The sequence below is a fragment of the Mytilus trossulus genome, chromosome 14 (genome assembly GCF_036588685.1).
Source record: "Mytilus trossulus isolate FHL-02 chromosome 14, PNRI_Mtr1.1.1.hap1, whole genome shotgun sequence".
In the NCBI taxonomy this organism is placed as follows: Eukaryota; Metazoa; Mollusca; class Bivalvia; order Mytilida; family Mytilidae; genus Mytilus; species Mytilus trossulus.
In genome coordinates, this window is record NC_086386.1 from 13,036,433 (window position 1) to 13,108,521 (window position 72,089).

The 72,089-nt window shown below is 30.7% G+C and overlaps 2 protein-coding genes across 3 annotated transcripts; both read left to right on the forward strand.

Moving 5' to 3' along the window:
- The first annotated feature begins 2,729 nt into the window (after positions 1-2,729).
- LOC134695796 (TBC1 domain family member 19-like) lies at positions 2,730-30,267 on the forward strand. 2 transcript variants are annotated; one of them, XM_063557204.1, is made up of 18 exons: positions 2,730-3,061; positions 6,555-6,627; positions 7,551-7,672; positions 8,140-8,214; positions 10,706-10,769; positions 11,710-11,742; positions 13,407-13,500; positions 14,180-14,240; positions 14,597-14,708; positions 15,321-15,433; positions 16,591-16,665; positions 16,981-17,043; positions 17,922-18,084; positions 25,234-25,343; positions 26,301-26,392; positions 27,354-27,469; positions 28,157-28,227; positions 29,576-30,267. In XM_063557204.1, exons 1-18 carry the CDS (start codon positions 2,966-2,968, stop codon positions 29,642-29,644), a joined length of 1,602 nt encoding a protein of 533 aa, XP_063413274.1. In that variant the 5' UTR covers positions 2,730-2,965; the 3' UTR covers positions 29,645-30,267. The 2 variants fall into 2 exon arrangements, with proteins under 2 accessions (XP_063413274.1, XP_063413275.1); XM_063557205.1 differs by lacking the exon at positions 11,710-11,742.
- An 11,835-nt stretch (positions 30,268-42,102) lies between these two features.
- On the forward strand, positions 42,103-48,305 carry LOC134696579 (uncharacterized). Its single transcript, XM_063558434.1, has 5 exons — positions 42,103-42,143; positions 43,521-43,835; positions 44,532-44,909; positions 45,545-45,640; positions 47,295-48,305. Exons 1-5 carry the CDS (start codon positions 42,128-42,130, stop codon positions 47,546-47,548), a joined length of 1,059 nt encoding a protein of 352 aa, XP_063414504.1. The 5' UTR covers positions 42,103-42,127; the 3' UTR covers positions 47,549-48,305.
- Positions 48,306-72,089: the final 23,784 nt, after the last annotated feature.

The following is a 72,089-nucleotide window of genomic DNA, read 5'->3' on the forward strand; positions in this document are numbered from 1 at the left end:
CTAAAAACGCAGGAAATGACATCATCAAATTTTCTGGCTATATTGTGGTGCTCATTAATTTTGAAAGAAATTAGTGTCGCAATGATGCCAGAACAATGCCGCTAGCAGCATCATCCGGCACTACTCCGGCAACAATCCTCTGGCAACCTGATTAGGTTGCAGCTATAAAGCCGCAACGCTACGGCAATGCTGCAGCAACATTTTCAATTTCATAAGGGAATCCATAAATAGATACTTCATAGAACGCTGCACAGGTGGTCCTAAGTCGAAAGATTTCTGGCCAACAGTTAAGCCATTCCTTACAAACAAAGGATGCACCAGCCAAAAAGAAACCATACTGCAGGAAAACAACAAAATCATCACGAACCAACAAGAAATATCTGAAATTTTTAATGACTTTTTTGTTAATGTTGCAAAAAACATTGGTGACAACAACGTACAGGTGAATGACAAACACCCAAGTATAGAAGCTATAAGTAATAAATACTCAAACGGGTCAACATCAAATAAACTTATTTTTCAGCCTATAAATGAGGAATTTGTTTCTAAAAGAATTGGTAAAATAAATGTTAAAAAGACTACTGGTATAGATGGTATATCACCAAAAATTTTACACGCTGCTAAACCTGTAGTGATTAAACCTATCACACAGCTTGTAAATTTATCATTATCCACTTCCATTTTTCCAGACTCATTAAAAATTGCCCAAGTGGCACCTGTTCACAAAAAAAACAGTGTTCTTGAAAAGGGTAATTATAGACCAGTTAGTGTTTTACCTGCTATATCTAAAATTTTTGAAACAGCCATAGAAAATCAACTCACTAAATACTTTGATGATATTTTCGACCATTTTCTTGCGGCATTTCGAGCTGGTTATGGCTGCCAGTCAACATTACTCAAAATTTTGGAAGATTGGAAAAAGGCACTGGATAACAATAAATATTTAGCGGCTATATTAATGGACCTAAGTAAAGCCTTTGACTGTCTTCCACATGATTTACTTCTTTTGAAATTGGAAAAATATGGCCTTAGTCCATCTGCTCTGGAATTACTCAAAAGCTATCTGACTGCAAGAAAACAGTGTGTAAAAATAGGCCAGAGTATCAGTCAAATGCAAGATATATATAAAGGTGTTCCTCAGGGATCTATACTAGGCCCTGTATTATTTAATGTTTTTATAAATGATATTTTTCTTTTTGTCAAACACTGTGATTTATACAACTATGCTGATGATAACACCCTCTCAAAAACAGGTTCTACTTTGGAATCAGTTATTAAACCCTTAGAGGAAGACAGTAATTCCCTAATCTCATGGTTCTCTTTCAACAAAATGCAGGCAAACCCAGAAAAATTCCAGGCAATTTCCATAGGTAAAAAAACACACACTCAAAATATTACTTTCAACCTAAATGGATTCAACATAAAATGTGACGACGAAGTGAAACTTCTCGGTGTAACAATAGACTTTAAACTGGATTTTAACACTCACATCTCAAATATTTGCAAAAAAGCTGCACGACAACTAAACGTTCTAAAAAGAATTGGCACTCATCTCACCAGACTTTCAAAACTTACAATATACCACTCATTTATCATGTCAAACCTCAGCTACTGTCCTCTTACATGGCACTTCTGCAGTGAACAAAACACAAAGAAAATAGAAAAAATACAAGAAAGAGCACTCAGATTTATTTATGACGACTACACAAATTCTTACAATACACTTCTTGAACAATCTAAGCTACCAGCACTAAAAATCAGAAGATTGAGAACCATGGCATTAGAGACATATAAAATAATAAATAAATCAAGTCCAGAATTCCTACATAATTTAGTAAATATTAAAGAAAATTCATATAACTTCAGGTACAAAGGCATAGCAGATATACCACGGCCAAAAACAACAAGGTATGGTAAGAAAAACTTTAGTTATGAGGCAGCAAAACTCTGGAACTCCTTGCCAAATGAGGCAAGGAGCTTATCAACTTTTGGCCAGTTCAAAAATTTTATCTCCACCTGGTGTTTTTCAGAAAAATGTACATGCAGTTCTTGTAAATAATGTACTTACTTGCTGCCCCATAACTTGATCTCGAAGCCTGCTGTTTGTTTGGTTTTTTTTTAATGTTTTATTTTTTTGCAGTTATTTTTATTTTTTATTTAGCCATTTATTTCTTTTGCTTATGCATTACCTTTGCTATAGCTGCATGCAGTCTTTTGTTTGTGCTTAAAGTGTTTAAGTTTGCATGTGCTACTGTTATATAAATACTATGTGCTACTGTATATGTGCTGATATTAGACATTTGTTTTAATCTATCTTGCTTAGCTTTTATTCTGCATGTGCTATATATCAGAGACATATAATTGTATTATATGTCTCTGTATATATGTATTAATATATATATGTGCTGTCTGTTTGCATGTTTGTGTTGTATGTGTGTCTGATGTTATTACATGTATGTTTTGTTTTATTAATATCAGTCGGTTAAAGAGCTCTTAAGAGCTCATGTTCATTGTTATTTTGTATATATATGCAACCCGACTTTAAATAAAGATTACTTTAGAGTAGTCTCGATCACCCAGACGCATTATGAATATTTGATTTGTAAAATTCAAGCGTCTGGGTAATCGAGACTAACTTTAGAGTAGAGTTTTAAAGATCCGGATTTTAATACATTATTTGTCGGTTATTGTTTTAATTTTGTATTCTAAACACTTTCAAGACTCGGAATTTCATTAAAATGCTTGTATAAAATAAATTCCCTATTTTTAAAAAAAAGGACCGTAGTTTTACTGCAATTCAGTGCACATACCTTCATCTTCAAAGATATTGATTAACGAAGTGAAACAGCAGTACAATTCATATATATGTCGCGATTTCTAACACCATAAAGATCATACTATTCGCCAGACATCAAGTGTTGCTATGGACTCTTTATATTCGCAAATAATTTAGTTAAAATAGAACATGACAGACCCAAATCTATCAAAGATTTTCATGCAAACACTGATTGAGGACTTGAAATCTTCAAAAATTTATACAGATCTTCAAAATGCTGCACAGGTGTGTATGTATTGTAGGTAAAACCCTCCTTTCAAAGGGAGTACACTAATTGTTAGTCCAAATAAATTATTATAACGTCTTGAAAGGATATTATAATCTTGGCAGTGTCTGCGCATACCCACATGCGGGTACGAATAGTCAAATTGCCGTTCTAGGCTGCGCGTACCCACATCCGGTTTTCTAATAAAATGCCATTGAATCGGGAATGAAACGTGAAATATGTACGAAAATTATTGATAGTATGGGAATTTCGTGTAGAACGAGTGAAGAATATGAAAAAATAATATTTTCAAATTATATTTATTATTTAAAATTAAAAGCACAATGACAAATGAATGATGGAAAATTAAACTGTACAGGCCCTGAAAAGAAAAAAAAGTAAAATAAAACTACTAAAATTAAAGCTGGAGTTTATAAAAATTAAAGAAGCTAGTTATAATATCAATTTAAACCAATTACAATAGATTCATGTCACTAATTAAGATTTGTAACATATGATTGTTTTGGCACAGATTTCAACCCCGGGCTGCATATTTCAAATGTTGCCAGCCTACTTTCACGTTTCATTATTCATTATTACTTGCTTCTTTAAATTTAAATTTTAATAAACTCATGCTTTAAATTTAGTAGTTTTATATATTTCAAAATGTTAGTTTCTGTTTTATATTTTACTTAAAGATTATTTTAAAATATCATATGGGTATATTTTTAATTTATAAAAAAATTATTCTTTAAATTTGCATTAAAATTTTATAATAGTATTAATTTCTATCATGTTTTTCTTTTACAGGGACTGTTTTCCATCATTATGCCTTTTACAGGGACTGTTTTCCATCATTGTGCATTTAATTTTGCAATGATTACTATGTATCATTATTTAATAAATACAATTTAAAATATTATTTTTCATACTTTTCACTCGTTCTATACGATATCCCCATTCTATCGATAATTTCCGTAGATATTTCACGTTTTATACCCGATCCAATGGCATTTTATTAGAAAACCGGATGTGGGAAGGCGCAGCCTAGAACGGCAATTTGACTATTCGTACCCGCATGCGGGTACGCGCAGACACTGCCTATAATCTTTTTTCTGGCCCACTTGAACTATTTACTTCATACAACAATCACTTTTTCATTATGGCGTGACACGTCAGATATTTTGTATAATGGCGACAACATTTTACAGGAACTTATAAATGTGATGTCCAGTACCACGATTTCACGAGAAATAGGAGAAAACGTAATATCCCCAAAACAAACTGATATATCCCGAGAACAAGATTTTTAATGGTGTTATAGGTGTTGCACTGCTTAAATTAGTGTAAAAGCATACACTAATAAGGTTTAAGGTGTTCATATTTAATAAAGGTACACGCAATCTTAATAAATTTTTTATCTTGAATCTTGTTGTATCTGTTCCAGACCATATAAGTATTTGGACCATACGTGTACTATCTGGACCGTATATGTACAAAAAATGTATGACCATTAAATTTAAACAAACATTTATCGAAATCTTTATTTTTAGTTTTACAAATTGTTATTATTACAATTAGATCGATAAAATGAACAAACGAACATTCGAAATTAAATATGTGTTGAACTGTACATCTGAATCCTATTTTTGCACTTGCTACCACACTCAGCATGCTCAGTAACATAATATTATTTTACATTTACATGTTTATGTTTGCAGTTCATGCATGTTCCTAAGCTTTGCATTTTTTTTTAATATTCTTAAACAATTGTCATGGATCCCACATTATGCTTACTTCTGATATCTTCAATTTCAGTGAGCATAATTCAATACAGAAAAAAAATATAATGTATAACATAGACATGCTAAATATAAGAGATTAACAGATTTAATTAGCGTGCTTTTTTAAGTAATTAAAATCTAAAGTGTGTATTTCAATTACAATTGAACTTTTTATATAAATTTGAGAGTTAAGTTGTGTTGATCTGTTATATGCATTTGTATCTAATAAACTTGACTAACTTCTTAATATTAATCAGACCGTACGCGTACGGTCCATCCGTATGAGTATTTGGAAAAAGTACGCGTACGGTCCAAATACTCATACGGTCTGGAACATATCCAACGAATGACAGGACTGAATAACAGGACCAAATGAAAAATGCTAATAACTTTTTTATTTCTCAAAGGATTTTTTTAAAATTTAAAAAAAAATATAGTAAGATTTTATCATTTTGTATATCTATGTATGAAGAAAAAAATAGATTTCTTTTTTTAACAACGTTAGAAAACGCCTGTGACCTGACCAACGCTGAAAATGACAGGGCCAACATTGACAATAACTGTACCAAATAAAAATGCTATTAAAATAACTTTTTTATTTTTCAAAGGAATTATATTTGTATATTAAATTTGAAATATAAAATAAGATGTCATCGTTCAATACATGAATTTCCGAATGAAGCCTTTGTTAACTGATATCAAACTGGTTGCAAACTAGTGGTTTTGATAAACCCCAAAAACGCGACATGATTTTTTTTTCGGAATTTACTCATGTTCTAGTGAAGCCATTTGTATATATACAGGCATCTTTGTCGGAATTAAAATAAAAACAAAAAACTTATAAATATATCTATTCATTTTGTCTTTATATCTCATACATAAACATTTTACCAAGCTGACCGCTTTCTTATATTACTTATTAGATGGTGCACATCAAAGTCGTGCAAAAGCAAATTTAAATGTATGTATGTTTCATTATGACACGTTATACTGATTGGCTAACAGCACATCTCATGTTAATCGTTAAGTAATTGCATTACACAGTATAATTTATCATCATGATTAGACAGGATCCCACAATAAAGTGTGCACAGGTGAATTAAATAAAACTTAATCATGTTGATAAAAATTGTGTTTTCACGATCATGATGATCATAGCCTGATAGCTAAAAAATGTAATTATAATTATTGAATAATTCTTTTTGTAACTTCATAAAGTTATAAAAGCATTGACCGTGTGCACATTTAAGAATGAAGCGCTTCCGCAATTTAAACAAAATGTACCTCTGTCAACGATTTTACATCCCCAACAAAGTTACAAAAATTCTTCAATGCAAGTGTAAAGTGTAATCTGTGTGTACTCTGTATCAGGATACATACATTGTACATGTAAAGATGTGTCACTAGTATTTGCAACAATATTTGCATGTACATATTACAAGAACAATCCCAAACACAATACATGTAATGGATTAACAGTGCCCTCCTCTTTTTATTTGCCCAACTAATGTTTTTGACAAAGCAGTACCCTGCAACATGTGCAATGAGGTAAGCTGGTTGTTATTACAGCAAGGGGTCTGGTGTGCAATGAGGTTAAAATGACCCTACCACATTCTAGACCTCTTCTGGCAGATTTTCATACACTGTTTTTTTTAAACAAAATTTTTACTTTGTCTGATGACTTTTGTGAGGTTTTGCAATTTGTATTTTAATGTTCTATCTTTTTCAGATTGAAATCACCAAACCAGGGGTGAGACTATCAGAATTAAAGAAAGGTGTACAAGCTGGCTTAATTCAATCGGGTAAACAAATGAACAATTCTTAGATTCATTGTTACTCTTGCATGCAGTGAATTTTTATGCCCCATCTAATGTAGTAGAGGGGCATTATGTTTTCTGGTCTGTGCGTCCGTCTGTGCGTCCGTCCGTTCGTCTGTCTGTTCTTCCGTCTGTTCTTCCTGCTTCAGGTTAAAGTTTTTGGTCAAGGTAGTTTTTGATGAAGCTGAAGTCCAACCAACTCGAAACTTAGTACAAATGTTGCTTATGATATAGATCATGATGATCTTTCCAATTTCAATGAATTTAAAAGCCAAATTAGACTTTAGACCCCAATTTTACGGTCCACTGAACATAGAAAATATAAGTGCATTTGTCGGGTTAAGTTTTTGGTCTAGGTAGTTTTTGATGAAGTTTGAGTCCAATCAACTTGAAACTTAGTACACATGTTCCCTATGGTTGACCTTTCTAATTTTAATGCCAAATCACATTTTTAACCCAATTCCATGGTCCATTAAATATGTAAAATGATAGAGCGAGTGAGGCATCCATTTACTTTGGACACATTCTTTATCTAATTTATTACTCAGATTTGATTTTGAAATTTCTCAAATTCTTACACAATTTATTCTCTTTCTCAATTTATTCTCTTTCTCTACATTATATTTTTTTTTATTAAATCAAAGTGTGGTTGTTTGATTTCAGTTTTTCATTGGTCAAAATTCAATCAAATATCTATGAACTATCATAGTTGTCAACAACTATTACAGCTATTTTACAAAATGACAAATGGCATGTGTTAAAGACCTTACTTTTACCTTTAATGGTTTACCTTTACATATGGTGACTTGGATGGGGAGTTTTCTCATTGGCACTCATACCACATCTTATATCTGTATAACAAATTATAACATTGGTACAGCTAAATGCATCAGACCCTTTTGTTACAGGATGGGACAAGAGGTTAAAGAATGCAGTTTTCAAATACCTACAGACAAAACCAAAGTTACAATACCCAGTAACACCACCAGAACATTCTAAAGAACCCCTTCTGTATCTCAGAAAAGCTCAGGTAAAGTATCATTCAGAATCCTGTTTCATAGAATTTAGCCTCACAAATTATCTTAACATAGAAAATTCCTGTAAACACTATCATATATATATGCATGATCTGTGAAACCTTACAATTTCAATCAAAATTATTTCTGTAGTGATGTATTAATTTTGAAAAATATAAAAAATATACCGTATGTTATTAATATACATGTAAGTATTTTAAACATTAGTTATGGATTAAAAATAATGCACTAAATATGCATTAAGGAATCAATGACAGAAGCTGGAATACTTTCTGTTGTTTATAAATTGTTAAAAAAACAACATTCAATAGGTTTCATGTTGCTTTAAAGCCAGAAAACTTTATAAAAATCCAAATGGAACAATTATACAAAGATGAAAAAAGCTAATACTATTTCTTTGTTGATACATATTATTATATAGTTTCACTGTATATAGATGATTATATTGTATTTTATTTAGCATGCATGGGAGAAAAGAATACTGAAGAGTTTAAATAGCATGTGTACAGAATTGAATATACCTCTAGCCAGGAAGGTAAGTTAAAAATGTTCTTCAGGGGTCAAAAGATGAAAAATACACTAAATATTTTGTGTATGAACTAAACCCTCTGCATCTTCATTCCAAGTCTTTCAAGTAGAACAAAATCTACATTGTAAAGGAAGCTCATATCAAATGGCACAGGGATGACAAAATGTTCAAAGGAGAAAAAAGTATGTCTGCTTTTAGTTGATAAACTATATATTATACAAATATAGCCTTTGTATGAGGTCGATACAAGGATATATTGACCTGAAAGAAGTATATTGACTGAGGACGAAGTCCGAGGTCGATATACTTCTTTGGGTCGATATATCCTGTATTGAATTTGACCTCATACAAAGACTATATTTGTTATATTATTAATTTCCGACCATATATGTATCAAAATCGTCATTAAGGCCACACCAATTTGATTCCTTGTTCGACGGACCCGCCCGCACCTATTTTTTTCAAAACAGATTTTTGTTATTTTTATTATATTCCCGCTTCCTGCATCCGGAAATGAAATCATGTCCATTTCCCACACCGTTTTTTTGTAAATATTATATAAAGATATTAACATTTGTTTTTTTAAAATCACAGTCTAGCCTTTATATGACGATTTTAAACCTATTAGCACCCCACAACACTGTAAATATCTGCGAGAATATTTGTTTCAGCATGAAACCAATTTATTTCAAGCGGGGGTGCTCCGATATAAATAGAAATACCAGTACAGAACAAAACGTTGGTTTCTTTCCCCCTAACTTATTTCCCTATCAAAAAAATGTTCGTTGTTAAAATAAAGTACAAAGAACTTCTGAAGGATTTGCCTTCAACTGCAATAATAATGTATGGTTACGGTCATACCCGCTGCAGGTTTGTTACCACCTGTCATGGTTGATTCGCGGACCTGTCGTTCAGCAGTTATAGTTTGTTGATGTGGTTCATTGGTATTTTCCCGTTTGGAAATATAATTTAGATCGTTGATTTTCCAGTTCGAATTGTGTACAATACTAAGTTGTGGTCCCTTATAGCTTGCTGGTTGGTCTTGATCAAAGCTCTGTGTAAAAGGCCGTACTTTGACTTATGTTTGTTATTATGAGGTTGGACCAACCCTCCCTCAGACAAGGGCCTTGAAGGGGTCATTTTACCATGTTTACTGTTGTAGAAAAGAAAATAGAAATACTAAGGATTTGTACAGTGCTATTATACAAAACCTTTGACAACTTAGAATGTTTTACTCAAAAAGAGGAGAAATACATTAAATTTTAAACAACTTTTCTAAAGGAGGGATGGGTCCACTTATTTTGAAAATTATTAAACTGTTAAAGTAAATTGTGTTAACATGGTTAAAGTCCAGGAATATTACAAAACGCTTGGACATGTTTTGACCATTTAATACCAAATATTATATAGTTCTTTGGGAAAATATACCGGGTAAGCCCTTTTGTACTTAAAGTGTTTTAACAAAAAAAATATATTATAACTTATTTTGACCACTCATAAAAGGGATATTCATAACATTAAGGGATTGTTCTGAACCTGATTATGACTTGGATGGAGAATTGTCTCATTGTCAGTCACACAAACATAGACCTTATTTAATTATTCAATTTTTTCTTGTTGAACAGGGAAAAATACTTCATAAATTTAAGAAATGTCAAGGTACAAGTGATAAATCAAGTTTTATTATAGTCAAAACCTACTATTTTATGTTTACAAAAAAAAATTATAATCGCTCGCCTTTACTTTTTAAGCTTCGCCTCAAAAATTTTCAAATTAAATATTTTTTTATTAAAATTTTCAAATCGCTTGCTCGCCCCAATTTTTGGAGTCCAAAAATCCGTAGAACAAGAAATTAAATTGGTGAGGCCTTAGGTTTGTTGGAATTTTATAAATGTTACATCAATTTGTCTCCTTGACAATAACAACATATTAGTTGTTATTTAATTTACTTTTTTTTTTACATCTTATGTATTTGAAGATTTTTTTCGTCAAATTATTGATCACAGATATCATGTGTTTCAAAACGTTAAACAATATCCTGAAATTCATTACATGACGTCACAAAGTATATCGGTTTTTAGATATTCTAAAAATAACCATGCGATATGCATTTTGCCGGTCAATATGCTTTTTGCTATACGCCGTTTTCTCTCTACCTTCGAAAATATAGTTTAACATGTGACTATGCCTAAACGAATCAAATTTGTTAAATAATACGAATTAATAATATTATATGATATCACAGCTAGCACAACATAAGAACAAATGTAAAAATCAGTAGAAAAAGGCTAACTTCATTAGATCAGCACTAACAAAATAAAAGATATTACATACTGATATTGAAAGTTACTAGCTCTTAGACTAGTAGATAGTTCTCTCATTGGCAATCAAACCACATCTCCTTATTATTATATAAAATCTTGATGATTCAAAATACTTCTCAACAAAAACATAAAAAAACTATATTGCAGTTAATAATTGGATTATTTTTTCTCAGCGTCCAGAAAAAGAGCAAAAAGAAATGAATTCTAAATGGACAGAACTTGGAGTGGAAGGTCCAGGTTAGTAGTTTAACAGCTAGATTCTGCAGACTATATATAATTTAGAGCCAGGACACATTTAAAACATATTAAGGTGTGATTGCAAGGAAATTAAATAAAAAGAAAAACTCTCTATAGTCTATGAACTATCACTTATAGTTCATGTATTCGATGATGTATCACAATTTCTCGAATTCTTCGTCAACTTATCCCTTTCTGCACCCATTGTATAAAAAAAAAAAAAACATGTGGTTCGTTTGATCTCAGTACTTCATTAGTTAAAATCTGATTATGACGTCCAATCTTCTTGCTTTCCACTGAAATTTCTATTGTGACGGCATGAAAAAAGGCAACCATGCTTGATGACGTCACATAGAAAGAACACATCTTTGTGCAGATCATTTGAATAGAAGGAATAAGTTTGCCTGCATAATGTTAGAAAATCATTAGAGAAACAGATTCCGCCACTACATCTCATGTAATACAATATTTATCCACTCTCGACAGTTAAATTTAAAAAATTTAAAACGCTCGGGCAAACTCGAGTTTTAAATTCGAAAATTTAACTGTCTCGAGTGGATAAATATCGTATTATACTCGATGCAGTGATAGAATCTATATATATATATCTGTACTTTTGCTATAAATATTTCAGTTTCTTATCATTTTAGGAAAAGGGATATTTTTCATATTGAACACTTATCACTTTTGATTTGCTGTGATATTGAACTTTGTAATTAAGAGCTGACTTATGATTTGTTTTTTTTTATCTTTCTCAATACTTCAGTAAAATTATTAAATAAAAACAAGATATTAAATGCCATTGTAAGAACAAAAAGAAAGCATGTACCTTTCAAATAAAAGTGTTTTTTAGGAAACTTGGATGATTTCTTGCTAAAATGTAAGATTAAGAAATAATTGCAGAATAATGAAAGGGAGATAATTGTATATTTTATTTCAGACATTTTATATTCAGAGGATTATATCATACATGGTATTGTTGCAGGAGTTGTTCTGTTCATTTTGTATTGTGGATAACTGTTGCAGCAATTGTTCTGTTCATTTTGTATTGTGGTTTAATGTTATATCTATTTGGGTTATTTAAATACAGGTTATATTTACTGTTAAATTGTGTTGCAGGTATATCATTAACAAAAGTCTATCACTACTTGTACACAGTAATTAAACTGTTTAATTTATATTTTATTTCTCTAGGATACTTTTCTGTCAAAGTTAAGTCTAATTAGAAAAATCTATTTAGCAGTCCTTACCAATTCAGTTGATGCATGCTTATATATAGAGTTACATCAGATTTCATTGAGTGTGTAGGTAAAGGTAATATCTTTGGTTAGCTTGCTTGTTAGTTGAACAGTGAATTCATTATCAGGTCAGGTATACTACCCTTCTTTTGAAGTAGCATAGTATAACAGACGGATAGATTGGTTATCTACAGGACTAGTCTACCCTTAAAGGAGAGTAGTTTACCTGACCTAACAATGACTTCACGGTTCAGCTAACAAGCAAGCTAACCAACGATATTACCTTTGGATACACACTCAATGAAATCTGCTGTAGCTATAATCAATTTAGAAATACTTTAATATGCTTATTTTACAAGCTTTTCCTCAAAAATATTTACAGGTTGCATTCTGTATTTCTTAGAACTTTACATGAATGAAAGAACTTTGAAAAATTTAACCAAACAGAATATGTGCTCAAAGTACCTGATGTTTTAGAAATGATCCTTATATCACTGTAAATCTTACAATTTTTTTTAAAATCCAGAAAAAAACACATTATAATAAAGTTTGCTCTTCTTATTCAATCTTTGATTTGACTTGAATTAACGATGATGCTTTAAATAATTATTCAAATTAAAACTTGACTGAGAATTAAATCTGTTTTATTGGACAATCAGTTATTTCAGCAATTTCCTCAAGGCTTAGGATTAGGAAACGCTGTTTTGAACATGATATATATTCAACATGTCTGTGAGCATTCTGAAAATATATTAGATCTTTCCTTTCAAATGTAGGTGTGTAATATTTATCAAGTAGACATTTATTAGAACATTAATTCCCCAAATATATATATTATGTATGGATAAAGTCATCAATGAAATAGAACATTGGCCAGTGCACATTATATATGTATACATTTTATATGTACAACAGATATAACACTGTTTAATTGAGACTAATGTGGACACCCACAACTGACCAACCTTTACATTTATTATTTCCCTTTATATTCCCTCATGCAAAATCTAAACATTGAAAGACAAAATCTTTATTTATGTTTTATATTTGTGCAGTCTTGTAGAACTGCAATGTGGTAATTAATGATGAATATTTCTTAAGAGATTTTTACAATTGCTTGAATTGTAAAATGTAGATTTTTTTATATAAGTGCTTAGATATTTATGTGGTTTTGTTTGATTTCAAGACACAGATAAATAATAGTTATATCTGCTTTATTAAGGTCTTTTAATTCATTGCCTATCTTTAAGTTTGAATACACATTACTTGCATATCCATATAACTTACAAATAAAAATAACAGATAATGATATGTTTGGTATGACTTTTTGTCACATAATTGTATATAATTCATATTAAAAGAAATGATTTTTATTTATGTTTTTTTTTCTTTTTTTTAGACCTCACCCAAATCAGACCAGTTTACGCACCAAAAGATTTCCTTGAAGTGATTGTAGGCATACAGAATCCTAACTACCACGGCGACAACAATGGGTACATGTTTTGAATAAAGGCAACAGTAGTATATAGCTGTTCCAAATTCATAAATCGATTGAGAAAAAAAAACAATCTTGGTATTTTTTATTCTTCTAGTTTTCATGCTGTTAGGCTACCGGACTGGTAGAATCTTAGGTTAAAACATATTGTATTAGTTATGGTTTTTATTAGCATAACAATAATCTTTACTAAATGAGGGCACCTGCTAAATCAAGGGTTATGTGTTTCAATTTTTTTTTTAGAAAACACTCCATTTACATGTCTTGATGAAACCAAACAATTTTTTTTCTTAAAATAAAATAAATGTATTTGTATTCAAATAGATTCATGCCTATCTTGTTTACAATCCATGTCCATTATTACATAAAAGGTCAAATGACAAGAAATGGTAATTGATAGTTTCTGGTAGGTTACCATTAGTTTACATTATCAATGATTATATGACGTTTCTCCCCTCACAAAATATTTGAAATTGTTGAATACAAAGCTTTTTATACACCCACTCCGAAAGAGAGTACACTGATTGACATGTAACCTGGTTTACAGTATAGTATTGGTATTTTCTGGCATAAATTCAGTGCATTGAAAGTACTACTTAGTATTCAGTTGTGAACAATATTATATAGCATTGAAGAATCATGGTGAAAAATACATGATCTTTTTTTTTTTTTTACAGATTTTTTCCACTATGGGGAATAGTTCAAGTTCCTGTCAAAGTCAAAAGTATAAATTTACTGGTAAGTTAATGTCCTGTTATAATAAAGGGGAGACTTGTGAAAATCAAGGGGAGACTTTTTTGAAATAGACTTATAGATTTTTCCAATTGGTAACAATAGGGTCTTCTTGTGAGATACAGACTTTATTACTATTAAAAGCATTTTGTGAATGAAAGTAACTACAAGGTGTCTGTTTAAAAATAAAAAGCATGTCTTATAATGACTGATTAGAATATGTCTTACTTTAAATTCTGAATAGCATGTTATCGTCATTTTAATCCTACAGCACAAATTCAGTGATAAGTCTCAATAGATGAAAGGTACTTACCCATTCAAATGCCATAATAATTATACAAACCTATCATTTTATCTGCCAGAGATTACAGTACAGTGAGATGGCTATTAACCAGTGTCAATCTGGTATAGATGATTCTACTGATATACCTTCTGAGTTGTTTGACTTAGACAGGAGTAAACTTGGGAAAAAAGGTAGGTCTCAGGTTAGAGGTTAGAAGTCAGTATCATTTAGTTTTAAGGTTTGAGGTTAGAGGTCTGCATCATTTTATTGGCTAAACTTTTAAGATTTTGATGTGGGCAGAAGTAAATGTTGTATGATGAGATGATAATGGTAAAGGAAATAATGAATTCTGATTTTTGTGCTAATGTAAAGTTAAAGCATACCTCTTATTGGATGATGCATTTTTATGCACCTGTCTGTGTGGGAGGCATTAAGTGTAAGGCTTCACAGTTTGTCCTCTGTCTATCCTTTAGTCTGTCCTTCCATCTATTCCATTTACATTTCCACTCTAGAAATTAACTTTTTAGTCATACAAATTTTATGAAACTTAATTCATTGCTAAGAACCAAACCAAGCAGAAAGAGTTTAAATTTGGACAGGAATCACTTACTGTTCTAGAGTTGTGCCTCTTCATAACTTGTAAAATTGCAATTTTGTTCACTTCAGCACTCTATCTGAAGCTTGTCTTTGCAAATTTCATGAAACTCAAACACAAAGCTAAATAACCAAAATATAAGACAGAGTTGAGTTTTTGTTCTTGGACACATTCTTCTTTTGTTTAAAAATTGATTTGTATTTTACAGTTGTCAATGCAAACCATGGTCCAGTAGCACAAGAGTTCTCTAAGAAAGGATGTCCAAGTGGCTTAAGAGCCACACTATGGGCTCAGATGTTATGTGTGGAAGTGGATGATGTGGTAAGATCATAACTGTTTTAATACATACATATATAATCTACCCTCTCAACTTCTACATAGTGTTTTTGTCTGACATTTTTATTTATTTTTTATTTTCAACAATTCCAATATATATAAAAGAAATAGATAATAACGGACCATCTTAACCCAAAACGAGCCTTAAGGAGGAAAAGAACAGTGATAGGAAATTATTTCTCTTTAACAGAATTCATTTGAAATTAAAAGCACTCCATTTCGTATTCTTCAAATTCAATCTGATGCTTTCGAAAATATGTTAATAAAACATACAACCCTCGATATACAACCATTTTTACAGATAACAGCTGGCCATTCCCGATAGTTTGATGAACAAACACATAGTTAAAATTCAATATAGACTAGTGATGTTTATACTTTGTCCTTTACTCTTGGGGACTGAAACATTTTACAGCATTCCTGAAGCAAATAGAAGCAGTACCTCTGGCCAAGGGAAGCCAGTCGAAATGGTACGGAATTGAGGATAAAATGTCGTCTATTTTGGGGAAGAAAGTTAACAGAACATTCAGACCGCACAAACTATACAGTCTATACACAGCCTGACAACTTATTGTATTAATGTTTCCAGGTTGCAAGAGGACAAACACATGTTGGCAGAATAATTTTAACAAACATTTTCACAACAAAAACATTTTATTTTAATTTCTTTTTATAGTTTATGTACATACTTACAATGAACTTTCACTTTCACTTTCAGTACGTTGCTATTAATAACATAACTTACCATTATAACATTGTGACGTTTAAATTTTAACAACCCGATTTTGTACTTCAACATAATTTTATGTATTGTTTTTATCCTGATGACGGTGCCCAAGGCACCGAAACATGTCGATCAATAAATTTCTGCAGAAGTCCCTAAAGTGTTGTTGTTATAAGACTCTCTACATTTTATGTTTTTTATCATTACGACCCTGCATACCCTCGGGTATTCACTTTATGGACACTACCGTACTACAGACTCACCAGGCGTTGGTTCATTTTTGTTTGTAATTCCAATATATATATAATTAATAATGTCACTTAAAAAAGAAGTTGTAGCACTGGCTTAAATAGTTTTACAAGGATCACTGATATTAGCATGATTAGTTGAAATATAAACATAATATTACTTATTTCAGGACAAACTTTACTATGAACAGTTGAAGACCAGTGTTTTACACCATGACCTGTTAGTGGACAGCTTACTGTACAAGGTAAATTTTGTGGATCTCCCATTGATTGATATATCATTTGATAGTTAATGCCCAATGCCTAGTTAACAATGCATGTTCAGAATGAAAATATGGTAATTAATGTGAAATTTCCATTACATTGCTTTCTATTAAACTATGGACTTACTCTTTTCAATATAAAGTGTAAAACAAAACAAAAACTTTGAGTTATTCTCCTTCTTTGCAACTTTCAAAGACAAGAATGTCTCACCATTGTACAGCATGTTTCAGTTTGAAAGTGCTAGTATGAAAGTATTACATGTAGTTATTTTAATGAGTGTTTTTCTTTATTTACAGGATGTCAAACTTACAGCCACCAATGATGACCAATATTTTGTGTTTGAAGATTTCCTTTATCAGGTAGGGTTATGGAACGTATGTGGATATGAGACTTCTATTATTGTTTGAAGATTTCCTTTATCAGGTAGGGTTATTGAACCTATGTGGATATGAGACTTCTATTATTGTTTGAAGATTTCCTTTATCGGGTAGGGTTATTGAACCTATGTGGATATGAGACTTCTATTATTGTTTGAAGATTTCCTTTATCAGGTAGGGTTATTGAACCTATGTGGATATGAGACTTCTATTATTGTTTGAAGATTTCCTTTATCAGGTAGGGTTATGGAACGTATGTGGATATGAGACTTCTATTCTTTTATATTAGTGCCCTTCGTATATAGCTCATCAGGACCTTTAGGCCATTTAAACCATTTCCTATAATAATCTACCATCATTCATCAGCTCAACTGACCAGTATTATGTGGATGTGACTCACTTTAAATATTTGTAGGTTACTGGTATATTATGTTTAAGAATATAAGAATCCTCAGGTATTGACAGGTATGCAAGTATACATTTTTTCTAGAACAAGACATGGTTGGTTTATGATTTATCAATTAATTGAATGGAAGGGTAGTTGTTTAAGATTTTGAAAACCTTTGCATAACCAGAATTACCTGAAAACATGACAATATCTGACAACAGTCTTCTAACAACATGAACAATAAAACAACTTGAACAAATACAGTTATCCTTCTTTTTATGTATTTGCAAAAACCTGTAGCATGCTTGTATAATTTTGTTTGCCAGCATTTATGAGGTTCTTTCTTGTCTCAGTGAACTTCTTATTATTGAAACAGATTATATATTAATCTATCCATTTAGTGAGTCAGTACCCTAAATAAAAAGGTTCTGAAATATTTTTCATTAACATGATTTTTTTTTTATTATTTCAGGTTTTATTGCCATTCTCCAGAGATACCTTTGTGCTAAATCATTTTTCACAGAACAGTGCTACACCTCCTAAATCATATATCAGAGGAAAGTTAGGTGTGGAAGAATTCTCTGTTTTATACCCACCTAATGGGGTCATTCCATTCCATGGATTTGCAATGTATGGTAGGTTACAATGTTATTATATATTGAAGTCAAGATTCTGAGGATTCATTTATATTAATAAAGGGGTATCAATTTTTGTGGTTCGAGAAAATCTTGCATTTTTGTGGATTTTTGATTCTGTTGTTTTGTTTAAGTCTTTATATAACCCAAAAGCAAATTTGTGATTCGTTGAACATTTAAATTCGTGGTTCACCTGTACCAATAAAAACCATTAAAATTGGTATCCCATGATAAATAATGACTCCACAGTGTTCAGGATAAACCAGAATGGTATTTTGTGTGAAGGAACAGCCTTCTATGGTTTAATATGTCATGGCTAGTGCATGTTGTAGACAGGTTAAGAAAAGCTTAAGAGATGAAAATAAAATCAGCCTTGTTGTAGTTGTACATGTCCATCCCATAAGCTTCTTCTTACCTTGACCTCATTTTCATGTATTATTGAAAGTGTTTAGTTTATGTGATGCTCAATCATTTTCAGAATGAGTTTAATCATGATTAATAAAGAACTTGAGTCATTTTCGCATGCACACTTTTGTTTGAAAAACAAATGTAATTTCAAATGAAAAGGTTGCACAAATTTGATAAATGTTCTTTTTATATTTTTCGGCCACAATGAGGTTTGATAGCACTTTATCATTTTACAGAAAGTCTTGTTTAAAGATTATTTACATAGTGGTGAAACTGATTAATACTGGTGGCCAAACCAATGTCTGAAATGCTTAATGTATCAACACTTTTATCTAAATGTCAAGTAGATTGTACATTATTTAAATTAAAAGTTTCTTATTTTTGTTCCTCTTGTGAATCACTTGAACTTACTGAACCAGAGACAGACTATATGTTTGCTCATTTATTGAAAATAAAACCAGAATTTTACAGAGTTAAATTTCAAAAGCTCCCTTCTCTGGTTGATTGATTGATTGATAATTTTGTCAGATGAAAATGCACAATCATGACACTACTTCTCCTGAAATATCCAAATCTCTAGATGATATATAATTTTTTATGGGAGGGTGGTAGTGAGAAAGTTAAACGCTCAGTGCTAAGTAAAGATTATTTAGAAAGGGGGTTAAAAATGACAGATCTAGATTCTTACATAGAAGCAATAAAAATAAATTGGGTTAAAAGACTTACAGATGAAACTTGGGCAAACTGGAAAATTATTCCAACCTACTATCTCAGTGAGTTTAGGGGTAAAAACTGGGTTCTCACAAATCATTAGAAAACATAAAAAACCTGCCTACTTTTTACTTAGAAATCTTAAAATGCTGGATTAAAAATGGTGGCGGGAAGACAAAAAACCCTGAGAATTTTTTAGATATCAGGAAACAAGTTATATGGGGAAATCAATATATTAAGAATCAAGGTAAAAGTTTGTATTTTAAACATTGGATAGAAGAAGATATAATTTTTATTAATGACATAATCATGATAATCAACGATAACGGAGAAATTTCTCAAATTTTTTTAGACAAACTTAAAAGGAAACAAAATAAGATAGCAGAAACATGTATTTTACATAAAGCTATACCCAAATCTTGGAAAGAAACATTAAAGAGTAAAACATCTTCAAATACTAAAATTAATTTTAAACAAGATATAAGGATGGATAGCCATGGACTGTATTACAATCTGGACAAAATTTCATTTAAAGAAATATGTAATATTTTAATTAAATCTAATAAAGAGCTCCCAGTAGGATTCTCTGTATGGAAAAATCATTTCACTTTTGATAACGTTATTTATTTAAAAAGAACAACCTTACTTTTACATTCCATTTTTTAAAAGATAATAGAATGAAAATGTTTAGATGGAAATTACTGCACAATATTACAGCAATTAATCATAATTTGCTTCGTTGGAAAATATCTGATAATCCAAATTGTATGATTTGTTCCAAATGTGATAACTATAATCATTTTTTCTTTAAATGTAAATGGGTAAAAAATTATTGGTCAATAATTTATGAAATATTTGTGTATTTTAATATAGACCAACATGTCTTCTGTCTTAAAAATCTTGTACTTGGATATAAAATTGAAGATATTGAATATAATCCACTTAATCATGTCATAACAATGATTTGTTTTGTGATTTATAAATGTTTTTATTTATCAGAAAAGAGAACTAAATTTGTGAACATGTTGTCAGTTATCAAAAATGAAATTGAAACACAAATCTTATATCATCCAGAGAGTCAATTTTGAAAAAATTTCATAGGAAAATATCAAAACTTTATTTTTTATGTGAATTAGACCTTATATAAATACTACAGTAATTAAATAACAAAAAACTCAATCAATCAATAATTTACAAATCAGTCAAGATCAGGGGTAAATAGCTCCTTCTTTGATCTCTTCGATATACTTCATTCTTACTTACCTGAAATATTCGATTATTATAAGTTTAAAAATTTACACATTTGATAAGTAACTTGACGGCTATTATGAACTACTCACCATTTCATGAAATTATTTGTCAAGCCATGAGGGCCATGAGGTCAACCATGCTTGATCATTCTTGATCATTCTACTTTCGATTAAACTAGTTTTATATAATCAAAACAAATGACGGGCAAAAATCCGGTTATTTGGTGTTCTTATTTTTATTACTTTCTTATATGATTGTTTATATATATAGGATCACTGAATAATATATATGTATTGTGTGCTCGTATAAATACTTTGTGAAATGCAACTAACACACGATATAAATATAAGATATATTTTGCTAATCAAATCCCCTGGTTTCATTAGCGAATTAACAACACAGGGAGGAACCTTAGCGTCATTGTTGTAGCGCTAAGGGACATTGTTCACAACCAGTAGTGAAATAAAAATATTTAAAGTTGAAAAAAAAAAAAAAAAGAAATATCCAAATCTCTTCCAAATAGATAAGAATATTTGTATAATAAGAAATCTTTCATACAAAAGTACTATATAAATAAGGCCGCTAGTTTTCTCGTTTGAATGTTTTTTTAATTGTTTTACATTGTCTTTTCTGGGCCTTTATAGCTGACTATGCGGTATGGGGTTTGCTCATTGTTTATGGCAGTACGGCAATCATACCACATCTTCTGTTTTATATATAAATATTTTTTTTATTATTTGTTTTGTTTATAATTCATAACAAATGGGTGAATAAGGAATTTAATTGCTTTTCATGTAAATCTGAAATAAAAAAAAAATCTGCATTTAATATAAGTACAAATTAAATGAAAAATATACATTTGTCTGTACATAGTATATACTGCTGTCCAACAAGTGTACATATTCATCTGAAAGAACACAAAGGTCTATAACCTCAATCTTAATCAGTTAAGCATTAGCAATATACAAACTCATTTCATTTATTAGAATGGTATTTCTGGAGTTCAGAATCCTCAGTTAATTGGAAGTGTAGGTCAACTAGAGAGCATTGGTCATTTGGTACAGATAATTATTGCTGTAAATAACCATTAAATTGGCTCTTTCAAGGACTCTATTGTTTTTTTTCTTCTGAAATAGATTTCCAATGATTAGGTTTTAGAAAAAAGAAAGAAAGATAAACAAAGTCAGTATCTGAAAAATAATTTTAATCTCGGTAGAAATGTTCACATATAATTTGAGTTTTGAACACTATTTTTCTCAAAATATCAAGTGTGATTTTAAGGATTTATTTTTATTGATATTTAAAAATTTTGGTTTGCATGTCTCATAAACACATTGTTTAGCCTTTGAAAAACTTTAACAATGTTGGTTCAATATTTTGAAGGTAATTTCCAAATGTATTAAGGGGGTCTAGTTGGGGGGTTCTGATCCCAATTCCCGCTTACTGTTTTGTTATATTCCCATATGCGGCTTACACTATATATGTAACCAATTCTAATTTTTTTTTAATTTCCCAAGTTCCTCAAGACTTCATTTCCTGTTTTCACGGCAAAATAATTTGACTTTCACGTGTCACGCTTACAAAAAATCCGCAATCCCACATCACACCAATATTGACTGTGTATGGTGTAGGCATTGCAGTGTTATCAATTGTAAAAGTCAGACAATGACATTCCTGCTGTATTTCAATTCAAATCAGGATTTTTGCTACTTTTTGTTTCTTTTGTTATATAAAAAAAAACACCTCAGTCTATACATGTCACTATTAAACCTTGGAGTCTAGTTAAGAAAAGGCTCACTTAAGACATCTATATTCTATAGAAAAGTTTCTTCTTTAATAAGATAAGATAGAATTGTGAATCATAGTCTATAAATATGATTTAATATGATATACTTAAATTGATATATTTGCCTTTATTAATTTCCACTTTTATATAATACCACAGAAATGGAAATGAATAGATTTGGACAAGCATACTAATAATTCATTTTGATATCTAGATTTACACAACTTATATAATATATTTTCTAAAAATGTTTCTCTTGTAATGTCATGAGTGCGATATAATTGAATTTATATAAGAAGTATGACCTTATTTTATACTGGTGGATTGAAGTATTAAAGCAACCGTCCATATTTTGATTGAATATACACCTTTGACCTAAGACTATATGTCTATGGTCAATTTGTAGATTAAACTTGGCATAACTTTAGTGACAATAATTATAAGAATTTACATAAACCAATCTTATGGATTAGATTCTGACAACTATAAGGGTTTTACATAACCTTTGGTTAACGTCGTTATGTAATTTACTTTTATTACGTAAAGCTGAACAGATCGATTTCATGGTGTTATGTCTATAAAATGAAATGAGAAGAAGGCAACCTTAACATTAAACTGTAACAAAAAAGATATTTACACAGGAAATCTTGTCTTTCTTTATTACTCTGCTTGATATCTTTATTTGTATCAATAAAGTTAAGATTGATGTAGTTTCAAACAGAATTAATGAATGCAAAATTTGTAAATATAATATCAGTCAATGCCATATAAGAAACTACAATATCTGGAACTACAATAAAATGATGTCATACAAATCATACTGTAAATTTTTTTTGAAATACACATATATTGGTATTTTTATCTGTTCTTTTAAATTTTCAAATATTGAGCCCCTGCTAGAACTTACTAGGAAAATCATTTTGGATTTTTGTTTTCTTTGAATTTAATTATTTGCTAAGCACTGCTTTTTTACTAGATTTTGTTGCTGAAGGATAGAAATTTTCATCTTGTAATTGTTAGTAAAAACTGATAGATATAAAAAAAGAAGATGTGGTATAATTGCCAATGAGACAACCCTCCACAAGAGACCAAAATGACACAGAAATTAACAACTAAAGGTCATTGTATGGCCTTCGACTATGAGCAAAGACTCCTTTTGACTGTTTAGGCTGAACAAAAGAGAGCATTTAGTACTCTTTTTGACAATTAGAAATAGCTGGTTGAAGCAATGTCCAATTTAATGAATACAGTGACTATATTTTTATTTTTGGAGTTCTTGTTTCTGCATTCATATATAGTAATAGGTGAAACAAGAATTCAAATGGTTAAAAGAAAGATTAATTTTCTAAGAGTCATGTATATATATATAAAATTTGACAAAATCATAAATTAAAGTATCAACAAAAATTACATCTTTCCTTCAATGAACGAAAATTGGTTCCATAATGTCAATGTACTTTATAAAAATCACTGATGGTTTTTTTTTGTCACATGTAATGAGGAGTTTCATAGTGATTGTTTTATTAAAAAACTATTTAATTTAACATTGAAAGAACAATAATTTGTAAGATTCTGTGATTTCTTCTAAGGGGACGTTTATATTGTCAGTTGTCAATTATTTTCACCTTATGAATAAGACAGCCGATAGCTGATATTGCATTAGAAGATGAATTTAGAAGATTACGTAATGCTGTGTGTTTAAATTAAATGTAACAATTTAAGTAAGGTTACATTGTCACTGGTGGTATAATTGGAGAGCTGTGAAGTCTATTGACATTTATTGGATCCACGCTTGTAAAAGACAGTTAGATATAACTTGACATTAGCACAATATGTATGATCAGGGAAGTATTATATTGACGTCAATAATTCCATCATTGTTTGTCCATGGTATGATGTTCTATTTTTGGCCGTTTTGAAATATTTTGTTCAGCCTGTGGTAAAGTTATTTGATGGTTCTATAAATTACAAGATTTTATTGAACAGAATGAATTATACATGTATAACCATTTGTCTTTTCTACAGAACTTATTGAAACTGGATTTAATAATAGGAAATAACTTGATGTTGTAATTGTTCTTGCTTCCTAGAGCCTTTTGCATGTTTTAAATATATAGATGAAGTAGTTGAAAAAAGTGAAATGAACAGGTTAAAATCAGGACATTGGTTTTCTTATCTGAATTGTTTGTTTGACATTTTGATATGTCAATGTCTTTTATAGCTGACTAAACAGCATAGATTGCTCTCATTATTGATAACTATACAGACCACTATAATTACTCTTATCCATGTCATTTTGTCTCAAGTAGATAGGTGGAAAATATTGCCAATTGACAGTCAATACATCTCCGTATTTTCATATAAATTGTTAATTCAGGTATGCCTTATTTTAAAATTCTTTCTTATGTTGGACATCTTCGCTAGCCAAGGGTTAGGATTCACTCCCGCTCTCTATTAGCTACATAAACTTATAATGGTTCTAGACTTATACACAAAATCAATTGGATGAGCTTTTTATCATGTTCATTGCAGTATGAAAATGACTCATTGAAAAAAATCCTTTGTAACTGTACCTTTAATTTTTTGCTCCATATGTTCTAATTTTATGTAGATTCTGTTCCACCAACTAACAAACAATATTGATAAGAAGATGTGGTATGATTGCCAATGATACAACTCTCCATCCAAGCCACAAAGTATAAAAAGATAACAATTATAATTCTAAGTACCGTCCCTCGCTCACACTTAACAGCAAGTTATAAAGGGCCCCAAAATAACTATTGTGGAGAAACCATTCAAACAGGAAAAAACTGGTTCAATCTATATGAGAAACAGGAAACACCTGAACCTCACGACAAACAATGACCACTCAAAAACAGGCTCCTGACAACGAATTGTTTTCTATATTCTTAATCATATTATGCTATTTGTATTTGCTAGTGTTAGTAAATAAGCAAGAATCAATCAATTAATAGTATTTTTTATCATTTCAGTTGCTCCTTTATGTTACCTATATAATGATCCAGTGATATTGTACTATGTGTTCAGAGAGATCTACACTCGCTATTTCTACAGATTACATAGTATATCTTCTCATCACCAGGTTTGTACCATTTATAGACATGATAGATACCGGAGATTCCTTTCCCCCCATAATTACTATTTATAGACATGATAGATACCGGAGATTCCTTTCTCCCCATAATTACTATTTATAGACATGATAGATACTGGAGATTCCTTTCCCCCCATAATTACTATTTATAGACATGATAGATACTGGAGTTTCCTTTCCCCCCATAATTACTATTTATAGACATGATAGATACTGGAGATTCCTTTCCCCCCATAATTACTATTTATAGACATGATAGATACCGGAGATTCCTTTCACCCCATAATTACTATTTATAGACATGATAGATACTGGAGATTCCTTTCCCCCTATAATTACTATTTATAGACATGATAGATACTGGAGATTCCTTTCCCTCCATAATTACTATTTATAGACATGATAGATACCGGAGATTCCTTTCCCCCCATAATTACTATTTATAGACATGATAGATACTGGAGATTCCTTTCCCCCCATAATTACTATTATATTATATTACTTTTATAGACATGATAGATACAGGAGATTCCTTTCCCCCCTAATTACCATTTTAAGTGGATTGAGGAAAGAATTGTATTTCCATGCATACTTGATGTTATTGTTCTCATAAATTCTGTGTACAGCCCTATCAAACATTTGTTTACTTAGTTGAACTCAGAAATTTGTTGTTGTGACTTTATTTACAATACCTTGTATATATATTTTGGTTGTGAAATTTTTGCATGTGAATGAATGGTTTGGCTTTAATTTCAGCTTAAAAAGATTCTTTCCAACCTGACGTGTGTATAATATAAGACATTTATTAAGTATGTTCATTCTTATTGCTTGTTATAACATGGTTATATATCAGACATTTTTGATAACATATTATTGAAAGGTTTGTTTAATGAATTTAAATAATCAAATAAACATTAATAATACAATCTGTTATTTTTCTGGCAGGGAATTGTTGCACTGAGCCTGTTATTTGAAGTTTTACTACAAACCCATGAACCAGAGTTGTTTTTCCATCTTAAGACAGTAGGATGCCAGCCGTAAGTTTCTTTTTAATTGTATATCTCGATTTCAGTATTATATAAATCTATTATAAATGAATATGATTGTTTATGTGATGCAAGGAGCGTTAAGGTGACATAAAAGACAATCTGTTTTGTTATTTATCATTTTACATTTTGCATAAGCCGTTCCTTAAAGAACAAATGATTTTCTGTAAAGGATTGTTTGCAAGAGAAAAACAACAAAATATTAAAAAAAAAAAGAAAGATATATAGCCAGACAAGGACATATCTGTTTGTACTGAAAAGAGTCAAAGAATGAAATGATATGGGAAGATGACAAAGTAATGTCTGGTGAGTCTTAGTACAAGGACATTTATCAACAGGAATTGTCGTATATAAAACAGTTTCTATTGTTAACATTGTACATCTGTGAAATGTTTCTGGTGAAAAGGATTTCATGTAGTTTTGTACATTTAGTGTCTGCTATAATAGGTTGATTAAGTAAAATATTAGATAAAGATGATCTGATTTAAAGGACATATGGCACATGATGCTACCTAAACAAAAAAAGAAGTTACCCAAAGGCTTAGAATCAAATTAATAAGTTTGGAAGGACTGACATTTTCATATAATTTGCAAAGAAGAAAGAAATTACAACACACCACTTTAAAAAAAAACTTAAATTAAAGCATTATAAATCCCACCAAAACTGGATTAGGGGTTAATACACTATTTAAGTAAGTAAAAAAATCCTGCTTTTCATTTAATGTAATTTAATTTAATTTAATTGTATTAAATGAAGGACAGAATGTTGCTACCTAACAAAGGAAATTCCATAATGAGAATTTTTTTGTCATAATCCAACCTACATTCACTGTTGTTCTTGTTATATAGTAGTATAAGTTGATGTTCTAGTTATGATAGTTGGAAAATTTACTATTTTGAATAAGTTTAAATTAATATATACTGCATATTAAAATGGTTAATTTTATTCCAGATTGAAAATAGCTTTTAAGTGGTTAGTGAGAGCGTTTTCTGGCTACCTGTCCAGTGATCAGGTATTGCTGTTGTGGGACCGAATTTTAGCTTACAACTCATTAGAAATCCTACCAGGTAAGCAAAACTAAATTCTTCTGTGTTGATTGAAATATGGTGGTATCAATTTAATGATATTTTGTGCATTGTAAAATTCTAGCACTGGGTATAGGATACAAATATTCATAGAGTATCCTGTTCCTTTGACAATTCCAAAAGTTTTCTTTATTTGGATGGAAACATTTTTGATGCTATTTAGAAAGTACTTTTTGGACCAATTCCTTTCAACATTCTTCATTGGATTGTCAAGACACTTTGTGCTTTAAAGGATCCTTACTTGAAGATGTAAAAATTAGGGGACAGTAATTTGTGAATTTCTTGTTAACAGCATAATTTATTTTGGTAATTTGTGAACTAAATATTTTCACAGGAATTCCACTTTTATGTTTAACACATATTTTTAGGCAATATATCTATAGACGATTAAACAAGGAGGGAATGTCTCATTTTAAAAGTTATAATTCATTTCATATCTCGAACCACCAAAGGATAGTTTGTATATGATGTGGATATCATTAATATAAGTTAATAATGATTTTGAGTTTATACTTAAAAAAACTTAATGATACAATTCCAAATGGCAGCTATGTAAAAGTGCTTTGCCATGAAGCGTCTTTCAAACTTCAAAAGAACTGGCCTTGATAATGAAGAATATACATGTTAACCTTTTGTTTGATTAATATCTACATATCTATTGTTTTTCAGTGTTAGCTGTCGCCATTTTCTCATTTAGGAAAACGAATTTACTGAAAGTGCAATCTTACAATGCAGCAGAGGTAATTATCTTGTAGAAGTACACAAGGATAAAGGCAATATCTCTAGAGTTCAATATCTTCAAATTGAACGCTTTCTTTTATTCTTTTATTGAAAGATGTTTTGTATTGCTTTTAACATGAAGTAGGTACAATTTACATTTCATTGTTTAAATGTAGGTTATTCATTTAAGTAAGAACAAAAGAATGTAAATAAAATAATTAAGCATGTCTTTTTTTAAATAGAAAATCTTCAATTTCGCTTATTGGAAGAAAGTGTTTTAATCATAAATAAAGGCAACAGTAGTATACCGCTGTTCAAAACTCATAAATCCATGGACAAAAAACAAAATCGGGGTAACAAACCAAAACCTAGCGAAACGCATTAAATATAAGAGAACAACGACACAACTTTGGTATTCTAAAACACTACACATATTGACAAATTCATTCACAACAACAAATAAAAAATATGTTTAGAACTTAAAGACCAAACAGTCTATTGTTCATGCGCATCAACTTACGAAACTTGGTTATGACATAAAAGCTCTATGATGTTGTTTCAAGCAATTAAAAAAAAAAGTCAAATTATAACTATTTCACGCTTTTCACGGATTCCAACATGGTGTACGCTTAAAAATATGTCTCCCAGGAAAAGACGAATCAAGTGTCCAGCTGATATATTGTGGAAATTTAACACTAATGGACACAAAAGATACTACACTATATTTAACCTTCGTTCTAATAAAAACAATAAAATATAAACTTTGATCATGACTTTTTTGCGCCAATCTTCATTTCATTTTTTTTATTCTTTCACTTGCGTAGATTTTGTCTTGTATTTCTGCCGATCTGCATTTCATTTTTTTTTTCTCATTTTTGTAAATTTTGTCTTTCATTTGATATGATTGTATACAGGTTACTGGGGTTATTAGATAGGTGAAAGTTATTTTTATGTTCAATCTAAGTTTTCTGGTCTGTGTGTCCGTTTGTCCGTTCGTTCGTCAGTCTGTCCCACTTCAGGTTAAAGTTTTTGGTCAAGGTAGGTTTTGATGAAGTTGAAGTCAAATCAACTTGAAATTCAGTACACATGTTCCCTATGATACAATCCATCTAATTTTAATGCCAAATAAGTGTTTTTACCCCATTTTCAAAGTTACTGAACATAGAAAATAATTGTGGCATTTGTGTTCTATAGACACATTCTTGTTTTTCTTTTTTTTGATGCCAAATGTGAAAGCAAATTTCAACATTACATGTTCTTCTATCATGCTATACTCTGTTATGACCCCCACTTTGAAATGTTTTCTTCTCTTTGCATGTTGTTTTAGCAAAACAACCTCTTTATAATATTTTTTCCTTCTCTTCGCAGGCTGTGTTAGCAGATCTAACAACATTACAAGTAATACCATTAATACAGCTCAGTTTGTTTTCTAAATGAACCCAGTTTTAAAGAGATGTCATGATGGTCTTATAATTGATTTGAAAACTACACATGTGAACTTGAAAAACAAATTTATGTATATATTGCTATTATTATGTTTCTATTGTACATGCTTTTAATCATAATTTGAAAAAAAAATTAGCAATAAAACTGTACCACATATAAGGATTATAACACAAGTCACAAATCTGTGAAGATATTTATAACAACATTTAATTTGTATTTAATGCCATTCATTTGTCCTGCTTGTCTTTAAATAATTCACAATTATACAACATCATGTAAAGTTTCCCTACATTATCATGAACATTTTAAAAGCATTTAAAATGATCTGTCATGAATTTGAATGTCTGTATGATATTATGTCTTTTGTCATTACTACAGGATTGGTGATCTGTACCAATTCTTAATTTTATCTGTTTCAATGTGAATATCATATTACATTTAGGAAATTTTGAAATAACCTTATTAAGTTACACACCAAAAAGAACTGTAAATCAATCTTATAAGATATTGTTTTTAATAATATTGAACAATGTCATTATTTATGTTTTATCAAGAACTGATATTGTGTCATTTGAAGGTGAAAGTTGTGGTTGTGATAATAAATGTTTAATCACTGATATTTCATTGTTTCTAAATTAATTTGCCTTTTGTAACTTTTTGGTTTATTATTCAGACCTTGCAAACACATTATTACTGGAAGAAAAAAAACACTTGCTGACCACACATATAGTACAAGTTTTGAGATTAACATTAAACATAGAAAAACCTATCAATCTTGTTTGTAGATTTACATGTAGCTGGTATTTAAAACATGATATGAAATTAGGTATCGTTAATAGCATTTATATTGAAGTCTGAATATGACTCACAACAACAGTAGTAGCATCACATTAAATTGCCCACGAAAGTGATATATATTTTGTAAATAAAAAATCGGTCATACTTGTGCAGCAATAATACTTAGACAGTCTTCAATTTGTTATTAAATAGTTGAAACCATCTACAACACAAGACTGTTGGCACCAAGATGAAATTTTGTTATGCAAGACAAAAATGAAAGAAAAACAACTAGCACTATTACCAGATGCAAATGATGTGCAAACAGTGAGGGTTCATGTCCATACTTCAGGGGTCATATTGTTCTAAAATCTTTCTCGTAAACACTAGAAAGTACTGCTTCAATAATTTCATATTAAAAATATTGGAATAATCAATGGTCAAGTTTTTGTTTCTGTTATCCTTTTATCACTAATCAGTATATCGTTTCACAATGAATCCATGGCTATTGGCTTTCATCTTGATAACCCACTAAAAAACCTATAGATTACAAAAAACAATATTTTTTTGTTTGAAAATTGTGTTTATAAAAATGAAGTTGTGGTATGATTGTCAGTGAGACAATGCTCCAAAGAGACCAAAATTACATAGAAGTTAACAGGTATAGTTCACCGTACGGCCTTCAACAATGACCAATATTCATCCCGCATACGTAGTCGGCTATAAGAGGCACCAAAACGACAATATAAAACAATTCAACCAAGAATACTAGCGGCCTTATTTGTATAAAAAAAATGAACATGTATATCTATGAACAAATATGTTACACATATAAACCATGTCTGTTTTATATTTATGGTTTGAATTTTGTTGGAAAAAGTATTAAAGTATGAAAATTTGTACTTTTGCCTAAAGTCGAAATGACATGAAGAGTCATACCAACTTTCCTTTTGTTCTACACCTGTATTGGAACGTAGATTGATAATTAGATAATTCTATATACCACGCAGTAAAGCAGACAATCCAATTCTTTGACAGATTTTGAGAGCATCTTGTGAAATGATTGGGAAATGACTGAAATTTATGATTGATTGAATAGTATCATCGACAAAAAACAAAACAAATAACACAATACATCTTTTTAGTATTTAAAAAAATTGTCAGCTTGATATTCACAGTATACAAAACAATATATTCATTAAAAAATTTAGCAACAAGAACACCACTAAAAAAAAGAGAAGAAACGGTTACCGTGATTATTGGAATTGATTCCTAGCTGTAGTGTCTACAGATTACAATACCATTCAGTATAACATTATGGTGATACATTTAAAGTAAGCACGTATGTACTACCATACTTACAACAGACATATTACCTTCATAAATTTATGGGAATATTTTTATTTCATACATGAATAAAAAGAAAACATTTTCTGACCTTCGGATACAAAGGGATAATGATATTTTTTGAAATGATATGAAAAACTACTGGTCTTTCAAACTACGTGATGATTCCTGCTGGTCAACGACTAAAAGTGAAAACAAACAATGCTAAGAATAACACACGATGCTTTTCAATGATCTTTATTGTTGACTCCTCTGTCCTTTTGCCATATTTATTATTTTCATATTAAGTTATATAGTTGTAAAAAAAGTTTAAATCCCATTTATATTTTCAACTCCATTCAATTAGGTTTCTCTTGGTTTATTTTAGGTTTTGTAATTGCAGAAATCAACGTGATCAAAGCGCAACTATAACAAACTTCTGATTACCAAGCCTACACTAACTAGTCAGACATTTATTGGAAATTGAAGGGAAAATATAGCTGTTTGATGCTGCATACCCTTAGGGTTATTTCTTCCTGTTATGATTGTGGAATCGCGGTCAAAACATTTCTAATTTTGTAATTTGAGATTTGAATTGTAAATATCTATTTATTTTAAAACATATCAAATTGAATATTTTGTTTTGTTTAGCGCAATCCTTCAAGTTGTCTGTGATTGACATCGAAATTTAAATGTTGTACAACTGAAAACCTATCTCAAAGACGCATCTGAGATCTGCGGTTAATGAGCACTTAGATTGAATCTTATATAAACTATTGCTTTACTTGGTAAATAGAGAAATAGTATGTCCTGTATTCACTCGAATGGCAATAAAATATGGTATTTGTTTTAGAATTTACTTCAAATACCAAAGGAGGTAAGACTGTGATTAACAGCGCTAGATCTTTATCTTGTCAATTTATGAAGATTTTGATATAATCCATGCGATCTACGGTAAAAGTGCCCAAAACATTTCCTAAATTGAAAAAGAAAACTAAGTCAAACTTTATACCTTACTGTTTTGCCTATCATATAGAAGGCGCGTTGCAGTTGATCATTTTTCAAATATATACTTTTAGTATAAAGTAAGTTCTGATTTTTGTCGATGCTGCAACTTTTGTTACAGAAAGCTCGACATAGGGAAAGGGATCCGGCGGTGGCGGCGTTTGCTAACTTCGTAAAAGCTTTATACTTTAGAAGTTGGAAAACATGAATGCTTCTTACTCAATATATTAAAGATGCCTTGAGTATCGAATCCGTCTGTCACATGGTCAATGTCCTTGAACCCATGTTCACGGTTCAGTGATAACTTGAAAAAAAGATTTGTTTTTAATGTTAATTTCTCTCTTATTATGAGTAATAGAATAACTCTATTTGGTATGTGCTTACCTTGCAAGTTTCTAATGCCAGTCAGGCAGTTTTTACTTGCACTCAACCTCATTTCTTGGATACACAAACAAGGTTAAGTTTGTTGATGAAGTCTATATATCTCAGATAATATAAGCAAAATGTCTACTATATTTGGTATATCAAAGGATTGTAAGGTGAACATGTCCAACGTGCAGATGTTATCTGACCTTTACCCCTTTTTGAAGGTTCAGTGGCTATAGTTTTAAGCTTTTGTATTTTGTTCTGTTTTTCCTATACTGTTTGCAATATGTCTACTAAATATGGTGTATGGAATAATGGTAAGGTGTACATGTCCAACTGGCAGAAGTTATCTGACCTTGACCTCATTTTCATGGTTCAGTGGTCAAAGTTGGGCTTCTGTGTTTTGGGCTGTTTTTCTTATACTATCTATTTAATGTATTAAAATAATTCATGATGTACATGTCAGTCTCGCAAGTTTTAGTTGACCTTGACCACATTTTTACGGTCCATTGGTCAATGTTAAGTTTTCTTGGTTAAATCTGATTCATAGAAATTATAAGCAATCAGTCAACTATATTTAGTGTATTGGATGATTTTAAGGTGGACATGTATTTCTTATTTGGTTTAAATGACATTGACCTTATTTACCTGAATTATATTAAGTTTATGTTTAGGACTATCAAAATAAAATCAATGGTTAGTAAATAATATTAGACATTTCATTGTGTACAAGCGTGTTTCGAGTCTATTAAAACAGTCTTCCACTTATTATCTGAACATACTCTGATGATATGTCATTTACACTCATCTATAAGGCTCTGCACTGACAGTTCTCTACTAAAAAAGCCAGTAGTTTGATTCCAATAACTTATTAATGTTGTGTTGATTTTATAGACGCACCATAGCCAATTTTATAAAATTATTTTTTATTTGATATGTTTGATCGGAAACTAAACTTTTTTCTAAAATATAAACAGACTTTATGTCCAATTAATTTGACGATATGTTCTTGTTTTTATCAATTAATGGTTCTGTGTGTCTGCCGTCCTATAAAATGATTCACAAATAGAATGTACTAATATCAAGAAATAGCTTTTCTGATATATTCATTAAGTGTCAGGATTTTCACCCAGGTAAATAATTAGTGGTGTTTATTTTAAAATACAAAAAAGGTGAAGTCATTCATTTTTAAATCCTTTCCTTAGTTGCAATTGAAAAATGGCATAAACAAATTTCAGCTATGAAGTACCTCAATGTCTTTAACCTCGTAAATGCACAGTGAAGATTACTCTGGCTTTTGGTGGCATCTGTGTATCTCAGTCCCCTGGGTTTTTATTTTAAAATGTTCTTTGTTTTGGTATTTTCCCCCCTTTGCATGACGTTGTCTGTGTTTTTATTTTAAAATGTTCTTTGTTTTAGTCTTTTTCCCCCTTTGCATGACGTTGTCTGTGTTTTTATTTTGCTTTGAGTTTGGTTGGAAAAAGAATACAAGTATATAATATTTTCTAATTTTGCCACAAGTCTAGGTGACACGAAGAGGCATATCAACCTAGCTCTTGTTCCACTCTCTACTCTCCAACTGTGTTGGAACGCATCATGGTAATTAAAAAAAATCTATATATCATGCAGTAATGCAGACAGTTCAATTCTTTGACATATTTTGAGAGAATCTTGTAAAATAATTGGAAAATGACTGATATATATAATTGATTAAAAATCATCATTGACTAAAAACAAATTACACAACACATCTTTTTAGTATTAAAAAACTTCATATTGACATGCACAGTAAGACCAACTGCATAAGAAGAAAAGTTGTCTGTTTAAATCTTTGTTATTAATTTCAAAATTAATTAAATGATACTAAAGGGATGCTCAAACCCAAGTCGAAAACAAATGCCATGACAAAAGACGAAAAACGAAAAAAAAAAGAAGAGCAAACTTTAACAAAACACTGCACAGAAAACTAACGACTGCTAATCACATTACGGATGTGATATCTGGTATTCTGGAAGGGAATTCTGCTCCGCACGTTGCACCAACGGTTAACAAATAAACACTGATGGAAATCATGTCATATATACCAGTTAAAGATCTAAAGAAAAAGAAAAAGCCACTAGAAGATATATCTGTCTGCATGATAAAACATGACATGAACATCTAATGTTTTGTCGACATATGGTCTTGATAGGTTTGTGTGTAGATAAGTCGATAACAAAATAATAACTCCATTGCAAAAAAACAAAAAAAACCAAACAACAGTAGTATACAAAACAACATCACCAACAATAAATTAAGCACATATATACTGCCATACTAACAGTATGTGACCCTTGCAAGAATTTGAAATATCTTTTATATTATAGATTATACAAAGAAGACATTTTCTGTTCATCGGATTTACAAGAATAGATTTATATTGTTACTGATCTTTTATGCTGTATGTGATATTCCCTGGTCAACGACTAAACATGAAAACAGACAATAGTAGGAACAACACACGATCTTCTTCAATGATTTATATTGTTGACATCTTTGTCCTTTGGTCACATGTTTTATTTCGATATTCAGTTATATAGTTTAAAAGTTGAAATCTTGTTTATATTTTCATCTTCATACAAATATATTTTTATTGATTTTTTTCAGATTTTGAAATTGCAATAATCAGCACGATCAAAGAGTTACAAAAACAAATCTCTGATTATTGAGTCTACACTATTTAGCCAAAATCAAATACTTTTTAGAAATTAAATAACAAAAATGTAGCTATTTGATGTAACATAAACTTAAGTTTATACCTTCCTGTCATGATTATGGAATTGCAGTCAAAACATTTCTAATTTTGTTATTTGAGATTTGAATTGTAAATATTTATTCATTTTAAAACACAAATGTTGGTATTGACTATTTTGTTTGGTTAAGAACCAACCTTCAAGTTCTCTGTGATTGACATCCAATTTCAATAGAACAGCTATGGCATTGACGCATCCGAGATCTGCGGTTAAGCGCATTCATCTTGAACTTTATATAATCTATTTCTTTATATAGTATATAAAGTACCGTTATGTTATGTATTCCCTCGTATGCCTATACATAGAATAGTATCTTATACAATATATATTTTTTTATTGGATAGATTTCTTGTCCTTTTATATATTTTATTGGGTCGCGTTTTTTTTTTTTTTTTTTTTGGATTATTTTACACAAGTAAATTTTGGGTCATTAATAGCTTACTTTTTAGCATTGGACCTATGACTGCTTACTCTACTAAATTATGTCTTTTTTGGAAAGATGTCTAATTTCGCACTCATACCTCATCTTCCGGCTAATTTCTATATACAAAGCACGTTTTATAAAGAAAAAAAAATAAGCAATATGGCACCCACTTTGATCCAGAGACTTTCAATATTGGCGATATTTGACATATGTCAATAGGACAGCAGCCGAACGATACAAAAACCTCTGAGGTATATTTTGTGATAAAATTTGCAACACACGGATATAATCGATGGATGAAACTATAAAACTGAAATGTCTTGAGCTATATACCGTACCCGCTCAGTGGCGGATACAGGGGGGGGGGGGGGGGGTGTTCCGGGGGATGGACCCCATTTTTGGACGATCAGTGCATTAGGATGGGGACATGCAGATGGAACCCCCTCCCCTTTTGTCCAGGGTTAGGACCCCCTTTTTAAAACTGCTGGACCTGCCCCTGCCTCTTTCATAAAACTTATTTTTAGCATACTGAATATTATGATGTTCTTACTATTAGTTCAGGTCCTGATAAAAAAAAATCAGTACAGAAAGAAGTGTTTCAATGAAAGTTTCGTGTTTTTCTAGGCAGAAATGATTTTACAATAACATTATACAGGTTTAAAAGAGCTCAAATGATTTTCTTACTGGACAGTGGTCATTGGATATTTCACTGTGTCATGTCGTGAAATTAATGCTGGTTCAATTCATAACAATGCACAAAACCGGTTCAACTCCTTTTAAAAGGCAAAAAAGAAAGTCGAATCGTGAAGCCAATAAACAATATTGTTTTAATCTGAGCATGCGAATTGAAGATTACGTTATATATTTCACATTAAATATATTTGCAGAATAAAAACGTTTGTAATGAGAGTCCCAGACAATATATTAATTGACTGTTTTCCCACTAACTCCACGTGTTTTAAGTAGTAGTTCACTCGTAGAAGCCCACAATGCATTGTAGTTCATTGAGTCGATTGGTCAGTTTTTCAAGACCATATTGGCCTTGTGTTTTGAATATTACTATGCAAATATATTCTGAAGTCAGAAAATCTAGAGTTCTCGACCTGTTCAACAACTTTATATTAAAATTATTCGAAATTAATGGTCAAATTTCTTTCAGCTATCATGTTATCACCAATCAGTATATTGGTTTACAGTGAATTCATGGCTTTTGACATTCATCTTGATCACCAAGTAAAAAGCCTATAGATTACAAAAGATAAATTTTGTTTGAAAATTTGTTTGTCTGTTTTGGTTTTTTTTTTACTTGTAATATGTGGGAAAAAGAAGTGAAGTAAGAAATTTTTAATTTTGCCTGAAGTCGAAATGACATAAAGGGTCATAACCACCAACATTTTGTTCCACTATCTACAACTGTATTTGAAGTGGCATGGTAATTAAATAATTTCTATATAGCACGCAGTTAATCAGACAATCCAATTCTTTGACAGATTTTGAGAGCAACTCGTGAAATAATTGGGAAATGACTGAAATATATGATTGATTTAATATTATCTATGACTAAAAACAAATTACACAATACGTTTTTTGAGTATTAAAAAATCTGTCATATTGATATGAAAAGTTAGAATGACTTGAAAAGAAAAAAAATATTTTGCATAAACTATTCGTTAAAAATAAATAAAAAAAAGGCAATAGATATGAAAGGGATATTCAAACAAAGTCGAAAACATATGCCATGACACAAAAGCAATACACTACCAACATAAAAGCAAAATTATACAGTACATATAAAAAAGACTAATTAACAAAAAAAACACCAGGTGTGATCTCAAGTATCCAACTCTGCACCGATGGCGAACATACTGATCTTTCAAACTGTGTATGATTCTTTACTTAACATAAAAACAATCAATGCTAATGTCAACACACGATTTTTTGCAATGATTCTTATTGTTGACATTTCTGTCCTTTGCTTTTGGCCATATTTCCTTTTTTTTCATATTCAGTTATATTGTTCAAAAGTTTAAATCCCGTTTATATTTTCATCTCCATACAATTATATTTCTCTTGATTTATTTTAGGTTTTGTAATTACAATACTCGGATTTGATCAAAGAGTAACAATAACAAACTTCTGATTAACAAGCCTACACTATCTGTCTAGCTAGTCCGTGTTACCAAACATTTATTGGAAATTGAAAAAGTGTAACTATTTGATGTTACATAACCTAATAGTTCCATCTTCCTATTATAGTTGTTGTTTTCTGTAAAATATTAATCTTAATTTTGTTATTTGAGATTTGAATAGTTATAAATATCTAGTAATTTTAAAACATATAAAACATGTAAAACAGTATTGAATATTTTGTTTTGTTAAGCACTAACCTTGACGTTATCTGTTTTTGAAATGTTGTATAACTGAAAAGCTATCGTATGGACGTGTGACAGATCTGCGGTTCTGTGCACTTAGATTGCGATTTATTTAGATAAGTATTTCCGCTTTTCTGTGGGAAGACTTAATGTTTTTGTTCTGATCATTAGGGTTACTAGTGTATCTTCATATAATCATTGTGAAATCGCGGTCAAAACATTTCTAATTTTGTTATTGGAGATTTGAATTGTCAATATCAATTCATTTTAAAACACACGCATTAGTATTTGTTTAGCGCTAACCTTCTAGTTGTCTGTGATTGACATCTAATTTAAAACGTTGTACTATTGAAATGCTATCTCATTGACGCATCCAATATCTTCTCCTTTATGCACTAAAAATCGAACCTCATATTATCTATTTCATTTTTTTTTGCTGCATAAAGAAATGTCAGTCATTTCTTGTAAACCCGATATCTATAAAAAATACTTTTCTATTATCTAAAAATACCAAAAGGATATGATATTGTGATTAACACCGCTAGATCTTTATCTTGACAATTTGTAAACTAGTGATTTCGATGTGATCCATGTGGTCATATTACAACAGACCTTGAGTCAGCACTTTGATGTGGAAACGAATATAACTTACATGGTCATATTTATAAACTAACAAGTGCAAAAGTAGGATTTTATCGAGATACTTAAGATTTCTCAACCCATGTATAGACTACCTTCGCCTTATTTTGCACAACTTTTGGGACTTTAGGGTCATCAATGTTCTTCACCTTTATACTTGTTTTGCTGTAAAACTATTTTGACCTGATCGTCACTGGTACGTCTTATGTAGATGAAACGCGCGTCTGGCGTATGCAATTATAAGCTTGGTACCTTTGATAACTTTCTGATACGCAACATTGTTCTAGAACTTTTAATCCTGCAGTAAATGTACCCGAAATATTTTCTTAAATGAAAAAGAAAACTGGGTCAAGTCATAAGCTTATACCTTACTGTATTTGCATATCTTATAGCAGTTGATTTCATATTGATCATTTTTACGTATATACGACATTGTATACTAAAACCTTTTAAATTTAATTCGGAATTAGTCTATTCAAATAACCGTCCACTTGTTGTCGTGTCTCTTAGCAATGGTGCTATGCCATTTACACGCATATATCTTTGTTTTCGCTGATATTTTGTTGCTGTAAAAAACAGTAATTTGGTTGTTAGAACTTCTAAATGTTGTGTTGTTTTGTTATTTTTATCTTACAAGCAGGAGTGTCTTTTATTCGTATTTTATACATTTGAAAGTGTAGACTGATGATTTATCTTTGTTATCAACAATTTATTGTACATATCAGGAAGGAAGTATATGATCAGCCGCTGTATGTGATCCTTGAGCATATGTGTCCCTTCATATTTATTTTATTATAATATTTTGAAAGGGGAATACTGTTGCCTGAAGGGCATTGATAGCCTCTGATGTATCTTCGAATGCTTAGTTTTTAAAAGTAAACTCGATGATTGATTGTGCAAGAGTTATCATATATAGAATGCATTTTAATATGTGATATATTATGTCACCAGCCCAGTAGTCAACCCTTCGATGTTGACATGAATATCAATAGTGTGGTCATTTATATAAGTTTCCTGTTTACAAAACTTTGGATTTTTCGAAAAACTAAGGATTTTCTTATCCCAGGCATAGATTACCTTGGTCGTATTTGGCACAACTTTTTTGAATTTTGGATCCTCACTGTTCTTCAGCTTTGTACTCGTTGGCTCTACAAATATTTTGATATGAGCGTCACTGATGAGTCTTATGTAGACGAATTTTGTAACTTGTTCAATGATGTCTGATAAAATCATACCACATCTTTTTATTTTAAAATTAAATGTAAATTATCTTTGTCACTGTTTGAAATATAGTTCTACAAACAAATCTCAATAGATAATGTTGAATTTTGAACGAATACAAATAGTATACCTACTTCAAGTCTTTAATTCTACAGATTATACCTAAATCACCAGGACTTGGATTAAACTAATTCACAGCAGGAAATATTTATTGTAACTCCTAGACGAACAATAGACTAATAGTCATTGTAATTATCATGTCTAATTCGATCGGATTCTAAATTGCTGTATTTATATTATAATATTCGAAATATCAACAGACGTTTTGCCCATTTGATTTTAAAATGTGTATTACTTTGTACCAATTAATTGTTCTGTCTGTCTGCCGTCTGATATATTGATTATACAAAAAACACAAATATCAAGAAATAGCTTTCATGATATATTTATTTAGTTTCAACATGGTAAATATTTAGGGATTTTCATTCTGAAATACAAACGAAGATGTATAGTTATTCATTTATACGCTTTTTTCTATTGCAAAATATATGTAGAACATGGCATTAAGAATGGTCAGCTATGTATTCACTAGTCGTGTTTAACCTCTTAACAGGTGAACGAATATTCTTCTGTTAGTGGCATTCGTGTTGCCCAGTCTTTGGATGTTTATCACGAAATAATCGACCATAAAAATACACGTTTTAAAAACTTTTAACAGTTTCCGGAAATTCATTAGTTAACGTCACGAAGTATATCAGTTTTTAGATACTCTAAATATAACCGTGCGATATAACTTTTGCTATTCGCCGTTTTTCTATCTGCCTTCGAAAATATTGTTTAACATGTGACTATCCCTGAACGAATCAAATTAGTCAAAATATACGAATTAATAATGTAACAAAGATAGTAAGTGAATTCATTTTAATTAAGAATGCTAACCTTTACCGAGACCAAGTTCAATATAATACACTCCGTATAAAAAAAATATCCCTTCTTACACGCTAATATCAACCTCTGCAATTCCGTGAGAATTGTACACTGCAACGTCTTTAAATGTTGGAGACATTATATAAATTCCAAGTTATATTTATTTAAATATACTACATGACGTCACTCTCGTCCATCCGGACAATACAAGACGTTACGATGTCACAAACAATCAGAAACATTTCACTGTTACGTAATCCTTTGAACCAAACACAAAAGACTGTATTTATATTGATAAATATTGATGTCATTCATTTACTTCCTCATTTATAATCGCGAAACTACATATTTGAACTGAACTTACATATTAGGAAGTAGTCATACCACCCACACATTGAATTAAAAATAGAATAGTAACAAGAACGTTATATTTTCAAAAGGTATAATGTATAACGAGGAAATCTATCGGAAAGAATACGAATATTTACCCCGTTTCGTCCTTTTCTGTGTGGATTCCTGCTATTTTAGGGGACTTCCTTATTAAGTTTCGACCACACATCAGTAATATTTGTATTCCTTGACGAGTATGGAGTTGACAAAGTTTCTCAAAATCATTTACTTCTCTATGATCTTATGGACAGGTATTTCATCGTTTTACTCTTTAATGAATTTATCTTTAAATTTTCTGTTCATTATACGATTGCTTTGTTAATTACCTCAGTATTCTATTTTAAAATATTTTTGATAAAAACAAGTAAGTTGAATCATTGGGGAAAGTGGTATTTTTGAGACGAAACATGCGTTTTGCATACAGAATCATCAAGCTGATAAAGGAGTATGTTCGATAAGGTCCCAAAATGGCCCCCTTTTTAAGCGTAAATTTAAAATTCGTATTTATCTACCAATATCACGATAAATTATAGCTAATACATTGACTAGCTAGGATATAATCCATTTTGTTGAAAATTTTACGTTTCTGTGTTTAATTATGACGTCACAAGTTGTACTTATATTGATTTTTCACGAAAAAATCAAGTAAAATGGTCGAATTTCCAAAGATTATTGGACAGGAAACATAGAGCGCATACGTCGACAACAAAGATCTTTTAAAACAATGTTTGTGAAGACATTTCACATGTCTCATTTGAATCATAAGCTTGTCGACGCCTGCGCTCTATGTTTCCTGGTCCTTTATTTGGATAAAATCTAGCTGATTTTGTCACATTTCACCAAAATCCCTTATCTTGACCTTTTTTGGATGTGAAAATCAACGTGTTAGAATTAAACTTTGGCAAAAACAGTTCTGTTTAACTTTCTAACATGTCTTTAGGGCAACTTTAAACATTTATTACCTTGTAACTTTGAACTTTATAATTGGGGCCAAATTTGGCCCTTATCGAACTTACTCCTTTGATGGGTGTGTTTGCAAATATACGTTGATGACGATTTATTTTTAAATTAAGGATTTAAGCTGTACACAAAACTGCTACTGATTAAGAAATACTATTTAGAAGTCACAATATCTTAATCTAAAAAATATATACCTGTCAGTAGCACATTCTTTACTTTTAAATCTTTATTATCCAGTTTAACATATGTATGAGAAAAAAAATGTTTTATTGATAACGATCTTTGATTGTCATTCTTCAACCAACTTGGAGATTTACATGTATCGTAGTCCCATACTCAGCGGTCTGTGTTAGTTTCCGTTTTGTTAAAAGATGCATGTTGGTCATGCAATGTTTTTTTATTATATACCGAATGATAACTTCAAAATAATTTTATACTTTGATTGCTACTATTGCTGCCACATTCGCATATGTATCTACTTTTATCAATTCACAGCTGCTTTGTATAGTCAATAAAGATTTTTAATATTAATATCTAATAAAAAAAACCTGTGTTTATTACGTGATTTATGTGAACTTGAATCACTGTTTAGGAGAAGAAAAAAAAACCTAAAGACCTAGTCTTCATTTTCCCTGGAAATATATTTCTAAAGAATTTTTTTTCTTCAGTTGTATGTTCCAAATCAAGGAAACAAAACAAATGTTTTAGGCAACGATCAAATGCAGACTGTCAAGCAATCAAGATACGTTGTCCCAAAGGGGCGATCATCTATAACCCTACAATATGGGCGACCGATAAAACATGCAGAGCGAAACAGCCTTCTAGTCTTGGACAACCTGTGGATCTGATTGTTAACATTGCAGAATGTTACTGGAAATCTAAATGTTTGATCAAGTTTCCAACAAATCCATTTTTCCAAGCAACACAAATTGATGATGTAAACACGTTACAAGTAAGGAATTGGACTTGTATCAGTCAAAAAGGTAGGCTCTAGTAAATTATCAAATTGTGCAAACCAACAATTGATGTTATTTAAAACATTACAAGAGTAGATGTGTTATGAGTGTCAATGCACAATTCTCCACAAGAGACCTTGTGACACATGAATATTAACAGCACTAGGTCACCGTTCTGTAAAAATATTCATATGAGTGTTTTGTGGATGTGTGTTTAATCGGTTACAATTAATCAGAAAGGTATACTTTTGTAACGGGTATTCATTGTAACGACAAAAACACATGCACATAATAAATCGTAGGGACATGTTAATACGATTAGAAGATGTGGGACGTTTACCAATGAGACACCCCTCCTCCAGAGATATAGAATCGCAGAATTTAGTATTATGTCTTCAAAAAACATGTATATATTTAATACAATTGACTTAAACCATTGAACAAGTTATGAACATGTGGTCGGAAAGCATCGTAACAACCTTGAAACATAGGTATTTACTTTGTGTCGTTTTTTTTCTTTTGTATAGCACATATGTATTATTTTTCTTTATTAACATTAACATTCGCGATGTTTAATGAGTATACATGTATCGTCATTATTTGAGATTGACAGAATATGTAAATATTGTTTATACCAGTTTATCTCATGGGCTTATAGTTTGTATAGTTTAATTTGTTTAAAATTATAATAACCAATCTTATTATAAGAAATGATTGTTTCAGAGACGTCAACATTTTTTAGTCATGGTATTTGTGATGGAACAGAATATATAACATCTCATACTGACGGAGTCATACTTAGCCATCCAAATATTCCATGGAATTATGATTTTGGGAAGCATAATAAAAATAAAGCTGGGTTTCAATGCCGGAAGCTTATCAATATGGACAACCATGCAAATAACAGAATTCATATTTCTACGCATATGTTTGATGTAGATCAAAACACCGACAACTTATACATAAATGACAAGCCTGTACCACGAACAGGCTTCAATCAAATTTTTAACATATCAAGCGGAAATGTTTCTATTAGATTTGAATCACAACCTGGACAACTTGTCTCAAAAGGTGGACGAGGTTTTGTTATTTGTTTTAATAGTAAGTATACACTATCTAAAGAATTTTCTTAATATCATAAGGGTTAATCTTTTTTTGAAATAAAATTGAAAACAACATACGTTAATATGATTTAAAACATTCAATAAACCATTAAATTGTATATGCTTTAAAAAAAAAGTGTTTAATTAGTGTTTATTCGATGTTGAATAAAAACCCAACCTACTCAATCTTAAAACTTTGTACCTAAAGTGAAAACTCTAAATGCAAATTCAACCATTCCTATTCATTGCCTTGAATCCTTAGATCACAATGTAAACACGAACGTACACCTGGTAATTTCCATTAAAGAAACACAATGTATATGCTCTTGTTTATCTGCTAAACACATGCTAATAAAAAATACAAATAACAATTAGATTTTAGAGTCAAGTCATGTAACCAAGGGCGTATCTTAAGAAATATGCTGACGTCTCTAATACTATAATTATTTATCAATCAATTGGAACATCAGTATACTATTAATTTATAATATGATCCTGATTAATACAAAATGCATCACTAATGGTATGATTCCCACGTACATACTATAGGAAACAACTTATTGCTTATCTTCTTTCAATTTTGATCAAGTACATATTATTGAATTGAATGATTGAATAACTTGTTTATTTTAGAAATACAAAATGATGCCACAGTATTTGCGAATACATCAGCATGTGCTAAGTTAATGAAAACATATAGAAATGCACAACTAACAATGGATATGACAGGTTCGTAAAATGTATCTGGATAAAAATATAGATATAACAGTGTAACCATTAAGAACATTATGTGACTTTGTTTATTGGTTTCAAGTCAATATAAACTAGTGTTATGACAAGCTTGTTATTTAAAAGTTTAGTTGAGAACATCATCAAGATACGTGTGGTACATTCTGTCATTTTTGTTTATAATGTTCTCATATTCTTGACTTTCATTTAGCTTATGTGTTTTGTCCATATGTCTTTTGGTGTTACTTTGAAAACTTGTTAATTGCTCGTCTTCCATTGTTGCTATGAGCTCTGTCTATAATATAAAAAAGAAGGTGTGGTATGATTGCCAATGAGACAACTATCCACAAAAGACCAAAATGCCACAGACATTAACAACTATAGGTCACCGTACGGTCTTTAACAATGAACAAAGCCCATACCGCATAGTCAGCTATAATCCCCGATAAGACAATGTAAAACATAACAAACGAGAAACCTAACGACCTTATTTATGCAAAAAAATGAACGATAGAAAAACAAATATGTAACACATAAACAAACGACAACCACTGAATTACAGGCTTCTGACTTGGGACAGACATATAAATAAATAATGTGGCGGGGTTAAACATGTTAACGGGATTCCAACCCTCTCCCTAACCTGTGACAGTAGTATAACAGTACAACAAAAGAAAGAACTATAAAAATCAGTTGAAAAAAGCGTAACTCTTCAGATGGACAAAAATACAAGTGGACGTGGCCGGGTACTTATACATCCCGACACAAAAAAACACAATGAACAAATCTGAGAGTACTTGCAGTTATCTGACAGCTAGTTCAAAGCCACTTACAACTAATAAAAATAATCATGGATCTAAGACTAAACTATCAATCCACCTCCAACATCCAATGGATTTAGTGTAAAGACGTCATAAAAAGCCAAAGAAAAACATGACCTTGTGCAATGCCAGTTACAGGTATCGACAGATTGTAGATCCATCAATATGTATATGTATATAACATACTAGTAATGCCTAGTTAGCTTTTAATTCACTGATAACAAAATCAATATTTATACCAATAAAAACAATATTCAATGATCTTATTACAGTGTTGTATAGGTAACCTTTTAGAATAAGTTTATTTAAAGGAGCGACAAGTTTACATGGATCATTTCTAAATTTCCTTTAGAAAATAAACTTTTTTATATTTCTTTGTTACCTATATGACGTGGCTCTATAATTTAACATCCCGTCATTGTGTTATTGTACTATGGTAAATTTGTGTATTTTTGTCTTTAATGTTTTACTAATATGCTTTGTCTGCATACCATTTTGTGCTTCTTTGTTTCGTGTTTGAATATTTTGTACGTGATAAGGATTCTACCACAATGATGAATTTGATGCGACTGTCATACAGGTGAGAGGTTAAGCTAGCTATAAGAGAATGCCTGTACCAAGTCAGATATATATACGTTGTTATCCATTCATTATATATGTTTGTGATTGTGATTTTGCCATTTGATTAATGACTTTTCGTTTTTGAATTTTTCCTTGGAGATGAGTATTTTAGTTAGTTTTTTTTTTAATTTTTAAAGAAATATGGTTACAATTTGGGTAATATATATATATTTTTTTATTATAATAAAACAAACACTTAATCACTGTTTCAGATATGAACTGCAACAAGAAGTTCACAAAACAATGTCCAGCCAACGTTATTAAAGGTAGATGTAGAAATTGTAAATTGAAAGGTGTAAGTAAATGTAGCAGTAGGTACAAATCTACATGTTCTTTGTGTTGTCCGGACAAGGATATCAGAAGACATTGTAAACGTGTTAGTAGAAAGACAAAACAACGATCACAGAAAGGGAAAAACAAAAGAAAATACCATGAAAGGAGACGTCATAGACAATATAAGTTATGATACTAATAATATTTTGTATCTTGAACATATACATACAGTTGTTTAATAATTTCTTAAAAAAATTAAATGGTCGCAGTCTGTAGAATCTCCAAAACAGTTTATTGCAGTTCTACCCGTTACCAGTTTTATATATTTCTACTGACAAAACTGTAAATGACAATTCTTCCTTATAACCAATTCTTTATATGTCTTTATAACAGTTTGTCATTTATCTACCAATACATACAGTTATTTATTTAGTTCATTTACATGTATTTAAGAACGTACTATTGTATTTATCTCATAAATTGCTGCATGTTCTTATTTTGTCATATGACACCCTTAGTGTGTTATACAACAGGAACACCTTTAGTTATACATTATCTTAAACATATTTCTTTTATTTCAAACAAAATATCTTGGATACCTTTGCAATGTAAGAATTGTTTAATATTTAAACTGTTTTTATTTTTATAGTATTTTATATGTTATCTCGCAATCGATTTATGACTTTGGAACAGCGGTATACTGCTGTCGCCTTTTTAATTTTATGTCTGTTGTTATTATAAGCTCATGTTAAAATCTAATTGTAGAACAAGTAACACCTAACCATATGCATATCATGAATTATGTCAGGTTATCTCGGTTACACAAATACTTCCCTAAAACAAATGATATCATGGTAATACTGTAATCTATCTGTTTAACCAGTGATAAATTAATTTAAGATGTTTTTCTTGGAATACATTGTATACTATTGTATTTTGCGTTTTTTTTTTATGATAATGACAAAAATACATGAATTGTGTTTCCGCAATGATTATCATTATTATACATGAACAGAAAAAAAATGCTACCTAAACATTAAATGCAAAAACAAAATAAAATAATACAAGCCAGGAGTCTCTTGTCTATGTTAGTCTTGAATGTTTTTTAATTATTTTTTTTTTATATATATTTCTCAATTTATTATAACTGACTACTACACATATCTGCTTAGAGGCAAGGTGTAGCACGCTACCGGGTGCGGAATTTTCTCGTTGCATTGACGACTCATTGGTGGATTTCAGCTGTTGTTTTTGCTCCTTGGTCAGGTTGTTGTCTCTGTGATACGTTCCCCTTTGCCATTTTCAATTTAACAATTACAAATTACACCGACGTTGTACATGTATCTGTTTTACAATTGAACAATTTTGATATGAATTATCATCTCAAGGGGAAATCAAAAGAACTTAAGTTTTTCTAAATCATGATGAAATAACTGCTTTACCATTTTCTACATTTGAAAATACCTGTACCAAGTCAGGAATATGACAGTTCTTGTCCATTCGTTTTTGATGCGTTTTGTTATTTGATTTTGTCATGTCATTATGGACTTTCCGAATTAATTTTCCTTTAAGTTCAGTTATTTTGTGATTTTACTTTTTAATATATATGATTTAGAACTGTTCTATCTCGTTGGAGAAAAACACTAGGGGGTATGAAATAAAATTCATACAAGTCTCATATTTACATATTTTTGAAGAGTTTAGGTTACATGTATCTGTTCACAGGGACTGACCAATATTTCATTATTTAGATTTATAATACAGATCTAAAAAGGAGAACAAAAAGGGATAAAAAAAGATTTCACAAAGGAATAATTTACATACAGGAAGTAACTACAAACAACATCCAGATTAAAAAAAATAATATAAAACAAAAAAATGTCAGAAAAAAACAACTCTACCAGTAAGGCACAAAATAACAAGAGCTTCCAGACAACACAATTATTAGGGATCTTATCCAACTAGATAATTGAATATTATATCTTATCAGTATCAGCCGGAACAATGTCGTTTATTGAGGGTTTCTATTCAGCCATATTTATCAATTATTTCGTTGAGAACACTTTTAAATGTCGCTTTGGACAAAGGTAAAAAGACAACAATCTTTAATTCCGGAATATATTTCGATATCTATTTCCCTTTGCTGATTGCCTGATTGTAAATAGAAAAAATACAATATTGAATAATATTTGTTTTTAGTCCACAAAGGCAAAAAGTAAAATCACAAAAATACTGAACTTAGCGGAAAATCTAATCGAAAAGTCCATAATCACATGGCAAAATCAAAAAACAAAACACATCAAAAACGAATAGACAAGAACTGTCATATTCCCGACTTGGTACAGGTATTTTCAAATGTAGAAAATGGTGGATTTAACCTTGTATTATAGCGCTTAACCTCGCACGTTGAAGACAGTCTCATCAAATTTCGCTATATTTACAATTTACAACTACACAGATATAATAAATAAAATTGTCAAAATATGGGTACAGCAGTCATCATCGTGTAACATTTTAAACGGAACAATTTAACAGAACACAAAAACATCTATCTACAAACACATTTATTGATTCGTGTGTTTGACGTCAGAAAATTTTATACGTCATATATATTTTTCGTACGATGTATATTCAAACTATTTCAAAATTTCACATGGGCAATGTAAGCATTCAGGGTAAAAAAATCAAAAGTATGTAAGAATTAATTTCAGAAATTGACCGAGATATAAAATAGTCCAAACGTTATATATAATTTATTAGAATCCACAAATAGTTCATTCCACTACGCGATTGAATAATTTTGACGTTTGTGGTTCAACATATTTTGTAATTCATAATAGAAATTCATCATAATGCCATATAATAGAACAATATCATACTGACAGGAATGGTATGGCTTAAGTACGCTTAAAAAAAGAAATAACAATAGATATCGAACACCAAGGAATAGATATCAAAACATATCAAACGAATTAAACATAACTGTCATATGCCTGACTTGGTATAAACACTTCTGTGTGTCGGACATGGTTGACAAAACCTGGTTTTATAACAAACTTAACCTCTCACTTGCATGCCAGTCTGAATATCTATCAAGTACTTCTGTGGAAGCATAATTACATTCACGCTCCAAAATTTACACCAGCTTCTGATTTCTATAACTAATGTCTCCTGTGTTATGCTGTACATTAAACTAATAAAAAATAACAATATGTTTTATTTAGTTTAATGTAAACCTATATTTCTTTTCTATTCTGGGAAGTAACTTGGCTTTGTACTAGCTTCAAGTACTTGCAAGTGCGCATAGACTGATGTTCCTTCTTCCTTTAATCTAAAGGTTTGTATAAACACACAATGGGACTGTTGCATATGTTGCAAACGATGTGCATACCATTTCAGAGCTTTTGAAATCATGTTTTGTGGGATTCAGGTTGCTCCTTGTTCAGTTTTTACCTTCTTCTCTGCAACCGAAAGCAGGTTTGATAACCTCTTGACTCTGTCCGTCAGTCTGTCGAACTGTATATCCGTTGTATGTTCATAATTCGCGTCATAATCATAAATGGGAATGATCTACTGTAGTTATATAATGACGAGTTGTAGCAATAGTTATCAAATGTACTAGCGAGTTAGCATCACCTTATTTTGTCGATGTCTCCTCATAGTAGCTTGTACATTTTACATTTTCTTGATAGCTGTTTCTTACAGAGATCAATGATTTACTACAAACAATCGATGCGGAATACATGTCATTAACATCATTATATTAATACCATACCAGACAATAATAGGACTATCTTCGATGTTTAATGATAGAGGTGTATGCATACGGCATGTCCAAGGACAGGTCTTCAATGAATTAAATCTATATGTCGTAAACATCAAATGTTTCTCTATATTTATCCTAGTAAGTGTAGTAACAAAAGAAATATACTATGAAATAACCCTGAACTTATTGAAATATTCTGTTGTGTCAATGTCACATAGATTGTCGACTTATGATGACATGATGTTGATTATCATATTAGAACACTCTCGGACACTTGTCCTGGAACATGTCTTATGCATACTCGCATATCATTAAACATCTTATCATAGTGATCTCTCATTGTTCACATCACATCCATTCTGTATAATGATGCACAGCTTTAAGGACATTAAGAACCAATAAGCACAAAAAGACTAATAATCGAATAAAATTGAGAAAGAAAATGGGGAATGTGTCAACCCAACCATAGAGCAGACAACAGCCGAATGCCACCTATTGGTCTTCAATGTAACGAGAAACTCCTGCACCGGTAGGTGTCCTTCATCTGGCCCCTTAAAAAATATATATACTAGTACAGTGGTAATGGACGTCATACTAAACTCCGAATTATACATATCTGAAATTACGTTCAATTTCAGCTACTTATAACTAATAAATTAATCTTTTTCCCAGTACACATCCAATGATTTTAGGGCACATACGCCATATCTAATCTTGAACAAAAACAATGAACTTTTCAATACCTAAATTTAAGCATCGAAGGGATGCAAACACTTTATTGTGTAAAACTACAATAACCTAAACGACATAATTTTTCTACAACAGATGTAAAGAAATACATATGTACGTTACTTGTCTAATTAATTATTAACCATACACATGCTTTTTGCAAAATGTGAATTGTTTTATTATATTTTAGTACCAATGGTTGTACGAAAATGAAGATAACATATTCATGATTCTTAATTTAATCTGAACTGTCAGTCCCTGAGGGAAAAGCCTAGGGGCTAGTTCTTCTGGGTTGCCGTGCACATAAGGTTATTGTACTCATTATATGAAATGAAATTTATTATCATTTTTGTAGCATACTTACATGAGAATCCATATTAAATTTATATATGAAGTTTTGTTATACCTTAAACGACAGGTTTCTGTACTTTTACTTTGTCCTACCTATACATGACATTTCTTTTACTCATTTCGTGCTCTTTTTCAATGAAAAAGAAGCAAATACTCGCATAAGTCAATTGAATATATTTATAAAGATATGTTACAAAACGTTTTTTAAAATCAGCTTTTAAGTGAATAGAAATCCGTTATCCAATGGTTTTAAATTTCTGAATAAAGCCTCTCTTTTTCTGTCAATTGCGATTTAAATATCTAAGTGAAATGGATCAAGTCAAATTATGTGTTAATTGAACTTTGCATAAATTGTATACAGGATAACAGAAGATAGTTTTACAGTTTACACAGAAGTGTGTAAACAGAAAAAAACGACACCAGTGAATTTTGTACTGATATTTGCTGCGTCGTTTGTAAATTAAACTTGTATACGATTTGATTAAACCAAACAATGCAGGGTCACAAAGACTCGTTGATATTATTTGTGTTTTTCAACACATAAATGTACTCAGAAACAAATATGACAGATAAATTATAAGTAACTGTAAGCAGATACTGAAATTGAATTTGATGCAATTTCAATTGAATAACTAGTATAAAATATTATTAGAGAAATGTTTCATTATTAGGAAGCAATAACTAATAAAACAATAAGTAATAAGACTGGACAATAATTACTAAAACATAAATTTTGTTTCTTATATAACACGCTTTGGAATTTCAGGATTGCACAATGAAAGACCTTCTTATGGTTGGTCTTTTATTTAAAGGCATTCGTTAGCCGGCTGTGCACTTCTAAATACTGAGTGTTTAATTTAAAAAAAAAAGTATCGTTTTTGGATTCTGCAACTCTGCATTTAAGTATAATTTATATTAAATAAAGGCAACAGTAGTATACCGCTGTTAAAAATTTATAAATCGATAGAAAAAACAAATCAAGGTTACAAACTAAAACTGAGGGAAATGTCCTGTACAAAGAAAATTTAAGTAAGTTTTCAGTAGGAACGTCTTATTAGAGGTTTCCAGATTTGCTACCGTACCAACCGTAGTACGAAGTGGGAGCCGTCATTTAACTTTTGAAAATTATTGATGCATACACTTTATATCAACACATGTTTTAGGAATCATATGCAGAACTGTTTTGAGAATTTTTAGCTGTAATTTGGGACTAATTTCAGGTGGTTTCTTCTTGTATTCGTAGGAAACAATAGTGTGTGCACTCGATTATGCTCTCAAGCAGCCGTTGCAAGTAACCGTTGGTACGAAAGATTTATAGTTAAGAGTTATTTCCCCGTGAAACTACATAGATACAAAGAAGCTAAATTACAAAACAAATTTAAAACTTTATAAATTTTGTTTGTAATAACTTTATGTATCATTGTAAAATGTTAAATTTTTGTGTTTATTTTGGTAAGTTTTTTAGATCAAATAAAATGAATTTGAACAAAATAAATTGACCTTAACAAAAGAAAAATGACAAAACTAATATAAAACCAAATTGTTGTTCAGTCTGTACGCGTGAGGTCTAAAATCCTTGTCAATGGATATTGAAATAATAAAGATAAAAAAATGGATAATGAATCAAGATAAAAAAAAAAGTCCAGAGAGACATACTTTAAAATAATTAATACTCTGATACAAAACACCGAAGGTGTCAAAACGTTTGATTTCAAATTATTGAACTGATTATGTATGTCATTATACTTTTAAATAACAGTGCCTTGTGATAATTTTGTGTTATATGTAATATATCTGTTGTATATATATGTTGAAGAATTTAATAAAGATAAAAACAAAATCAGACGTCCGGAAAGAAATTATAAAAAATACAAGGTCGTTTACATCTTCAATTTGAACAATTATGCAAAGAGATATGGCTGATATCGTATTTACTTGACATCCTTCCTTTTTGGACAATTATCTTTACTGTCGGGCTTAGTCTTTCTTTATAAATAAACCCTCATAAAATCAATATGCTCTATAAATTTTAGAAACATGCCCTTTTTACTAATATGTTCATATATCTTTTTCGCAGTAAGCCGAGAGAGAAAACTCAGAAAATCTGGAGTTAACTATTTTGAGTAGTATCGTATTCATGATACTAGTACATATAAACCTTAACAAATTACATAGAAATATTTACCAACCGATTAAAATGATCCTTAATTTTGAGTCCATAAATCAGTTGTAAATGGTGCAAAAGACATTATATAGCAACATAGTATTTTCCGTACAACATTACGAAGAGTTAGAAAGACATATTCATATTGCATTAGACTAAGTGTAAATATAGCGTCAAATTATTGCAATTATCAGTGAACATAATACGCTGTGTTGTATGAAGTTGTTTTGGCAGTGCTGTACGAAAAAAGGATTAATGGATGGATATTGGTTTAACATTACCTCTCGTAGATTATATTATACTACTCCCAGGCACGTGCAATACACAATTTTACTCGCGACAATATTTACAAATATTAATGTATTAACAATATCTAGTAACATAATAATAATAAGCGAACACGATGAAGTAACATCGTGATGATTAATAGTTCGACTCAAAAAATGGTTTTCGTTAGTGTCATAAAATTTATATTTATTCTTTAAGTAATTAATATAATCAACAATTTTATAAAAAAGTTCAGTGACAAAATATAAGGAAAAAGATAGATCGATGGTTTTACAATGTGTGTTGCGTTTTATGAAAAAATGTCGCTCCAATGATCGAAAACGGATAGCTTAATTAATAAACATTAATTTTAATGAGAAATCAACACTCATTTTTGCCATAAGCACGTGTACTAGTTAAGTGACGAATCCAGAACTTTTCATAAAAGGGGGGCGCTCCATCCATACTTCAGTGATTCCCTATATAATCAACCAAATGTTTGCCACGAAAAAGGGGGCGGGCCCCAAGCCCCCCCCCCCTGGATCCGTCTATGTAGACATTAACGACACCAGTAAAGTACAAGTAAGATATTATTAATAAGTAATTTCTAATTATTCCAATTTATATTTGAGTATTAGAAAACATTCTTTATTCTAATCCTTTTCTTAATATATACAGAAAACAAAAGCATAGCCATACAGAAACGCAAGTCTATTTTTAGAATTTAAAGGTCGAGGCAACTCAGTTCCAGTAAGGACTGTTTGAATCATTCTCTTGTGCACATTGTGCACAACATAAATTTTGTCGTATAAAATCACATGCAAGGTTTTCTAGAAGCAGAGAAATCGTAATAAAATAAAAGTTTAAGGTTTTTATCACTGATATGCAATTTTGTTTCTTTATTTTCATCATGATACATACAATAATCTGATGCATTAAATGAAACCTCCCAAACAACACCAACTGTTGTGTTACGTACCAACCGTACCTGAAACGTAGCAAATCTGGAAACCTCTATTAAGACGTTCATGTTACTCTATCCTGAAACCTATCTGTTACACTGTATCAATTTTGGTCCTCAATGCTCGACAACTTTGTACTCTATTTGGCCTTTTAAATTTTTATTGATTCGAGCGTCACTGATGAGTCTTTTTCAGACGAAACGCGCGTCTGGCGTTAATATAAAATTTGAATCCTGGTATCTATGATGAGTTTATTTGTATCATTCATTGAAACAAGGTGAACAGTTATTTTGAATAGGCTCACTCATCAATTGTAATCATAGTTTTGTCTTTATACCTTCTAATAGAAACATGCATACTTTCTTAACATAGTAGGATGTTACTATTGGCAATAACAGCATTTAACCACCATTACATTTTGGGTTGCACTAGTCGAACAGGAAATATTGATAATTCATGATCACTTGTTTGGCATCTTTATATTATAAAAAAGGTTATATTCGATGAAGGTGCTAAGTCTTCAGTTGTCGGTGTACTATTTTTAATTGTGAATGTTTCTTTTGTGTCTGTTTTGTAGGTTTTGTTTGTCAATTGTGGTGTCTTCTCTTCTTTGACTTATGGTTTGTTCTTGCCTGATATCATTATCGAACTTATAAACGTGATATTTGATGGAAAATTATATCGGATTGTTTACTCCTCATTCATTACCAGACTACTACTATGTAATTTGCGATCTTTATGCGTCTGGGTTTCTTTCATTGTATTTTCATTTCCGTATCTAAGGTATGCATATATATTTAATGGTGTTTGTTTTAGATTGTTAATTATTTGTTTAAGTAAAATCCATTTTATAATTCATTCATTGAATTCTTCCCATCAAGAAGTGTCTAATTAACTTTGATAACTAAGAATTAAACCTTTATTGGCATTCCTGTTTTTATTTAAGATTAACAACAATGAAAGACAATAAAATATACATGTCCACATCTTAATCTGTATCGTATCTTGCTAAATTTTCGTCTTTCAAATCAACATATATCATTATTTGAGTTTGTTTATCTTTAAACAACAATGCATACGAATCTTTTGATTAAAACGAACAATTATTTGAATATGTCTGTTTTAAATGCTTTATTGCATTTTCTTTGACCGATTATTCACCCGGCTATATCGGTTAAAAATATATTACGTCTAATAACGTATAAAATGCATTAAACAATTCTTTACAAAAGAGGATACACTTCTAAGATGTATATTTACTAAAAGCATCGGTTTGAATAGTTCTTAACTAGAACAGAAAACTTGTTCAAATTTATTTTTAACTATGTATCATGAGTACAACACAATAAGTATCTCTTATATTATCTATCATTTTACAGAAGCTTAATGCTTATATTGATTTCATTAGGATAAAGTGGACGGACAGATGTGTAGAAAAAAGTATCAGAATTACTCAAATTAGCTACCAATTGCGAACAAGTGTTTTATTTTACGTGTAGAGTTGATTAACAGCATTTGATTTTGCCAGTTTTATGAACTCCCCTTTTTTGAATTTACCTTGTTATTGGAGTTTGGTTATTTTATTATACTATTTTATCATATCTAATCTTGTAGAAATTACACAATTACACGATAAATGGACACAATGGTATTTGTATCTGTTTTGGTATAATACCCTTTGTGACGAGTTTCAAAAATCACAAATCATATGGAAAAATATCTACTTGTTTGCTCATAAAATTAGACAGAAGTTCACCGATGATCCCATCTGAATATGGAACAGGAAAAGACACGGCAAGGGTAACAGACATAAACTGAAGGTATCACCTTAACTTCTAAATTAACGAGAACAGATGTATCGAGAGAGAAAATATGTCCTTTTATGAATGGACTACCCACCTTGAAAATTCCCACGTACTTAAAATGTTCCAACTGGAAATGGGACACAATAAGTAAAGAGTGAAATTACAAAAATTTGTAAAATAACACGACAAAAAAAAACGGGAATCAAAACCTCTAACACCGAAAATGTCGCTAAAAAGTTAGACACTAAGACATCGTATTATTAAATAAAATGAACAAATAAGCCCTAATACGGATAAATTAGCATGTGCAATACAAAAACGTTCCACTGTCGATATAAATCAAGATTTAATATTGCTCTTCAAACAGGGCCAATACGGAAAAAAACAGGGCCAATACTGGAAAAATCGGGAAAAAAGCCTTATTATCCCTAGGGCTAATACAGGCCGTTCACTTCCGGTTTTCAATTTTTTTACGCCATTACTTAACTTTGGAAGTGTCGTTATGCATAAAAACATTTGTATAATATTTTTCAAATTAAAGTCATAAAATAAACAGGTTAAATGATGTGCAATGTTTTGTAATGTCTTTTAAAAAGTTTTGAAACGGAAAAAACATGGCCAATACAGAAAAAAGCGGGAAAAAAGCTGTATTGGCCCATGGGCTAATACTGGACGTTCACTTCCGGTTTTAAATTCTCTTATTATCATTTAATAAAAGTGTTATGAACTGGCTGTTTCTGTATTGGCACTGGTATATATTCTCGGTCAGCTGTATTGGCCCTTGACCCTACGGGTCTCGAGGCCAATACAGCAAACCTTGAGTCTATACCAGTGCCAATACAGAAACAGCCAGTTAATAACACTATAATATTATGTAACAACGAAAGATATTTAAATATTTTTTTGTTTTGAGTGAGCATTTATTTCAAAAACTAAATTTCATATACATTCTATAATTAAATGCTCGATAGTAAAATTATACATATATATAATACACAAAACTCTGCCTCCCATATGTTTGTGTTTTAATATTTAAAATGTTATAGGATAGGACAACAATGATCGATGGTCAATCATGATGACCAATGACGTTAACTTTAAATACATGTCACACGTGTTGATAATCGGGTTATTTACCATTTATTAGGAGTGAGATCAGGTGGGTTTACAGAGTAATCGTCTCCTGCGATGTGAAAGTGTTATTGAACGAGAAATATTCTATAACTTTATTCTATTCAACTGAATGCACTCACCGAAATTATTAATTTTATGTATTTGTAATATTCCGTTTTGAGTGTGCAGCTGTAAATTGAAATAGGAAATAGAGATCTTCCATTGACACGTTTATTCAAACGATGATATGAGCATAGCAAAGATTTAAAACGGTTTTTCACTAGAAAATTAGTATAAAAATTATAATTTTAACAGATATAAAAATAAATGTGTTGCAAAGAAAGGTCTAACAGAAAAATATCCGGCAATATGCACATTTCTTTTTATATAAAAGTTGAAACTTAATAAAGAAAATCAGATCACAAAATATTAACAATAAAACATAATTTGTTTTGCTAACGTCCTTTAATACATATGTGATATACTGAAATAATGCCAGTATATCTATGGTTGTGAGTAGCCACAATCTTAAAAATCAACATCAAAATTCGCTTTCTAAGTATTCAAGAAAATAAAATAGTATGAATGTCGTAATAGCATATATTGAGTTTATTGACTTATATAAAACTGATCAGAAAAAAAATGAACCGTTGATTAATGATAAAATCATGATCACTTAATAATAAAGCCAATATATTGTAAGAGGCAAGTTAATAAAACAGCCTACTGACAATAAGTAATAAGGTGTATTGATAGATGTACATATATGACATACGCTTACACTAACAACAATAAACCACGCCAATGTTTGTCTTAATTAATTGAAGTCTTATTTTGTCTGGAGATGAACAAGATATATTGATTGCTAGCTGATTTCTAAAAGTACATATTACAAATTACAAGAAATCCAACCGAACAAACTTAAAAGTGACATGAATCTCTAGAATCAGCTACCGTAGAGTTAACAGTGCAAAACCGTTCACCGTAAAACATAAGCTGTGATAGACTAGTCATGTTAAGATTGATCAAACAAATTGTTGAACCCACTGAACAAATAACGATAAGAGTACATATTTTGATGTTGCAATCGTTTTTTTTAAAGTATATTTGTCATCGCTTTTATTCCTAGATAAGTTCAAAAGACATTAATTTGAAATGATATTTAATTTCAGAATTTGTTTGAAGAATTTTTATGTGGTCATTTTGAGTATAGTTTAAATACTTGCAGAGATACATATTGTAAGAATGTACGTTGAAATTGAGAGGTTGTCTTTCATAACTTGTAATATATGTATTAATACATAGGAATGGTTCACCATATGTATGAGTGGTTTGAAGATGTTGATGCCATTATATAATTACGAAACTATTACGTTGTCTGTTATAAAAGTAAGCATAGACTGTGATATTGTGACTCATTAGTTCTTAGAAAATATATGCATTTTAAATGCTCTTCTTAATTTTACTATATGTTGACTTTATCGCATTAGTTTCTTTCACGCGATGCGTTATTGACATTTCATGCAGTGCATACTGTTAATCAAAGATACTAAAATAAACTTAAATAAACGGATAATATCAGAACCTCTGATTAATTAAGAATTAATTCATGGGCGCTTGAATATATCGTTATTTTACCACGGGTTGGCCCTTTATGATAAATATTTTACCCTGAGCGATAGCGAGGGGTAAAATATCGGCATTAAGGGACAACCCGTGGTAAAATCTAGATACATTCAAGCCCCCATGAATTATTTCGATTCTAATAGGATAAATACGGCATTTTTTTTTGGATCGAAGCGCTCTAGGAGGAGGTCATTATTTGCCGTTCCCATACATTAACGAACTTTTAGATTGGCGTAAAAGAACGAAGCAAACAGAATAAGTGACATGCTAAAACTATTCACAAAACATATTTAGATAGATTTGGATGAATTCTAATGATAACTCGCTTATATGTGATTATATGTCGTCTATGTATATAAAAAATGGGCTTATACCACAATTTAGCATCGTTTGTTTACGTTTACTTGTTGTGATGATTTTTGGTATCACAAGTGTGTATTTTCCCGTAAAATGCTTAAATGATCTTTAATCATAACGTCATCATTCTATGACGTCGGGTACTTCATTCATAAAAAAACATATGACGTGGGAGTACGATCGGAACAGCCAATGCAATATATTCATATTTTACCACGGGTGTGTACTCAAAGCGTTTGAAGGACGTCATGTTAGAATTAATGACATATCATTACTTTACATGATTACGTTGAAGCGAACGTATTTTACAAAGACACTGAAACATAGTCTTCAAAAACCTGGACGCTTGTCGAATTTCTGAATTTGTGCCTGTGCACAATAGCTTTGTTTTCAATTATTTATAAAAGTAAAATGTCCACTATATTATAGCAATGTGTATAGCAACCTTACAAGGTCTTTTATCAAAAAATAATTTTACCGTATTTGGAAGAAAAAAATTTAGTAACTTAACAAATGCGCATAAAGAATTTCTAGTTCGTCAACAATCGTATACAAATAAAACAAAATGAACGTTCCCGGGCAAAACACGATTTATTATAGAAAAACCAAGATATTGGGCACAAAATAGCTAAAATGAGCGTTAACAGTAAACTAAGAAAAATGCTAGAATCACATAATTATGTGTATAGAAAATTAAGCATGTTTAGTGGAGTATTAAGGTTTGTTTGTGGCTTTTCTTGTACAGCTTTAAGTAAATTAGCATGATACAGACAACCATAGTATACTGCTATTCAAAAGTCATAAATTGATTGATAGAAAAAATAAAAGACAAGAGAGGATGTTGTGTGGTAATTAATGTAACGAATTTACGCCCACTAAAAAAAACATAAACAATTCTCAAATCGCAATTTCTAATGAGATCTTTCACACAGAACAATATCAAAGTTCATTGCAAGTTCACGACGTGTATATATGGCCTATAGCATCACTTTAACCTATTTCAGTTGTTTACAATGCACTTCAATGTACCAGGTTGGAACAAATGTGTAAGTTAGCGTTCAATAGATTGTCGCCTAAGGGATGCGTCTGTAACATAAGCAGAATAAAAATCTTATGTAAAAATATATAAACAACTTCCACCATGGTCATATAGTACGATTTTGTTTATTGAGTCAATATGAGCAGACAATATTCGTCTTTTCTGGATATTAATGATGTGAATGGTTAGTGTCTTGACCTCATTACACGGAAGAGTAAATAATATTTCTATACCCAATACACAATATTTAAACACGATGATACTTGACCTCACTTCAACCACAGTAGAAGTTAATATCAAATATTTCAAATCTGTTGTTTGTATCATTCTATGATGGTGTAGCGATGAATTGATGGCAATGGTCAACATGTAGCAAATTAATTACAGAGGAAGGAATGACCGAAAGAGTAATAAACTACGGTCATAAAAAATAATAAAATTATTAATTATTATTATGCACCCAAAAGAACGAGGAATAAAAACAGCTCTAAGCAATTTAAATTTCGAAATGAAACATGTCGAACTTTGAAACGTCGAATGTTTTTTTTTATTACTCTACTAAATGCTATATGTTAATTTATCCCATGTTCTATTATAAAAAAAAACGATGGAAATTTCTAGGTTTCATATATACATATTATTTGATATTCGGTATACACATTTTTTTGTAACTCATATTAATCAAATAATTTAAAACGAAACACAACAGTTAAGATAATTCTAGTTATTAACCAATAACATTGAGAATGGAAATGGGGAATGTGTCAAAGAGACAACAACCCGACCAAATAAAAAAAAAAAACAACAGAAGGTCACCAACAGGTCTTCAATGTAGCGAGAAATTCTCGCACCCGGAGGCGTTCTTCAGCTGGCCCCTAAACTTGCATACTAAAACATGAGGTGTCACCTGAGATCACCACTAGTTTTGGTGGGGTTCGTGTTGTCTATTCTTTAGTTTTCTATGTTATGTCGTGTGTACTTTTGTTTGTCTGTTTTTCCTTTTCATTTTTAGCCATGGTGTTTTCATTTTTTTTTTCGATTTTTAAGTTTGACTGTCCCTCTGGTATCTTTCGACCCTATTTTTTTAAATGAGGGGCGAAAGATACCAGCGGGATTTGTTTGTTAATTTGTTTGTCTTTCGATTTTGTCAGTTTATTTTTGATTTATGAGTTATAATGTCCCTCTGGTATTCTTCGTCCCTCCTTTAATAACTGGCACACAATACAAACGATAGAAGAGTGGACGTAAAATACAAAATCAAAATATTTAGAATTAGAGATATGTATAATTAAGGACATAAAGGGTAATATACTTTCATTTTATAGACTTAATTATTTGTTTGCATAATATCAAATAACATTCAAATACCCTTATTGTTGTATTTGATATCAAAATAATAATATTGCAAACACGTTTAATAAATATTTATCTTGTATCGCTTCAGATCTAGTTGCCGCATATGTATATACAGTTAATGATTAGTGAATTTTGGTACATTAGAATAATCCTATCAATGCAGAGAGAAATATACAACATAAATAAAGTCGTAAATGACATTTTATTAATACCTTTAATTTTGAAATGCAATGCAGGACAGTTTCTATGTATCTGTTGGTTGTATTTCTGTAGGAACTCTTTTTGCGGTTAAAACTGTACCACGATTGATATGTAGTTTCGTAATAAGTTATCAAAGGTACCAGGATTATAATTTTATACGCCAAACGCGCGTTTCGTCTAAAAAAAACGCATCAGTATGTTCAAGTGTATATACTAGAATGAAAAGTTGATATGCACTGCTATTTTATTCAAAGGTAACATCATGGGGCTATACGGGATATTTTCAACATGTATATGCCCTGAACTTGTTAAGAGTTAAAATTTATATTAAAATTATGTACTACCCCAACTCTCACAGTATGCCTACTTCAGAATTCAAATTGCAACGCAATAAAACGTGTTTATGCATGTAACAGACCCACATTATATCTCTATGAGTCGAAACATAAAAGTCCTATTCGAGAACCAGTACGTAAATAAATAAAATTATATATGAATATTATATATCTCCCCAAAAGAGGCGTGGTTTAAGAACAAATCGTTATTATAAGGTGCACCCTGTAAAACCACAACGATTTTCCTTAAGTATTACAAGTTATCCAGATTCATTTGTTTTTACGATCATGTAGCAATTTTGGTGAAAATAAAGTTAAGTAGCTAGTGCAGCATATTTTTATTTGTTTAATAGTGCTTGTCGGTGTTGGATAAGTTTTCCAATGATTATTATCTTGTACTTTTAGTATTCAGCTAATATTTATCAATGATTCTGATAAACAGTTGTAGGCGAAAACTTCTGTTGCAACTAAGTAGCAATCTTAATTAAGCTTAAATCAGCATTTCATTTACAGAATCGTAAAGAGGATCCCACTCGTTTAATTGATATTTGCAACGTGGAAAGTATTTTCGACGAGATTCATAGAACAATTCAATCATTTTCTAATATTAGTTGTCTTTTATATGCCCAATGGACACACACAATGAGATTTTAATCAAACTGTTATTTCATTTTTTTTCAAGATTTCATTAAAATGTATTGGAAATAGCTTTATAACATGATTGATAAAATAATTTGTTTGACAGGAGGCAATAATGACGAGAAAGCCTCAAACATGTATTAAGATTTTGCATCGAAGAGAAATAAAAATCATGAATTGTAACCTGATATAGTTGTATGAATTCTGCAAATCTTATACGAGTGACAACAGCGACTAAACATGATTCTATGAGTTATGTGTCAGTTCTGTATATACATTATTCTGCAGATTATTACTTTATTTTATACATTTCTTAATTTCTGTTTTATAATTGAGGTTTGGTATAATCTATGGTTTTCACTGGTCATTATATATTACAGTATAAAATAGCAATGTAAAGCCAAAGCTACCTGTTGGATATTTTTTCTACAAATAGAATGTTTTAGATGTATAAGTTTATCGATGCCAGCATCAGGTTTTAGAATGTTGTTATCATTTGCTGCATGGGGAACTGGTATCTGTATTATAATAACTTATAAACAGTTGAAAATAAAATACCAAAAATAGTTCATAATGGAAAACACATGAAACAAATGGAGACAATTGTCATATTCCAGAGCTGATACTGACATTACTATATGTAGACAATGGTAGAATATTCTTTTTATTGCGATCTTAACCTCTCGAGTGATAACAAAGTTGAGGTTTCATTGAAAATAACACTTGAAAACTCCAGACTATATGACGTCTTTAACGAAAGAAAAACATTTTGCATAAATGAACAAATCAATGAAATATAAGATGAATTGCCTTAGCCATATTACACCTAAAATGCGATATGATTCATGAGAATCGGGTTTGACAGGTAAATATACAATGAACAATCTAGGAAAAGTTCTACAAAGGTTAGCCCCGTCCCCGTTCATTTCAGATGATTAGATGTCCTTTAAAGGATTTAGAAATAATACCGGAAAGTCATACCGAGTTGTTTGTCAGATTATTATCAATTGAAAATTGAGCTTCATTTATCATTCATTAGAAGTCAATGCATGAAATCTGCTTTATATGCATATAGTTCCTTTTACATGTCTTGAGATTAGAAATACTTGTGTTATATAAAACATAATACTCTTGTTTATCGGTAGCAAAAGCAAATCTAAATGTAATATATAATATTAAGTTTTCATGACAAGCTAAAATAATACATTTACTTTTAATGTCGTTAAACTTGAATACTTGGATGTCTAGTTAACATTAGGGTTAACAGAAAGCAATTTTTGCATAGTAAACATTTCTTATTTGTCAGTTAGTTTCTTTGTAAGTTATATATAAATCAATATAATGTCTTTTATATCGTGTTTAGTTTTATCCATTTACGTAATAAAGCTTATCCAATATAGCAAGAGTCGAGATGATAGAAGTTTTTCACGTTATCAAATATATATGCAATACAGCTACGCTTTTTCACCAATTTTGACGAGACAATTTTTCTTTCTACATCTACTTTATGAATGTAATGTAGGTCTCTTTAAAGTCGATCCGATTGTAAATATCTTTTTTTAAATCTTTCCTTTCCTCTTCGTAACGAAATTGAAATCGACGTTTGTACAATGCAACTTGTCCTTAACAGTAACTTCTTACCAGTTGGTTGAACAGAGGGATGAAAGATACCAAAGTGACAGTCAAATTCATAAATCTAAAATAAACTGACAACGCCATGGCTAAAAATAAAATAGACAAACAGACAAACAAAAGTACACATGACAAAACATAGAAAACTAAAGGATAAACCCCAACAAAAACTAGGAATGATCTCAGGTGCTCCGGAAGGGTAAGCAGATCCTGCGCCACATGTGGTAACTTCATCTTTATATTTTTAAATTGTTCTATAGTTGGAGAGACATATTGGTTCTGGTTCTCCACGAGAAGCAAAATTACAAAGTAAATAACAACTATAGGTGTCTATACGGCCTGCAGCAATGAATAAAACACATATCGCATATATAGACCCCGAAATGACAAATGTAAAACAATTCAAATGAGAAAACTAACGACCTGATTTGTATACGAAAAATGAACAAAAAAGGCCGGTTATTTAAGGGAATTCTCAGGAATTTGGAATCAAAATATTTATTAAGAATAATATATCGCGCACAATAACAGATGCATTGTGTTTTAACTGTAGTATAGATCGACAGAAAAATCTTCAGTATAATTCTGTGGCATAATTTCCAATGGAACAACTCACCAAAAGAGACCAAATTCCGAAGATATTAACAACTATAGGTGACCATACGGTCCGCAACAATGAATAATGAATAAAACCATACCACATAGATAATCAGCTATAAAAAGGCACCGGAATGACAAAACGAAAACCAAATATGTTATACAACGACAAAATGACAACTTCTGAATTGCAGGCTCCTGTCTTAAGCTTGTGACAGGCTGTACAGACTGTACTTTAAACATATTTCATTTCAAAAAATCATGTACATGACATACACATATAAATACAGTGATAACATATTACAAAAGGATTCGGAAGCATGGTTTCCCTTACATTAATACGTCTCCCTGTAGAAAAAAGATAAAGGGAAATAACAGCAAATAAAAAAGGTGATTTTTTTTCGTCAGATCTTTCCTATATATATATATGTACCGACGGCGGAGTGTGTTTACAGGACTTTGTCAAGACTGTCTCTAGATGACTTTGTACAGACTGTAGTGGAGTTAAAGTTTCTTAACACAAAAACAGCGCAAAACACGAACAAACGACAGACAGGATAGGAAAAAAATATGAAAAATCGAAAATTACAAAAACACTCAATTAGAGGCTCCGGAAATGGAACAGGCACATACAGAATGTGAAAGGGTTAAACTATTTTGAAGTCGCCACCCCTTCCCTACAGCAACTGGGGACAGTGGTGCAGCAATTCAATATAAGAAATAATCAGTTGAAAACGTGTTAACCCATCAGATGAATACAAATAAATATGCATCTAACAAAAAGACAGAGGGGACGTGGACGAGTACGTGAACATGCATTTAAACAACATCCACATATACAAAGAAGATGTGACATGATTACCAATACTAGTAATACGTCTTTCACATAAGACCAAATGAAATGAACATCTATCGGTCACCGTAATGTTTTTAACAATGAACAAAGTCCATACCTGTTTGTTCACAAAAAAAGAGTCACCTACAATGCATGCATTAAACTTTATTGAATTCCATAATCAAGACAAAATTCGAATTTTTTTATTGAACCTACTCATTTAAAATTGACTTTTTGGGCGGACCTAATTCCGACTTAATTACATTAAAAAGATAAATTTTGTATACCGGGTCATTCTAATTACTTTGTAAATGAAGCAGTTTTGAAGAATCATCTAAATATATTTTCTTACAGATATATGTATGTTAGCGCCAATAAGTGAAATTAGGCATTAAGCTAAAATCATGGGCAATAAGCTTACGCCTAGGCATTAAGTTATTGCCTGAAATTTCCAGGCATTAAACTTATTACCCGAAATTTGGTAATGATTATTCATCCTATTGCCGAACATGATTTTAAGAAATAAGTGAAATTTTAAGAATTTATGTGTTTTTAGTGATTTTTCTTGAAATAAAGTATTTTTTAATTATATTCCTAATATTAATATACGTTTATCTAACAAATCTTCAAATTTGAGTACTTTTCTCATTTAAAACAGAATAAACTCATGCTTTTTTGTGGAAGTACAAAAAAAAAAGTTTTAAAAAAGTAATTGTATACCATAAATAAAGGGCTGCGCTTTAGCGCATGATATATATGTTGTATGTTTGCTTTTTTCTCTTATTATTATCATTTTGTTTTTACTTGTATTGCAAACATGTATATTAGGGCCTCAGGGAAGATTAGGGATTGTAACTTACTGTGTTTACCCTCTTTAAATAAAGAATTTATTATTATTATTATTATTATCATTATTATTATTATTATATATTATTATTATTATTATACGCCCGTTGCTCTTTTTACTTGTCTTTTATGCTTTAAATGAATTCATATGATCGACTAGAATAGTGTGAGCCCTGTCAAATACCCCCCCCCCCCCCCACACATGATAAATGAAAATGCACCAAAAAATTGGCACTATTAAGGTCAATAGATATAAACAATTTATCAAAGTTGCATAAAATTTTGTGAAAATTGAAAAATCCCCACTTTTTTCAGCATAAAAATTCATAAATTTAAATAAATTGAAAGGAAGCTTACATCAATAGATATAAACAATTCACCAAAGTTTCATGGACATTGGTGAAAGCCTTTTTGAGTTATTGTCCGAAGTGTTAAACATCCCCTTTTTTTTATGAATAAAGCCCCATAAATCCAAAACTAAAAATTTAAAGGGAGCTTACATCAATAGATATAAACAATTTACCAAAGTTTCATGGACATTGGTGAAAGCCTTTTTGAGTTATTGTCCGATGTGATGAAAATCCCACCTGTTTTTTTAATAAAGCCCCATAAATCCAAAACTTTATATCTTAAATTAAAAAAAAAACGAAAGGGAGCTTACGTCAATAGATATTAACAATTCACTTAACTTTCATGGAAATTGGTGAAAGTGTTTTTGAGTTATTGTCTGAAGTGTGGACGACAGACGGACGGACGGACAACGGTAGATCATAATACGACCCGTCTAAAAGACGGGCGTATAAAAAAGGGAGATTCTATATAATCCGTATAATAATGATTTGAAAATGTTTACACTTCACTGGTCAAGCTGGTTTGAACTGGTCAAAAGTAGACAAAATTCAGATATGATTTTTTGCTCATACCATTTTATTGGATAAGTAAATTTTCTTTGTTAAAATATTTGTTAAATGCCCTCAAGCCATCTTGTCTTTTTCACTTCTATATCTGGACACCATGTCTATTTCGGAATTTTTTTTTGAATCTTTGAGGTCTAAATTCGAATCAGGGAAAACAAGGAGCATATACCCTAGAGTAAAGTACCATGATCTTTGTGAAAGAAATTGACAAAAGATTACTACAATTTAAGAAGGTATGACATTTTTAACATTGGTGGTTTTGACAGGTTGACAACTAAAGTCAGCGAGAATGACGAGGGAAATTTCAAAATTTATTTCTTCCTAGAGGAACTCTATGGTACTTTGGAAAAGGCACATAAAGAAACAGGTCATGATGGCAGAGATCGCATGATAAAACAACTAGATAATGGATATGCTAACATTTCACGTGATGCAATTGAAATATTTCTGTCACTTCGTGAAAACTGCAATATGAAAAAAAAACAGATAGGGAAAGGAGTAGTAGTGAAACCCATTTTATCTAAAGACTTTACCAGTAGAGAACAAGATGATTTGATGGATTTTCAATCAAACCCATATGGAAACTATAAATCTATGATGGTATTTCAAGACCACCTTACAAAATTTGGTAACATTAAAGCCATTACCTCAAAATTTGCATCAGAGGCGGCTTTTAATCTAATTGGTATTTTCACAATTTTTGGTGCGCCCCATATACTGCAAAGTGACAATGATCGGGAATTCACAGCTTTGGTCATATCCGAGTTAAAATTAATGTGACCAGAACTTGTTATCGTTCATGGGAAACCGAGACATCCCCAATCACAAGGTAGCATTGAGCGATCAAATGGAGATATCCATGACATACTAACTGCATGGCTCAGGGACAATGAATCAACAAAGTGGTCAATTGGTATCAAGTTCGTCCAGATTCAAAATAATTCAGCTCTAAACAAAGGCATTGTACGGTCCCCCTATGAAGCCGTATTTGGTAAATGTGCAACAATTGGATTAACATCAGAAACCAAAATTCCGAAAGACATATTAATGACATTAGAAAAGGACGAGGACTTACTTAAGCTCCAGACAGATAGTTATCAAAAGTACCAGGATTATAATTTTATACGCCAGACGCGCGTTTCGTCTACATAAGACTCATCAGTGACGCTCAGATCAAAATAGTTAAAAAGCCAAAAAAATACAAAGTTGAAGAGCATTGAGGACCCAAAATTCCAAAAAGTTGTGCCAAATACGGCTAAGGTAATCTACTCCTGGTAGAGTCTGTAAATGATCAACCTGCCTCTGATATACCAGAATATATTGCAGAACCAACTGGAGGTCAAGGATTTTTCAAATATTCTTGTTAAACTAAATGTTTAAGTAACCGGTGTAAATGCAAGAAAAACGGGGGAAAGTGCAATAGTCGGTGCCACAGTTCGACAACTTGTGATAACAAATGATTTTTACACAAAGGAAGGAGTAGGTCCGGTAAGGGCCGATTTTGGCCTCAATTTTCAAGTTCATCTGACGAAATATTTAAGACACTTATTAAACACTTAAGTGTCTATTCAAATTAATTAAAATAGTTTTTGTGAAAGATTTTAACTGATTAAGTCATTAAAAACGCTCCGATTCAAGCTTAAATATGTAAAATCTATAAAATTTGCATAAAATCGTCACTTTGTAGATGGTTTTTGTCAAAAATGAAAGTGGCCGCATCCGTGTTCATCCTCAACCTTTATATATTTTATGTATTATCGTCAAATACAACTTGCAATTCAATATTATGAATGAACACGAATGCGGCCACTTTCATTTTAGACAGAAACCGTCTAAAATTTAACTTAAACTCTAATTTTGTGAAGATTTCAGTAGTTTAGCATGACTTTATGATGCTAGTACCCGATATATGTGCATTGTATTGTCAAAAACAGCCCATATTTACGTAGCAGAATCATTCTATTTTCCAATAAACAGCTTTATGATTACATTATCACAATTTTGTAAAACTGCTATATTTTGGGGCCAAAAAGGGGTCTTACTGAACCTACTCCTTTGTATCAAGTTTTCATGTTTTATAAGTAATATGTGATGAGTTTTAACATAAACACATATTTTATCTTTGATTTTATTTCCAGTAAATGACATTTTAAACTTCAGTTCTTGTAATTTTATTATGTAACAAATGTATAATTTTTATCTAATTGAATAAATGTATTTTATTTACTCGCATTTATACTTTATGCATTAAGCTTAATGCCTGGACACATTTTTCAGGATTTAAGCATAAATCCTAGGATTTAAGACTAATGCCTAACATCATTTAGGCATTAGACTTAATGCCTAGGCGTTAGCTTATTACCTAGGATTTAAGCTTAATGCCGAATTTCACTTATTGCCGCTAATATATATTCGATACACATGATTTATATGTTTTATTTAGAAAGAGCCGTTAGTTATGCATTTAAACCAATAATTTATAAATATATGATACATGTACATTGTTTGCAGATTGAAACAGGTTAATTATATTATGTGCACAGAAATGAAAGATTTTGTACATTCGTGTAACGATAAATCATATTATTGATTGAAGATAATTGACTTTTAATTTTGATATGGAACTAATTTGGCCATATACGTTTAAAGGTATATAAAATAAACTAACGAAGAAATCATTCAGTTTTAAAACTTGTGTAGGTTTTTTTGTCAAAAATGAAATATTGCTGATTAATGTCCGGAAATATTTGTTTACAGCCGAAACACTTCGTTATTCATACATGTTGTACTATAACTTGTTTACAAATTACTGTTAATCAAATGGAATTTTATGCGACTTGAATACAATTGAGTGGTTTATTTACCTTACAAAATAGGGTTTATCCACTATGTTCTACATACGAAAATTCCGGTACAAAGTTATGAATATGACAAATGTTATGCATTTGTGTGATGTGTTTGAGCTTTTGATTCTGGCATTTGATTATGGACTTCCGTTTTGAATTTTCCACGAGTTCTTCTTTTTTTGGTAATATCAAAAACAATATATAAAAAAACACCGAGGGCAATTCAAACACATTAAACAAATGGCAAACAACTGTCTAGTGGAACATATATTATTTAATCTATTCTGTTCACATGCTCGTACTTTTGCCATTGATTGTTAATTCAGAAATAACATCTGTCTATTCTGTATT

Excerpts from the sequence above, each read along its gene's own strand:
- LOC134696579 (XM_063558434.1), top strand. Across the intron at positions 44,910-45,544 it reads TTTTGTTATTTGTTTTAATA|AAATACAAAATGATGCCACA; the intron begins GTAAGTATACAC and ends TGTTTATTTTAG. Across the intron at positions 45,641-47,294 it reads ACTAACAATGGATATGACAG|ATATGAACTGCAACAAGAAG; the intron begins GTTCGTAAAATG and ends TCACTGTTTCAG.
- LOC134695796 (XM_063557204.1), top strand. The coding sequence starts at position 2,966 with ATGACAGACCCAAATCTATCAAAGATTTTCATGCAAACACTGATTGAG. Across the intron at positions 8,215-10,705 it reads ATATACCTCTAGCCAGGAAG|CGTCCAGAAAAAGAGCAAAA; the intron begins GTAAGTTAAAAA and ends ATTTTTTCTCAG. Across the intron at positions 28,228-29,575 it reads AATCTTACAATGCAGCAGAG|GCTGTGTTAGCAGATCTAAC; the intron begins GTAATTATCTTG and ends TTCTCTTCGCAG.